The 71347-nt window shown below is 43.3% G+C and overlaps 4 protein-coding genes across 4 annotated transcripts; 3 read left to right on the forward strand and 1 right to left on the reverse strand.

Moving 5' to 3' along the window:
- The first annotated feature begins 115 nt into the window (after positions 1-115).
- On the forward strand, positions 116-2156 carry LOC126510638 (proline-rich protein 23A3-like). The gene has a single exon (XM_050157288.1). It carries the CDS (start codon positions 1548-1550, stop codon positions 2154-2156), a length of 609 nt encoding a protein of 202 aa, XP_050013245.1. The 5' UTR covers positions 116-1547.
- Positions 2157-8615: 6459 nt separating this feature from the next.
- On the forward strand, positions 8616-9221 carry LOC126510639 (proline-rich protein 23A3-like). The gene has a single exon (XM_050157290.1). It carries the CDS (start codon positions 8616-8618, stop codon positions 9219-9221), a length of 606 nt encoding a protein of 201 aa, XP_050013247.1.
- An 8073-nt stretch (positions 9222-17294) lies between these two features.
- On the forward strand, positions 17295-31420 carry Mrps22 (mitochondrial ribosomal protein S22). The gene is made up of 8 exons (XM_050157265.1): positions 17295-17483; positions 20022-20185; positions 21306-21470; positions 25072-25215; positions 25724-25807; positions 27415-27560; positions 30034-30142; positions 31298-31420. Exons 1-8 carry the CDS (start codon positions 17312-17314, stop codon positions 31391-31393), a joined length of 1080 nt encoding a protein of 359 aa, XP_050013222.1. The 5' UTR covers positions 17295-17311; the 3' UTR covers positions 31394-31420.
- Positions 31421-31974: 554 nt separating this feature from the next.
- On the reverse strand, positions 31975-54604 carry Copb2 (COPI coat complex subunit beta 2). Its single transcript, XM_050157264.1, has 22 exons — positions 54482-54604; positions 50375-50512; positions 48025-48111; positions 47684-47810; positions 46731-46879; positions 44786-44932; positions 43758-43857; positions 42989-43131; positions 42561-42760; positions 41113-41223; positions 39790-39878; positions 39596-39702; positions 38623-38766; positions 37922-38052; positions 37439-37646; positions 34858-34968; positions 33878-34092; positions 32997-33089; positions 32727-32907; positions 32495-32563; positions 32329-32397; positions 31975-32137 (listed from the first exon to the last, which is right to left on the reverse strand). Exons 1-22 carry the CDS (start codon positions 54482-54484, stop codon positions 32042-32044), a joined length of 2718 nt encoding a protein of 905 aa, XP_050013221.1. The 5' UTR covers positions 54485-54604; the 3' UTR covers positions 31975-32041.
- Positions 54605-71347: the final 16743 nt, after the last annotated feature.

A 71347-nucleotide genomic window follows, 5' to 3' on the forward strand; every position in this document is an offset into this window, starting at 1 on the left:
CTGCACACGTGCAAACATGCCGGCAATGCTTTGCTATGCATCCCTTCAAATGTGGAACCCAAATCACCTCTTGTGGGATCGGGGCTGATCTGGCTATTTGGGTCTCTGAAGGAAGAGTTAGAAATGGCGGCACGGTTTTCCCTGGCTCTGTCCCTCCTGGGTGTGCCATCTTGAGACGCAGATACCAGGATGATCAGGTTGAGCATCCATAGGAAGGTCTGATAACTTCCACTTCTGTTGAGATCACTGTCAAAGCCAGCATCAACTGGCAAGTGTAAAGAATGGGCCTTCCTTGAACACAGCCACAGTCTTAGAGCAACCGCAGCTAGTATAAGAGAGCAGAGATGAGCGACCCCTCCAAAGCTCTCCCCAGATTTGCAGATTTGCGAGCAAAATAAATATCAGGAAGTTTTGTTGGCAAAGGCGGGATTGATTATGCTGCTGTGCAAAAGTAGGGCGTGGTCCAACTAACTTAGAGGGACAGTTGGGAGTAGCCTCGGAGACCTGAGCGAACACTAGAGGGAAAGGGCGGGAATGCTGAGCAAGCAGGTGTTGAGCTGGGAGGATGTGTGAACTAAATCCTGGAGACTTGATTTCAAGATCTCAGTCTAGCCTTAAATCATCGTGAACGCAAATTGGCCACGGACACGCCCAGTAGCAGGCTGGCCTCACACTGCTAATCACCCTGTCCTTTTCTCCCCCAACCTGGGATTATGGGTTTTCTAAAGTCCTTACATTCATCCACATTGGATTTCATTAAGGGCTCAAGCCCATTGGCCTCCAGCAAGCTAGGCAAACACTCTCTCGTTGAGGTATTGTCCTAGATCAGTTATTTACACTCAGTGACAGATATGTCCTTGTCGGTTTTCAATTCCAAACAGCCTGTTAAAAAAAAAAAAAAAAAGGTATCCACTTGTATTTCCAAGCTCGACCTCCAATGAAAACCTCAAGTGACACTTTGTTCATTTCCGTTTCAATTTGCTTTGCAAATTAAGAAAATCTCTAGGACCTCGTAGGTGTGGGTGGGACAAGGAGTTCCTGAGATTGTGGTAGGGGGTGAGAAAGAGTTTTCACGTGTTTGTGTATGTATATTGACAAATAAAGGCAATACAAACCGTAAGACGTCTAAGGCTTGATTCCTTCTCTGAACCGCTACCAACAACGACAACAATCTCACACTCAAACATACACACACACATACACAATTAGGCAGGCAGGAGCACTAAAGCCCACTTTTACACTGGTGGGTTCTTGAAGGTGGGGCTGGGTGTGTCTACCACTCCCTAGGACCCTCCCATGCCTGGGCGGGGCTTCCTCGGAAGCCAGGCTTATATAAGGAAGACAGGTCCTCCCACCACTGCTCACAATCAGCAGCCTGTCAACCTGGTAGCATCCACTCTGTCCCAGAGAGTCCACAGAGTGTCTTGCAGAAACCAGACGACAGCTGTTCCTGAACAAAGAACTGTGGAGCCCAGGCCCATAACCTGCCTCGGACCTTGTTGTGCACTGGCAACCGCAAACGAGGGCAAGAGCGCATTGCCACCAACATGCTGAAAATGCCTCCGCGAAGCCCCAGGGTCTACCCGGTGCCCTGCTGGGACCCGCAGCCAGAAGACGCCAACCCTGCCAAGCGCCGCCGCCTCCAGGAGCCTGCCTGCCTCGCCTCGTTGGCACAGCCAGACCTGGAAGCATCCGCCAGGCCAGCCAGCAAAGAGCTCACGTCCACGGTGGTCATTCCCACCGGATGTGCCATGCAACTACGCGTGCAAGGCGTCGACCTGCTGCTGGAGCCCGAACCGACCTCGGTCAGGCGAGTGTCGCTACCTGGACATACCATCATCCTGGTCCCCGAAGGCCTCCAAGCCTCCTCCCAACCTGGGCAGGCTGTGTTCTGGCCCGCCGGCACGCAGGAGGCCCCTGTCCCGGACATGCTCCAGGACCACCACGTCTTTGCCCTCGACCAGGGAATCAATGGTGCCGAGAGGTATGCTCCTGGCTCCATCTGGAGCCTCAAAAGCAGCACGCGCTGGCCTCTACCCAGCCCGCAACTGCAGCCTCTCCCTCCATCTCCTCCTCCAAGTCATCAAGAACAAACCTCTGAGAGTCCTCAGAAGCCTCCACGGCCACCGTGCAAGGCCAAGAGGCGCCTCTTCTAGGACAGGGACGACGACTGCACCCCAACNTGCCCCGAGACACCCAGTAACCTACCATTGAGACTGGGCGAACAGCGAGTCCTTTTCGCTGCACATTATGGAGGGGAGAAGAGAAGGACTTGGAGAAGGGTGCAGACACTGGATCTCACCCCTCAAGCTCAAAAGCTGCCTAGGAGAGACAGAAAGTTCTCTTCCAGTTCTGGGATTCATCTCAAAACCTTCCCTGCCACCTCCTCTGCACGGGTGGTTCCCTCTAAGAACCCTGGCGACCCAATAATGGATCCCAGGAACCAAGGCAGCTGGCATTGCTAGGCTGCCAGTCTCCTTTCTGTGTTCCCCTGACTGGAAGGAAAACTGTGCCTGCCTTGGTCCCCCTGGACAGTTCAAGCTGCTCTCTGGGGAACTGACAAATACCCCAGTCAAAGAAGATCTTTCCTTGCCCTGAGTGGACGGTAATTCTTGGCTTCTTCGCAGCCATCCCTTCACCTGCTGGAGTGGTTTCTCTTTCTTTTTTTTTTTCTTTTTTTTTTTTTTTTTTTTTTGTTTTTCGAGACAGGGTTTCTTGTGGTTTTGGAGCCTGTCCTGGAACTAGCTCTTGTAGACCAGGCTGGTCTCAAACTCACAGTGATCCGCTTGCCTCTGCCTCCCGAGTGCTGGGATTAAAGGCGTGAGCCAACACCGCCCTGCTGGAGTGGTTTCTCTTCACAGACTTCCTGACAATCAGGGCTACATGGAGAAACCCTGACTTGAAAAACAGACAGGACAGCTACTGAAGAAAGCAGTTTTTATGGTCCTTTAGTTCGCTGCCTTTGAGAAGCCGAAGATACCAGATCTCTGTGAAGTCCAGCTTGCTATCCAACAAAAACTCAAATTTATTTCTTACTGCAAAATGCCCTTTTTCAAAGCAATGTTTCTAATTCCAAAATCACTTATTATTAATAAAATATATAGACCATAGTATATGGTATGTTTGTATGTATGTGTGTGTATGTATGTGTGTGAGAGAGGGGTGGGTACAATGTGGGTGGTGGGGCATGCCTGTCATGACCCAGGAGTTGGAGCCCACACTCAGAAACAGAGAAAGTTCAAGGGTTAGCTGGGCTACATCGGGCAATGTGAAAGATATCAGAAAAGAAGCATGGCCAGAGAGGTAGCTCGGCACTTAGAATAAAGCTTCTCTCTCAACCTATGGGTGGAGAACCCTTTGAGGGGTGAAACGACCCTTTCCTACGGGTACCGAATTAAAGAACCTGCACATATTTACATTACAGTTCACACCCTGGCGAAATTACAGTTATGAAGAAGCAACCGAAATAATTTTATGATTTGGGGGTCACCACAACATAAGAACCTGTTGAGATTTAAGAAGCTTGAGAACCACTGACATCAAAGGACTTCGTGCTCTTGCAGCATCCACATGAAGAAGACCCTTGATGATACAAGATAATGGACATCCTCTCCAACCCAGGCTCTTTCATGCCTGCAGTACACAAAAGCCAGCACAGGCACACACACGTGCACATGAACAAAAAAATAGTAAATAAATTAGAGTTGAACAAAATACAGAATAAAATCAGAGGGTAAGAGGACCTTCGTAGACAGAGCTAGTGAGGTGTATATTCTTGGTTCTCAACTCGATCAGACCTCGAATAAACTAAAACACCTGTTTTAGGAACCAGGCTAATCCTGGGCTATTTGTCTGGATTGAGTAATTGGAAGTAGGGAGCCCCACCCTCAGTCCAGTCCTTGGGTGGTGGAAAGACACCAGCATAGCAAGTGAAGGCACTCCATGCATTCCAGCCTTTGGGAGGAGGAGGCACTCCATCCCAAGACCAAAGTTATCCTCACTCCATCGTGTGTTTTACACCAATTGTGATGGTTGCAGGACTTGGTGAAAAGACGTGCTAGAGGGACTTCAAAGTCCTTAGGGCCCACTGAGCAATCGTTAGGAAAAGGAATAGAGCCTGCAAGAGATGAGCTTAGTGGGGCATCAATGAAATAAAAATCTACCTCTCACAGAAGTAAGAACATAATAATGGTGCTATGGGACAATGGTTTGTAGCCTATCAATTGTATTTTAATAAGACATTGATTAGCCTTTAGCCAGGCAGGAAGTATAGGTGGGACCACCAGACAGGAAGTAGCAGCTGGTCAATGAGAACAGGAGAATTCTGGGAAGAGAAAAGCTTGGTCTGCCATCCTGACCCGGCCACAGAGCAAGCAAGATGTAACTGCCTCACCAAAAAAAAATGGTACCAAGCCTTGTGGCTACCATAGACAAGGATAATGGGCTAATATAAGTTATGAGAGTTAATAAGAAGCTTGAGCTAGTGGGCCAATGAGTTTATAACTAATATAGACCTCTGTGTGATTTTTTTTTTGGGACTTAATGATTGTGAGAACTGGGCAGCACAGAAAACTCAGTCAACCAATGGTACCCACGTGGACGACTGCATCCACATAAAGCCTGAGAGAGCTTGGGAAGTTATTCTAGACAGAAATGAATATAGTTAAGCATAGCTTATTGATAGCAGCATTTTCTCAGGTGGGCTCTGTTTGCTAGAGGCAAATGTGTCTCATTTAAGAGAGGCTTCCTGATTCAGCTTTAGCTGTAAAACCTTGCAGCTCTTTTAAGAGGTTCTGCCATGAAACACTTAAGTGGTATTAATGAAAAGCTGACTGCATGCTTTTTGGTTTTCAGCCATAGGAGGAAAAAAGCCACACCATTTTAAAATGCCTTTTTTTCTGGGCGGTCATGACAATGCAAACTCTGACTCTTTCAGGCAGGTGGTCTGGCTACAGATCATTTGAGTGTGGTATGTGAGCACACTGCTGCAGCTTATTTGGTTTCAGGGACCTTGAAACGCCATAGAGTTATAACAATAAACATGGCTATAGCAGGTACCTCTGCCATGAAGCTGGAATCTCAGAAAGCTAAAGAATGGGCTGGATCCAGCCATCACAGCCACCACTTTACACCTGCCCATACTACTTAGCAAATTATAGACCCATGTGGTCAGAAAAAGAGATAGAGAGAGAGAGATACAGTAAAGATAGATTCAAAGATGAAAAAAAAACTCTAAATGGCTTACAGTGTGTTAAAAAAAATATACATGCAGGCTTGGGAGTAAAATAAAAAAGGTTAAAGTCCTTAAATAAAAAAGAAAGAAAGAGAGTAGTTGGGTGTGGTGCACACACCTTTAATCCCAGCACTTGGGAGACAGAGGTAGGCAGACCTCTGTGAATCCAGTGTGTGGTGGCACACACCTTTAATCCCAGAATTTGGGAGGCAGAGGCAGGCAGATCTCTGTGAATCCAATGTGTGGTGCACACACCTTTAATCCCAGCATTTGGGATGCAGAGGCAGGCAGATCTCTGTGAATCCAGTGTGTGGTGGCACACACCTTTAATCCCAGCATTTGGGAGGCAGAGGCAGGCAGATCTCTGTGGGTTCAAGGGCAGCCTGGTCTACAGAGTAAGTTCCAAGACAATGATACACAGAAAAACCCTGTCTCAAAAAGCCAAAAATTACAAAATAAAAATAAAAGAAATAGAGTTTAATATAAAGCTACATGAAGATGAAAAACACAGAGAGTTGGGATACTGTATGCTATTATGCTCTCATTGAATTGTTTGAATGCTGAGGAAGGAGCAACAGCTGCTAAAAGATATTTGCTTATAAATGCTGCTAAATTAATCCAAGATTGGTATTTTGTTTGTTTGTTTGTTCATTTATTTATTTATTTATTTATTTATTTATTTTGCTTTTTTGAGACAGGGTTTCTCTGTGGTTTTGGGGCCTGTCCTGGAACTAGCTCTTGTAGACCAGGCTGGTCTGGAACTCACAGAGATCTGCCTGCCTCTGCCTCCCAAGTGCTGGGATTAAAGGCGTGTGCCACCACCGCCTGGCTCAAGATAGGTATTTTGAAAATAACTTGACTTTAAAACTGAAGTCAAAAGTTATTTTACTTTTGAGGAGAGATTTTGCTTTTGTTTCCACAGGAAATGAGAGGCTGTGGATCTATTCTGAGTTAAGAAAAATCAGGTTTGATCAAGGAAGACCACCGTAGAAATCTCTGATAGGAACAGATGGCCCAGATGTCTGAGTTCTACATCCAGAACAGATTCAAGACTGCTGCCTGAGATGATCAAGACTCACAGGATACACCAGTCATGACTTGATCATAATTTTAAATTTTCTTTAAGTCCCCATAAGATTATCAGCGCCCCAACCAGCAAGAAGTAGCCTTGAAAACCATGCCCACATTCCCCAAAAAAAATGGACTATGGATATTTTCCTTTGTTTAGAATGTTAGTTTCAAGTTGTTATGAATAATGGTCAGGAGAAAACTAAACAAAGAACATTAGATTCAGAGTTTTCATTATTTTTTTTTTAAAAAAGAAGGGGGGAGTGCTGTATGACAATGTAGCCTGTCAATTGTATTTTAATAAAATGCTGATTGGCCCGTAACCATGCAGAAAGTACTTGCAGGACAACCAGACAGAAAGTAGAGACAGGTCAATGAGAACAGGAGAATTCTGGGAAGAGAAAAGCTTGGTCTGCAGTCCTGACCTAGCCACAAAGCAAGCAAGATGTAACTGCTGCGCCAAATACGGTACCAAGCCACATGGGTAGCATAGACAAGAATAATGGGCTAATATAAGTTATAAGAGTTCTTAAGAAACCTGAGCTAATGGGCCAATGAGTTTATAACTAATGTAGACCTCTGTGTGGTTTCTTTGGGGCTTAACAATTACGGGAACCAGGCAGGACAGAAAACGCAGTCAACATAATGATACCCAGTATTTTCTATAGATGTTAGAAGAAGGAAAGAACACAGGTAGGGGAAATTTTGGGCAGATCTTTTTTCCAAAATGTTTACTCTCCAGGGCAGACAGAATGATCACATGACTGTTTTCCTGTCTTTTAACATATTTTCAAATTGGATATGAATATATCCATGTAGTAAATACAGAGAATTATTATTTAAGTGGTGAGGAAATTTCAATGAAAATGAAACTGAGAAAGTGTGGCGACGTCTACTATCAACTCACGGCTATGCAGCAGCCACACTGAACACAAGACAGGGTCAGCTGACCCCCGTTAGATATAAATACATGCATGCATACATACATACACACATACATACATGATCCTAAAAAGGGGCCAGTAAGTCACCCTGAAATATAGTGATTTTCAAGCATGTGTGAGAATATGCTCAAAGAAGAGAGAGGAAAGAGAGAGAGAGAGAGAGAGAGAGAGAGAGAGAGAGAGAGAGAACAGAGAGGGAGAGGAAGACAGTCATAAAGAGTAAACATGGTATCAAGTGTCAAACACAGATAGAATACAACAAGATGACAGAAATGGAAGGGATAATATCAAAGATCCCACTTATATAGCAAGCAGGTCTGTGCTTAATTGTCATTTTCAAAACCAACAAGTTGTCCACTTTGAGAGTTTTCTTTCTCACCTGTGACCTGGGAGGATCAACTAAATGTTGGAGACATGATTTCACGCTTGCAGACTAGTCTTGAATTCATTGAGCACATGAACTGGCCTAGTACACATCCAGCAGCAGGCTGGCCTTGAACTACTAATCTTCCTGTCCTCATCTCCCTCATCCTGGGATTAAAGGTGTCCTAAAGTCCTCACATTAATCCTTTTTGGATTTCGTTTGGGAATCAAGGCCATTGGCCTCCAGAACCCTAAGCTATCATTGGGTTTTGTCTTAGATCAATTATTTACAGTCAGTGACAGATATGTCCTTGTCGATTTTCAATTCCAAACAGCCATGTTAAAAAAACAAAAAAGTATCCACTTGTATTTCCAAGCTTGACCTCCAATGAAAACCTCAAGTGACACTTTGTTCATTTCCGTTTCAATTTGCATTTGCAAATTAAGAAAATCTCTAGGATTTCTTAGGTGTGGGTGGGACAAAGAGTTCCTGAGACTGTGTAGGGGGCAGGAAAAGAGTTTTCACGTGTTTGTGTATGTATATTGACAAATAAAGGCAATACAAACCGTAGGAGATCTGAGGCTTGATTCCTTCTCTGAACCGCTACCAACAACGACAATAATAACCTCACACTCAAACATACACACACACATACACAATTAGGCAGGCAGGAACACTAACGCCCAAGCGCACACTGGTGGGTTCCTGAAGGTGGGGCTGAGGTGTGTCTTCCACTCCCTAGGACTATCGCATGCCTGGGCGGGGCTTCCTTGGAAGCCAGGCTTATATAAGGAAGACAGGTCCTCCCACCACTGCTCACAATCAGCAGCCTGTCAACCTGGTAGCATCCACTCTGTCCCAGAGAGTCCACAGAGTGTCTTGCAGAAACCAGAAGACAGCTGTTCCTGATCAAAGAACTGCAGCGCCCAGGCCCATGACCTGCCTCGGACCTTGTTGTGCACCGGCAACCGAGAGGCAAGAGTGCATTGCCACTAACATACTGGGAATGCTACCGCGAAGACCCAGCACCTACCCGACGCCCTGCTGGGACCCGCAGCCAGAAGACGCCAACCCTGCCAAGCGCCGCCGCCTCCAGGAGCCTGCCTGCCAGTGGTTGCTGGCACAGCCAGACCTGGAAGCCTTCTCCAGGCCTGCCAGAGAGGAGCTCACTTCCACGGTGGTCATTCCCGCTGGCTATGCCGTGAAACTACGGCTGGAAGGCATCGACCTGCGGCCCGACCCCACTTTGGTCACGAAAGTGTCGCTACCTGGACATACCATCATCCTGGTCCCCGAGGGCCTCCAAGCCGCCTCTCAATCTGGACAGTTTGTGTTCTGGCCCCCCGGCACGCAGGAGCCCGCTGTCCCGGACATGCCCCAGGACCATGACGTCTTTGCCCTCCACCAGGGATTCAATGATCCATCTCTATCGTACATCGAAGGCTTTGCAAACGTCCCTGACCCACAGGAAGACTCTCAAGAAAACTTTGTGATGCCGTGGATGAATGCTCCAACTCGCATGGCCCCCTTCACGGGCGTGTTCATCCCCCTGTTCCAGGGTCAAATGCCATGTCCTTGGAGTGCAAGCTACCCTCCTAGTGCAGGGAGATAGATATGCTCCCTGGTCTCTCTGAAGCCTCAGAGGCAGCATGTTGTGCCCTCTGCCCAGCTCGCCACTGCAGCCTCTTCCTCCATCTCCTCCTCCGAGTCACCAAGACCAAACCTCTGAGAGTCGGCAGAAGCCTCCAAGGCCTAGGTGCAAGGCCCAGAGGCGACTCTTCTAGGAAAGGAACGGCTTCTTCCTCAACAAACGGCACCTTGAACACCTACCTGGGCACCCTAGGGGATTCCCAGGGTGCCTCAAGTTACCCAGTAACCTACCATTGAGGCTGTATGCACGCTCACAAGTGCTTTTTGCCTTTTCGCTGCACACTACGCATGGGAGAATATTAAGACATCGAGAAACGTGCAGACACTAGATCTCACCTCTGATGTTTAAAAGCTGCCTTCCAGAAACAGAAAGTTATCATCTAATTCTGGGATTCATCTCAAACTTTCCATGTTGCCCTCCTTGGCATAGGTGGTTCCCTCTAAGAACAACAGCGCCCCTTTTTCTCCCAAACCAAGGCAGCAGTGGCTTGGCTTTGATGCCGGGTTTTGTTTTGTTTGTTTGTTTTTGTTTTTGTTTTTGTTTTCTGTGTTCCTTCCCCTGACTGGAAGGAGAATTGTGCCTGCGTTGGTCCTGCTGGACAGTTGAAGCTGCTTTCTGGGGAACTGATAAATACCCCAGTCAAAGAAGATGCTTCCTTGCCCTTAGTGGACGATGATTCTTGGCTTCTTCGCAGCCATTCCTTCACCTGCTGGAGTGGTTTCTCTTCACAGACTTCCTGACAATCAGGGCTACATGGAGAAACCCTGACTTGAGGACAGACAGACAGGCAGACCGACAGGCAGACAGGACAGCTCTTGAAGAAACCGGTTTCCATGGTCCTTTAGTTTGCAGCGATTGAGAAGCCGAAGATACCAGATCTCTGTGAAGTCTGGCTTGCTATCCAGGAAAACTCAAATTCATTTCTTACTGCAAATTGCTCTTTTTCAAAGCAATGTTTCTATTTCCAACATCACTATAAATTAATAAAATATAAAGAACATAGTATGTGGTGGTGGAAATGGGTTTATGAGAGAGAGTTTTGTCTTTGTGTGTGTGTGTGAGAGAGAGAGAGACAGAGAGACACAGAGACAGAGAGAGATTACATTGGTTCATTCACCTGACATACAACATGTTCCCTGAACGCTGAGAGGGGCATCACTATGGAGTCTTTGTTCGACAGAGAATGTTACTGAGCACACAGCACATTTTGATGCCATTACTGGCTGCAAGACTTTATAGGATCCCCAAGGAAGAGGGCCGAGGTTGCTGTGAGAGCCAAAGTTACATCTTTAAGTCTTGTGTGAGTTTTTTTTTTTATTTTTTGTTTGTTTTGGTGTTTTGAGATGGTTTTCTCTGTGTTGCTTTGGATTCTGTCCTGGAACTAGCTCTTGTAGAGCACACTGGCCTCAGACTCACAGAGATCCATCTGTCTCTGCCTCCTGAATCCTGGGATTAAAGGTGTGTGCTACCACTTCCCAGCCATTTTCACTTTTAATTACTGCTTAAAGAGATCAAAGAAACAAACATGCCTCTGATCTGCTAGCCCCTGCCCACGGACAGACCCTTACTGAAATGCTGGAGGCTATTATTTATGGAAGATAACAAGCCACAGGGATTTTCACTCCCCTAAACAAGTTTGTTTGCCCCAGCTGCCCCCACTTGCTTGATCACTATGGGTGGGAGGTTCACAGACTGTAAATGTGTCAGGATGCATGCTTGTTCCTGATTGGACCTGATGAGAAATGCAATGAATTATGGGGTTTTTTTTTTCTTAAGTCACTGCAAACTGTGTTTCTGGTCTCTTTCCCAGGAACCTGGTTATGGTCCTGGCCAGAGCCCATCCACCTAGTCAATATTTAATTAAAGCTTTCTTCAAACTTGGCTTTAAACTGTGGTAGTGGTCTTATTCTGGATCGGTGGGATTCCCGGTTGCCTCCATTTGTAGCACCTCAAATCCTGCACCCTTCTCTCTCCCCAAATAATCATTTACTCCTAAATAATTAAAATTTTTTCATTTATTGACTACTTATTATAAACCAGAGGTTTTATTTGCATAGCCTTGCTCCTCTGAGCTCTCTACCACACAGAAATATCAGCTTCATTTTCCTAGGCAGCCAATTAGATATATCCACAGAGCCAAGATTTAAACAGAGTTTTATTATCATGATACCTCACTTTGTTGACTCCTGTTTGTCACCTTCTTGGGACAATGTGAGCCTCTGACAGGATACTGATGGGCCCTTGGCAGGTGCCTCTTCAATGGTGAAATAGTAGCTGCAGGTGAAGAAGCTAGCAACAAAAAGTATCAAAAATCTGATCCTAGGCTGTAGATGGAGCTCAGTGGAAGTTCAGATAAATGAAACACAAGTGGAAAAAAGAATTTTGAAGAATGGAAAGATGGTCTATTAGCTATGTGTAAACTTCAAGAAACTTGGTCTACATGTAAGGGAGTCACTGGAAGAGAGAGCAGGAATGGGGAACTAAGAACTACTTGAATATACTGTACAAATATATTGAGAAATTATTTTAAGATAGTAAATACAAGTTTTCCAGAGTCACTGAAAGCTACAATCTACTGTTGCGGAATATAATTTTAACTAGGGAAGGATGTGTTACGTTTGTTTATGCTGCATTTGTTTAACTATGCAAAGATGCTTTGCTTTGCCTGCCTAAGGCACATGATTGGGTTAATAAAAACCGCACAGCCAATAGTTAGACAGAAGAGGGACAGGAGGGCTGGCAGGCAGAGAGAATACGTAGAAGGAGGAATCTAGGCTCAGGAGAAAAGAGAGAAGAGAGGATGAGGAGAAAGAGAGACAACTAGTGATGCCTTTTATATAAAACTCCAGACAATGCAAAATATCTAGGGTGAAAGGAAGAGATAGGGTTATACAGAAAGAAGTTACTTAGGAGCACAAGGAGGGCAAGAGATGGCTTGGGTAGTAAGGAGCTTCACACAGAAGCACAGGACCTGAGCTCAAACCCCAGAACCCACATTAAAAACAGACATACTGGTACAGGACTGCAATCCCAGCTCTGGAGAGGCAGAGACAGGAAGATCTCTGTGGCTGGTCAGCTAGTCTTTCCAATATCGGGGAGCTCCATGTTCACTGTGAGACAACATCTCAAAAACTAGGGTAGAGAGCGGCAGAGGAAGGCTCCTGGAGTCAACCTCTGGCCTCCACCCACATGCATGCACACCCACATACACAGGAACACGCACACATGCACTATGCCCCCCACAGCCTCCAAATATAGATAGAAACATAAGGAAACTTTTGGTATGATGGTTATGGTCATCGCTTTGACTATAGATGTACTTATATGGTGTATATATGTCAAAATTTAGCAAATGATATGCTTTAAATATGTGCAGTTTATTATATGCTAATTTATCTAAATGAATCTGGTTGTTTGCTGCTTGTGTGTTACTTTATGTAAGAAATCTATCAACTCCACTGAGGAATCATGAATGGGTGTGTGTTCCATATTCTTCTCTTCTGGGCCCATGTACATTGACTAGAGCTAAGAAGGGTTGATTTCTGGCATCACTATGAGGCACACCCACATAGAGGCAGCTCACGGGACAAGGATGTTTCCTAGGGCCATTTAATGGATGAGAATTGACTTACTAAAGCAGCCAGAGACATGTGTGAGATCATGCTTAAACAGCCATTCATTTCCCTGGAGTATTATTTCAGATCAATCCATCTCAATATGAACTGTTTTCAAATGTAGAATAAATAGCACCAACTAAGATGAGGAGAAAGGACGACGGTGACAGTGATATTGACAACTGTCATGACAGTCATGACAGCCTTCGCTGTTTGGTGGCCACTGACACATGGGTCTGCAATCCCAGTTCCTGAGGCAAAATGGGAGCCAGAGACATGAGAATCCCTAGAAACATGTGGACCAGCTTGCCTGGTAAACACGGCCTCAAATAATAAGAGACTGTTTTTCAAACAAGGTGGAAAGTGGCAACTGACAATGAGGTTGTTCTCTGAGAGCCACAAACATGCATGCCCTTGTAGTCTCACACACATACGTGTGAGTGCACACAATACATGTGTAAGCCTAAAATAGCCACACATGCGCACAACACATGCTCACAAGTGTCCCTTGAACATGCATATACATGTGCATGGCCACACAGTCAAATATACACATAGGCTTACATTTGGGACATTCTGAGGATGTACACTTTGCCCTTCTTGTTCTGGCTCTACACAGACAGCAATCAAGGCACACCACTTCCAGACTGCCCAAGACATGGCCTTGGGAAACTTCAGGACACTGAAGTCCAAAGTCTAAAGAAACATGCACAGATCTCTGCTTTGGGAACTAGAGTCATCACATGTATCAGTTTCCCATGAAAGAAATTGCCGATGGGCTTATTAACCTTTAAAAAAATCCCAGATCTCAGTCCAAAGGACTTCCTGAGTCCAGGCAGAATTCAAAAATAGCCTCATGACAGACTACCCGGTTCTGAGGCGATGTGAGTTACTTTCCGGAAACCCAGGCCAACATGTCCCTCAGACAAAATGTTCCACATACCAAACCCGACAACAGCCAACTCTCAGGATCAGAGGGGCCAAGCATCATCTATTAGAGATTATGTCCATGATGGTTGTGACGTACATAGGTGATTGATCTAGGGTTAATTCACCGGGGTGGCAAGAAGGATCCAGCTTCAGGGCCTTTGACATTTATGCCCCAGTGCTATAGGGCATAGTGTACGTCCTTCATCTCAGACAAACGCAGCCTTGGCTGGCAGATGTGAAAGTGTAGTTCAGTGGATGCTGTCGGAACAGACAGAGTGTCATGCGGAAGACTAGAGATAGGTGGGTAATGCCAGGGGATTAGATGGAAAGTGGCTCCACCAACCCTACGTTCTCACAGACCCTCACCCCTGCTTTTCCCTTCTCAGAAAAGACTGCATCATTTCTAGAAGACTCTATGGTCTCCTTCACCAGTTAACACAGAGAGAACAGAGATTTCCTACTGTAACAGCCAGGGCCCCAGATAGGAGTGGGGTGTTCTCTGGCAGGGCAGCAGCTTTCCCCACCCATGACCAGACAGGCTCCGTCTCTGCTTCTAAGATCTATTTCCTTTCTCCGAAGACGAGCTTTCTCCACTAACTCATCACTTTGAGGTTTTACAAGCCTATACCAAGCCCATGAATATCTTTCTCTTTGCCTGCTGCCTTCGGATCAGGATGCAAAGCTCTCAGCTAAGGCTCCAACACCATGCCTGTCTGCTTCATGTTATAATGATCAAGGACTGACCTCCTAAAACTGTAAGCAAGGCCTCAACAAAACACTTTCTTTTATAAGGGTTGCTCTAGTCATGGTATCTTTCACAGCGATAGAATGGTAACTAAGACACCAGGATATAGAAAAAATAACCACTTTGACCTTTCTCTTACAACTGCCTATGGGAAGGAAGCAGAGGGTCAATTCTCCGAGAAAAGGCTTGAGGTGGGAGCCCCCTGCCTTCCTTCAGTCTCACTCTCTTTACATTTGTTACTAGATAGATTAGAGTGTTGGGGGAGATCAGGACAGTAGCTCCTACCTGAGTGAAGGCCGTGCCTAGGACTTTCTTCCACCCCTATTCCAATAGCAGATCTTGTAATGCTATCAACTTCAAAGGGCTGGAGAGATGCCTCAGGACTTAAGGGCATTTGATACACGAGCATGAGTGATGCGGCGTAAAAGAACGGCAGATAGAATTTATTATAATATATTCAGCTTTAATAAGGGGAAGACTTACAAAACCAAGGTTCCAGCAGAGAGCAGGAAATAGAAGGGGTGGTGGGGAGCACACCTGCAAGATTTATAAGTAAATAATAGCCTAAGGGGATCCCACCCTTCAAGCAAGTTGATTGGCTGGGCTTCCCCTACACATGAGGACCAGAATTCAGATTCCAGAATCTATGTAACAAGGTGGACATCCATGTATGCCTCTCAACATGGATGGAAAATGGTGGAAACAGGAGTATTGCTGGGGCTTACTGGCTTCCAGACTATCCAAGAATGTATGAGCCCCTCATGTCAGAGAGACCCTGTTGTAAAATGAATAGGCAGAGGGTAATAGAGGAGGACACACAGATATCCACATAAACTCACATTTACAAATAAATAATCTTTTAAAACTCAAATAGAAATACAGGCATGAATTTCCAAAAAGGGAACTTTTATCTGGGAACAAACAAAGATTAGGATTAGAAGAAACTGAGACATAGCTGCATAAACTGAGATGATCTCTGATAAATTCAACAACAAAGAAAAAGTCAGGGGTTTTACTAAGACAATCAATCTCAATCATTTTGAAATGAAAAGAGGTGGTTTCTTTTGAGGGGGTATTGTCTAAGAAATCTGATAAACAGCAAGAATAACTATGTAAAGCCAGTCTGCTGGTTAGAGCAGTTCTGTTATTAGTTGTTAAATAAACTATTCTTAAAGACAGGGCAGCCTTTGTGAGCAGACTGGCTTGTGAACCAGCTCTTGGAGCAAGTGTGCATGACTGTAGTATTTTCTGTGGTCCTAGACTCCTTTATGGTGGGATATGCTAGGAATGACTCTATTTTGTCTAATGAATTTTCACAGTGGTGAGAGAGGAAGAAAAGAGGTGAGGGTAGGAGTTAAGTCTCTCTATCCAACTAATTCAAACATGTCTACTCAACATCTTTTTTTAGCCAGGCCTTGGGCAAAGTTCTTAGACATCATCATCTAGGGAAGGAGAAGACTTGCACTCCCTAGGCAGTTGGGAAAGAACAGAATGAAATAATCCACATATCCATTTTTTTATCCATTCACCCATCCACCCACCCATCCACCCATCCATCTACCCATCCATCCACCCACCCATCCATCCACCCACCCACCCATCCATCATCCATCCATCTGATCATCCATCTATCCTCTCACCCATCCTTCCACCCACCTACCCACCCGTATTCATCCACCCATCCATCTATCCATCATCCATCCATCCATCTGTTCATCCATCCACCCATTCTTCCACTCAAATTTTTGCTTTGCCCATAAGTTGTACATGGTCAGGTTAAATATATAATAAGATAGGTAAAGGCATTACCTTCATGCGTGAGAAAAAATAAGCAGATAATAAGCAAAATGATCAGAAATTATGGCTTATGAAGGGAAGGAATAAGGTGTATGACTTTGTAGTGGTTATGGGCTCAAAATGAAGAGCTAATATTGGGGTATGTATGGCAAGTTTGAAGGAAGATCCACAAGCAACTGGATTTAAACCTGCAGGTGGGAGAAAAAGTTGAGGCAGGCAATGCAAATCTATTATTTAGAACCATAAAAACTAAAAAAGAAAAGGAGCAAATAGCAAAAACTTAACTCTGCACCTAGCAAAAGACTCAGACATCTACTTGGAATAAAGGGTTTGCACGGTTTTGCACATGAATGTGTGTGTGTGTGTGTGTGTGTGTGTGTGGTGCTGGGAACTTAACTTGGGGCCTCACGCATGCTGAGCAAGTACTCTACTGCTTAGTTATATTGAGTTTTTAATGTATGTACTTTTAATATTTCTCTTGCATGTATGTTTGTACTCTTAATGTTTCTCTTATACAAATGAGAAAACTAAGACTATAAACAAACAAACAATAAGTAAATAGGAGCCAGTGCTATCCTCTGACCTACACACACACACACACACACACACACACACACACACACACACACACACGGTAATTTTAAAAATCTGTTCCCACATCGGTAATCAGAAAGCGGACTGCTGTGGGTTTGAGGCCAACCTGGGCCACAAAATGATTTCTAGGCCAGTTTACACTGCGGTGTGAGACAGTCTCATAGTTCATTCCGTACAGTGCTTGCCTTGGTCGCACGAAGCCTCAGGTTTAATCAGTTTGAAAACAAACCAAAACAAAAAACAAACAACAATAACAAAACGCTTCCGCGGCTGTTTGGCGCCACCTAGACTACACTTCCCAGCATGCTGTGCAAGGCTCGAGAACTGGAAGTTGATCTAGTCGATTCCGGCGCAAGGGGCGGCGGGAAATCATGGCTGCTCTCAGAACTCCGTTGAGGTTGTGGAAGTTCCAGTTGGGCTCTCGGCGAACAGAGCGGGTCTGCGCTCGAGCCGCAGCCCAGCGCCACCCCGATGCTCTGCTCGCGACGCGGCCCCAGCCTTTCGAGGTGGGGCAGCCATGCCGCCTGCTCAGCTCCGAGGCAGGTGAGTGACCGCTAGAGCTCCGCCGCGCGCCTGAGAGACTTAGAGCTTGCTCTAGCAGGAGAAAACTACGCCCCGGATTCTTAGACTCAGTCGTTTTCCGTTTGTCCTTGCAGAGCTTTTCCGAGCCCTCCTTTGTTCATTCATTCACTTAGCCAATTGTGCTTGCGATGCGCTCGTTGCAAAGCACGAATTAGTTTGGGACGTGGGTGCTCTCCTAGCAGAGTGGCGATTGACAGCATTTTGATCCCGGCTTGCACCGGGCGCGCACCTTAGGGACTTTCAAACTAGGTAGGACGCACAGGGATGGGTTACAGGGAAAATAGAGCCAGAGCTGCCATCTGGCTAACCATGCTAAAAGGTGGAAATAATTCTGAACGGAGGGACCGCACAATAAGCAGAAGTCCGGAGAAGAAAGTGAACGCAGGTATTTTGGGGGAACCTATTTTGGAGTTAGGATTGAGAGAACCTGAGCAGGTTTCGATGGTAAGCAGCTGGATGGAGAGTAGTGCCAAGGTAGGAAATATTAATGGTAGAAACAGGGTTTTGGTTTTTTTTTTGAGTTGGGATTGGTGAGTAAGTAAAATGAAAATGGCAAAGAAGGCAGAACTGTGCTTGTTTTGTATTAAATTCGAGGTGCCTTTGTTATCCTGGGTTCAATATACAGCTAGATAAGAGCTGAAGAGCGTTAGAGTAAAAATGAAAACTAGGTTGTGCAGGCGAAATTGCCTGGAGAGGGTGTGGTGCTGAGCACCCGTTGTTACGGGACACGTCTAAGAGCTCGCGGGTGCTCGTGATTATACAACAGGATTTTCGTCTCCAGAGAATGTGCTGGCTAGTTTTATGGAATCTTAACATCAGCTAGAGTTAAACTGAAAGGAGGGAACCTCGGTTGAGAAACTGCCTCAGTAGATCCAGTTGTAAGGCATTTTCTTAGTGATTGATGGGGGAGGGCCCAGCCCGTGTGGGTGGTGCCATCCCTAAGCTGGTGGACCTGGGTTCTATAAGAAAGCAGACTGAGCAAGCCAGTAAGCAGTACCCCTCTGTGGCTCTGCATTAGGTCCTGCCCTGGAGTTTCTGTCCGGATTTCCTTCCATGGTGAACAGTGTTGATGAGGCATAAGCCAAATAAACCTTTATCATTCCCACTTACTTCTGGTCTTGGTGTTTATCACAGCAATAGGAGCCCTAAAACAGAATAAATTTCCTAGTGGAGAACACAGTCAGTCACTTGAGTTTTAAACATGAGTGTCATCTTGATTTCATTTTGGCAGGTTACTCAAGTAATCTCTTTGTAGGAACGGTTTGTAGTGAGGTCAGAGAAGAGGCAGGAAAGCCAAGGCGAGGGATAAGAATGGCCTTGGCCATAGTAATGACAGTGGGAAGTAGAGCTAAAAAGAGACAGTCAACTAAAATGCTGTATTATGTTCAATTTTGTAAAAAAGGATCATTGCAATATTACTGACAGGGTTACTGTGAGCGTTGATTCTGCCAAGTATGATATATATTTAGCTCAATAAGTATTGCATAGTAAATATCTCATACATGTTAGTAATGACCACTCCTGTCATTTTAATTGCTTTCTTGGCTGGATGTAGTGGGTATGGAAGAAATCAGGAATAATTTTAAGATTTTGGACTGAGTCACCCAGTGGATGGTGCTGTGATAGGGAACAGTAGGGAAAGCAGGTATGAGAGCAGAAAAATCTGGGGGAGGTTATGGTTTGGCAGCGTTGAAGTAGAGATGAGATGTCCATTGGGTAGTGGATGTAGAGGATCTTGGCTAGAGACTGGGGTTTTAGAGTCCCCAGCAAATGGATGTAATTAAAGCCATAGGAAGCTAGGAACGCACCCAGTGAGAATCTGAATAGGGAGAAAAGGAAATTGATTAGGATCCTGCAAGACACCAGCATCTGTAGGACTAACAGCAAAGAGGAGCCTAGGAACAGAAAGCCCCTTTTCCCAGTGGAAAGAGAAGATGTAGAGAGACCAAGGATAAGGGAAACTGCATGAGTCAGAGCTGAGCTTAGATTGGAAGTGATTGAGGCTCCAGGACTAGTGACCCTGCTTAGTCCTTCCTCCATTCTTAATAGCTAGTTATCTTTGGCTTAGCATTGGCGCCCTCATCCATAAAATTGGAGTGTTAGGATCTATTTCATGGACGTGCTATGTCTGGCTTCTAGGAAGTGGATGTAAGGGCTGAAGTGTAACTGTGTGCTGTGTGCCAGGTCCTGGGTTCTGTTTGCACCGGCTCCAAAATACCAAAAAAAAAAAAAAAAAAAAAAAAAAGCGGGAGTCTGAACGGTAACAGTTCTTATCGTCTTCTTTTTCTAGCATCCTCTTGGCAGAGTGTTTGCTTGTAGTGGTGGATGTTCAGGAAATTTTAAGTGCACGTTGAATAAATGAGAGAATCTCATAGTTCTTAGCATCATGTAATTCTGAGGTGTATTCTGTACAAATGGTTTTTACTGTTAACTTTCCCATTTAGACGCCTTGGCTTGCTGTCATTGTCAGCTTCTTATTACTGAAATCTATTTTAACAGACTCTGGTAGCTCAGAAGTCAAGAAACCTACATTTATGGATGAGGAAGTCCAGCGTATTCTCACCAAGATGACAGGCCTGGACTTGAAGAAGACGTTCAAGCCTGCTGTACAACCACTGAAGCCACCCACCTATAAGTTGATGACCCAGGCGCAGCTGGAAGAGGTATGTCAACCCCGGAGTATTGACAGAATACCTGTGGTTCAGGGTGATGAGACTCAGAGTTCCCTGCGGATGCTCAGTGCTGGTCCTCTGTAGGCGTGGGTGAGAGGAAAAAAATGTGAGTAGGGAGGCAGAGGAGAAGGGGTGTGACCACAATTGAGCAGGTGTCCAGGCTGAACTCCTCCCTGCCCCAAACCAGTCTGCTCATCATTCATCTTGCCTACTCCAGCTCCTTTCCTGGAGGAACTTCTGCTATGAGTTGCCGTGGAGCTGAAGGTTTAGTGACAGCTGGAAGTCTGGGTCTTCTGGAATACACCACTGTAGGAATACAAGAGACAGCGGTGCTCAGCAGTGGCGTCACCGCCCAATAGCGTGTAGGAAAAGAGTGACACTTTGCTTTTCTCCTGCAGAGGTCATCAGTGGAAATAGTGTGCCATAGCGCAGCGTAGTCCCTGGCTGAGAGTGGAGGCTTAGGAGCTCAGTTCAGACACCAGTGCTTGCAGCTCCTAGTGCTTACTCTTCTGTGAACTCTTGTTTTCTGCCAAACAGAGATGTTTATAATGGCACCAGATCCTGTAGGTGTGGATTATTGAGTGAAGCCAATAGTTTGATTTTCTTTGTTTTATGTGTATGGGTGTTGTGCCTGTATGTATGTAGGTATACCACGTGCATGCCTGGTACCCATGGAAGTCAGAAAGAGGGCACTGGATCCTTGGGACTGGAATTATAAACGGCTGTGAGCCATTTTCCACGTAGGTGTTGGGGACTGAATTCAGGTCCTGTGAGCCATTTGAAGTATTTAAATGATGTCTGGCACGTAGTGAACACCGAAGAAATAAAGGCTTGCTGTGTTCCAAGCATCTCTTACAGCCTGGCTCTGTCTCACAGCAGTCCTTGCTGCTTAGGTGGTGGGTGAGTGGTAGCTGGTGGTAGCTGGTGTTGTGTCTTGTCACACCAGAGGACAGGACAGGCCCCACCAGTCCAAGTCTGAGTTTTCCCTCACGGGTTCACGGCTACAGCTTCTTTTCTGTGTAGTCATCAGCATCTTTGATGAGTGCCTATTTTTATCACGTGATCCCTTTGGACACTGTACCTTTCCTTCAGAGATGTTTTGTTTCCTCAGGCTACTAGAGTGGCAGTTGAAGCAGCTAAAGTACGGTTAAAGATGCCACCAGTTCTGGAAGAACGAACGCCAATAAATGACGTCTTAGCTGAGGATAAGATTTTGGAAGGAACAGAAACAAACAAATACGTGTTTACTGATATATCACAAAACATACCACATCGGGTGAGTATATGCTAGATTGCAGAATAATCTTTGAAATGCCATGAGGAGATGGGTCTGAGGCTCAGATGCTGTGGTATTCCTGTCTCTGAAGTTCAGAAGCAGAGGGCCTCTGGAGAGGCAGGAAATGGTGGCAATTCCACATCATAGTGTTACCATTTCTTTACATACTGCGGACTTGGTGTGTTTCAGACTGATACCAGAGCCCTGTGCTGGCTAGTTTATGTCAACTGGACCCAAGCTAGAGTCATTTGGGAAGAGGGAGTCTAAATTGAGAAAATGTCCCATCAGATTGACCTGTGGGCAAATCTCTGGTGTCTTTTGTTGGAGGAGGGGCCGCTTGTTTGTTCCTGGCTACTTAGCCCCAAAATTATCACACAAAAACTATATTAATTAAATCACTACTTGGCCCATTAGCTCTAGCTTCTTATTGGCTAGCTCTTATGTATTAATTTAAGCCATTTCTATTAATCTGCATATCATCACAAGGTTGTGACTGACCAGGTAAAATTTCCAGCGTCTTTTTCGGGCAGCTCCATGGCTTCTCCCTGACTTTACCTTCTTCCTCCCAGCATTTTGTTTAGTTTGCCCCGCCTAGTTCTGTTCTTCCCTGCCATAGGCTCAAAGCAGTTCTTTATTTATTAACCAGGAAAAGCAACACATAGACAAAAGGACGTCACACACCAGCCTTTTCTTGATTGATGTAGGGGACATGGCTCATTGTGGGTGGTATTACCCCTGGGCCAGTGGTCCTGGGTGCTATAAGAAAGCAGGCTGAGCAAGCCATGAGGAGCAATACAATAAAAAGTGCTCCTTGATGGCCTCACTTTCAGTTCCTCCTTCCAGGTTCTTCCCTTACTTCCTTCAGTGATGTATGTGACCTGAAAGGTGTAAGATGAAATCCAGCCTTTCTTTCCCAGGTTGTTTTGGTCACGGTGTCTTATCATAGCAATAGAGACCTGAGACACGTGTGCTAAGACACAACAAGGCGAGTGAGGCCAGGCAGACAGCAGTGGCTGAAACCGAAGACAGTGAGCAAGATGTTCTTTTCCCCTAGGCTGTACTGATTTCCTGCTGAAACCTAAGGAGAGGATTGTTTGGTGTTTTCTCATGTGTGTGTGTGTGGTGCGGGGGGAGGTCATGGCACCCTTCTTTCTTCTTTAATTTTAAGAATATTCCTTAACAGCATCATACATGTGTGTAATGTGTTTTTGGTCATTTTCAGTCTCTAGACTCCTCTCTTATGCCCATTCCTGTTTAAATCCTTCTTCACCTCAAGGAGTCGCTCTACTTTTCTCTGGGTTGTGTTTGTGATCTGCCGAGTTCATTGGGGTTCTTTCCGTGAGCTTGAGTGAGAGGGTATTTACTGAAGCCAGGGTAACTTTTTCCGTGTCCAACACTGAAGAAAGTGCATCTCTTTCTTCCCGAGCCACTGCAACTGCAATAGACACTGTGCCAGCCAGTTCTCATGAGAGGAGGGAGCCTCAGCTGAGAAAATGGTTTCATAAGAGCTGCCTGTAGGCAAGCCTGTAGGACATTTTCTTAATAAGTGATTGATGGGGGAGGGTCCAGCCCAGTGTGGGTGGTTCCATCCCTGGGCTGGTAGTCTTGGATTCTATAAGAAAGCAGGCTGAGCAAGCAGTAAGCAGCATCCCTCCATGACTCTGCGTCAGCTCCTGCCTCCAGGTTCCCACCCTTTGGAATTCTTGCCTTGGCTTCCCGTGATGATGAACTGTGATGAGAAAGTGTGAGCCACATAAACCCCTTTCTTCTAAACTTGCTTCTGGTCATGGTGTTTACCACAGCATTCGAAATCCTAACTACGACAGAAATTGGTATCAGGATTGTGGGGTATTGCTGTGGCAGACCTGACCATGTTGTTTGGGGGAGGATCGTAGAAGGTCTTTGGAACTTTGGGTTAGCCAGTGAGTGTTGAGAGTTCAGTGGGCTGTTCTGTGGGAGCTCGGAAGATAAGACTGTTGATAGCTCTGCAGACAGTTGTGGCCTGGCCTGAGGTTTGAGAGTCATGTAAAGACTATGGAAGCTGTTGCATATTTGGAGTTAAGAATCTGTGGTTCTGGTCAGCTGGGGCTGAAGAATCAGTCATGATTAACAAGAGAACAGCACCACCTTGCTTTACTGGGGCAATTGATGCTGGTCAGCTGGAGCTGAGAAATGAGCAGTGGTTAGGGAGCGAGCAGCATCCCTGAGGTGAACTCTCCAAGGAGTGTTTTCTTCAGCACACAGTGCAGTCCAAATGTGGCAAGGGACCCAGCATTTTGGAGATGACAGCCAAGAACAGTGACTGTGGAGTGGAGCTGTCCCGCTCTTAAGAGACCGTCTATGTGGGGTACCGAGAGAACCAGAGAAGCGACCCGGGCCCTCGGGGGAGCCCAGACCATTGAGTGGATCCCAGGCATCGGACACTGAGTTATTTACGCAGTGGAGTTTGGTTTTTCTGTGTTCAGATTGTGATTGTGCCCTGGTTCTTTCCTCTCGAAGTAAAAAATATTTATTTTTACAGGAGTCCACAGTTAAGGGGCTTGAATTTTTAAAAGAGATATTGAAGTTTCACTTTGGATTTTTTGAGACTGATCTTTTATATTTTATGCTTGCATAGATGTCTGTGCACTACATGTGTGCAATGTATTACAGGGCCCAGAAGAGGGCATTAGATCCATTAGAACTGGCGTTAATTGACAGTTGTGAGCTGCCAAGTAATGCTTGGAATCAAACCCAGGTCCTCTGGAAGAGTAGCTAAGACTCTTAACCACAGAACCATCTTTTCAGCTCGAGACTGAACTTTTAAAGTGTTGGCATTTATAAAGACTCTGTGTTGTTGAGGGGTTTCTGTCCTGCCCAGTCCTTGTTCTGCCCGGTTCCCGCAATTGTTAAGTCCCAAAGAAATCACACAGAGGTCTGTCTATATTAATTATAAACTGATTGGCCCATTAGCTCAGAGATTCCCCCCTGCCTCTGCCTCCCAAGTGCTGGGATTGAAGCTTTGTGCCACCACTGCTATTTCTCAACAATATAAAGATCACTAACTTCTCATTGGATTTTCCACTTTTTAGTAAAACCACAGGAAGTTTTGCCAATACTTTTCAGATATCATTGTTTCCACTTCGTTCCCAATTGCCAATTTAAAAGAGAGATCTATTGTCTCAATACAGCAGCTTTTTATAGAGCAGCCCTCCAGGATGGGAGTGATTTGTAGCTGGGCCACAGAATACATTCTAGTGCTGCCGAACGCTGAGGTTAGGAAAGTGATCCCACATTTCATGTTCTGGTGATACGTGTTTATGGTTAGAAGACAGGGTTTAACTTTGTCTTCATCTGTGGGCCAACTTCTGGTCACATTGCATCCACAGTCAGGAAGCAGAGGGCTGAGTGCTGTGCAGTCCAGGACCCAGCTCAGAGAATGATGCTGCTGCCCATGTTAGGATGGGGCTTCCTATCTCAGCCTAATCTACATACTGCCTCACATACACTCCTACAGCTTGCCTCCAAGGTGATTTTAATTCCTGCCAAGTTGGTAGTATTAGCTATCACAAGAGCTGAGCGGAAGTCTTCATAACTCTTATCTGACTACTTTCTGTTTCAGGAACGTTTTATTGTTGTTCGAGAACCAAGTGGCACACTACGCAAAGCTTCGTGGGAAGAACGGGACCGGGTGATACAAATTTATTTCCCGAAAGCAGGTCGTAGAGTTTTGCCACCAGTAATTTTCAAAGATGAAAACCTTAAGGTATGGTGAATTCCATTTCCATGATGGTCATTTGTTTGTTGAAGCTGTGGGCCCTGGGGCTGCTGGCATTTCATTATGGTAAACACGGGTACTAATGTAATAGTAACTTGATGGGGGCTCTCGTACAGTTAATTTAGTTGGGGTTTGAATCCAAGTGTGGCATTTACAAAGCTTGTGCCGTTTCTGTATGCTTTTTAAAGTGTATCTATTTTGGTTTTTTTGAGTCATGGTCTCACTATATAGCTTTGACTGTTCTGGAACTCACTGTATGGACCAGGCTGGCCTCAAATTCACTGGAACTCACTGTATGGACCAGGCTGGCCTCAAATTCACAAAGATCCTTCTGCCTCCACCTCCCAAATACTGGGATTAAAACCATATTCAGCTCCCTATATGCTTTTGATTGGCATATAGGTGGCCTCTACGTTGGATAGGCCTGACAAGGTGTCAGGACAGATGATAAACTTTTATGTTCTATTCTGATTGCCATTTTGCTTTGTGGTTTTAGACCATGTACAGCCAAGACCGCCATGCTGATGTCCTCAATCTCTGTGTTGCCCAGTTTGAGCCAGATTCCACTGAGTATATCAAGGTAAGTGTATTTAATAGTTTCCAGAGTGGGGTTTAAATATGGTTATGCGAAGTAACGCTTGATTTCGGCCGCTGGCTTTGATGAAGATTATAGGAAAGGGAATTACCTGGAAACTTAGTGAGTGAAGGCACATGTTTTATGCTTTCACTCATCTTTAAGAATAAGGAAGTCGGGCTTAGAGAGTGAAACAGCTTGCTCTGAGTTGCGCTGCTGTTATGGTTGGTTTAGGACCCAGATGATGACAAAGCCTTTTTTCTTTTCTATTCATCTTACAGGAACAGTTACCCACTAAAATTTGTCAAAGTGCAGTGTATATGGTGCTGTGTGTACAGTACAGCTTAGTGAGGATGTGTTTTGTGGGCAGCAGAGCTGATGCTGGGAACTAGGCCTGCACTCTGTCAGTGATGGGCTGGGATGAGACAGTATGCAGATTACTGCCGCTTCCAGCTTGAAATGTTAGATGTTAAGAGTGCTCTCAGGAAAGGCTTCATAGGAGTCTTGAAAAGGGCTCTAGCAGGCCAAGGAATGGTGTGAGTGAGGGGTGTTTGGTGAATAGAGTTGTTTCAGAGAAGACAGACTGAGCTGTAGGTAGAAAATAACCAAGTAAGCTTGAGATGTGGCCAAACATCTAGTTTGTACGTACGCATAGCACATTTGCAGGGGGGTGGTTCAAAGTAGATGGGCTGTATCACATGTGACTCAGCACTTGGTGAGGAACATGGTCTTCATCAAGAAGTTCTAAACCTTTTGAACAGGGCTGGAAAGAAGGCTCAGTAGGTAAAGTGCTTGCTGTGTGAGCTTCAGATTCCCAGCACTTAGTAAAATCCAGTCACTCTCTAACTCCTGTTGGAGTAGGCAGAGACTGGGGGATCCTGGAGACCTTGTTGGCCTATATACTTACAAGAACACACACACACACACACACACACACACACACACACACCGTTTTGGACAGAAATGCCCTCAGGAATATTTGTCTGGAAGGAAAACTGGATGGCATGGGTGAGCTGGTAGGGTAGAGGAGTTGTGAAATGGGGAAAGAGCAGTTAAAATCCTGCTTTCTTCCCAGAGATCAAGAGATTTTAGTCATTATTAGTGGTCATAACATATCATATTAGTGCTTACTTAAGATTGGCTGCTCAAGAGTAGCTGACAAAGCGTTTGAGTGTTTGCTGTTGTTTGCTCTAGGCTACCACACTCTGTAGGAGGGAAGACAGATTTGCTGTCATGTAGACAAATCTCTTCCTGTATTCAGGCCAGAGAACAACCTTGGGTTCTTTGTGTTCTCTGTTTTGAGACGGGGTCTCTCATGGACCTGGAACTTTGCTTGGTTGGCTAGACTAGCTGGCCAATGAGCTTCCAGGGACCCATCTTGCCCTCACTGGGAATACAACTGTGCCCACCACATAGGGTTTTTATGTGGTCTCTGGGTTTCCTACTCAGGTCCTGCACAGTAGACAAGCACTTGACCGAGTTGAGGCTGGAAAGGCAGCGTGCAGCATGCAGGCAGACCTGGTTGTACTGACTGGTGGCGGGATTCCTGCTAGTTGGTCTGAACCATGTGCCACTGCTCATTTTCGATTTGTCTCTGCCTTTTCTGTGGATAGGTTCATCATCAGACCTATGAAGATATAGACAGACATGGAAAGTATGAGCTTCTGCGTTCCACAAGGCACTTTGGTGGCATGGCTTGGTATTTTGTAAATAAAAAAAAGATTGATGGTTTGCTCATCGATCAAATCCAGAGAGACTTGTGAGTATGATCTGAATAATTAAAACAATTGTTTATTGTCCAACAGTAAATCAGTATTTTCCAGTGCAGTGTTGTTCAGTGATAAATGGAAGTTTGCACTTAATCTCCGTTTAGATGCGCTTTTCTAGGTGTTGCTCTTGTTATATAATCATCTAGATTGTTAGAGAAAATATGTGACTTTGGATCTTAATATAGACTGAGTTTTTACCCTTTTTTGCCAGTGTTCCTGGGCACTGGTGGGTTTTTCAGGCACTCAAAGGTATTACATGGGAATTGTAAAGAAGTAGATGCAAGATCTCTTGGGTGCTTATATTCTGGCGGAACTACCCTACCCAAAGGGCTTCCAGGAGAGCATAATTAACTTATAAAAATAACATTTTTTTTTAATAGCCCATGCTGTTGAGAGGCTTCTAAGGTTTCAGAAAGGTTATTTTCAAGTAGTGTATTTACACATTGAGGTCGGCCTGGGTGTGGTGTTCATGGGTACAGAAGTGGGAGGATCTCTGAGTTTGAGGGCAGACTGGTCTACTTAGTCAGACCCTGTCTAAAAACAAAAACAAGTTGATGGTTGGTACCTGTAGTTGACCAAGTTTCTTGTTATTTTTTAAAAGATTATTATCATTTTGTAAAATATACTTCAAATATAGTATACAGTTCATCGACTACTGTATAGTGTAAAAATAACTACACTGGTAAACTTAAAAGGTTATATGACTTGTTTATTGCTGTGGTTAGGAACTAATCTTTGTATTTTGGAGGTCTTCTTGTAGTATGCTATTTGAGATAAAACTGGAAAGAAAATAGCTTTGCACATGAAGTAAAAAAAATCTAAAACCACAGGGAAAAAAGCCAGCATGGCTACTGTGAGAAAACTAACTTTCCACAAAACCCTTGCTGGACTCTAAGATTGAATATGAGGTGTAGTCAATCCATCCTCAGACTGTAGAAGTGTCTTACTGCAGTTTGAACATCATACAACAAAGGTTACACTCGTGTTGCTTCTCATCAGGACAACTTTCCTAATTATTTCCTGGCTAGCTCGCTTCATCAGCACATACAGTGTGATTCAGTTCAGAAGGCAGCAGAACTCCCTCATTCCCTACCAGCTGGCTTAGTTGGGGATGATCAGTACTTTCTGATTTACATGGCCTATGAACTCTCTCCTCAAGCTTCTCAAATGCAGACATCCTGAACTTAGTATACTGATAGCATAGTTTAAGATATTGAAGCTAAGGTATGTAGTAGTATGTGTATTCTCCTGTTACTCCTTATCGTGTACGAGTTACAGCTGCAGTTTTCTGGACAGTGAACCGACTGCAGAGCCCAGGCTGGACAGTAGAGGGTGCACTCTTCACTGGACAGAGACCAAGTGACCAATCCAGTACTTAGTTAGGATTCTGCACCCTCTTTTAAGTTATTCTTGAAAGTTTAGTAAGTGTAGAGTGTTCGGAAAGCTACACATTTAAATTATTGAGACAGACACAGGCATTAACTTGAGCATTAACTTGACATGCATTAATTTTGACATATGGAAAGAACCCGTAGAGCCAGCATGCCCAAGTTGTAAATGTTTTCTACTTATTGGGGAGAGACATTTTGTTGCTACCTTTATTGAACTAATTATAGTAAGCTTGATAAATAGGAAACGGCCATTTCAACTTTTTTTGCCCCAGAAAAGCTTGTTCAGTATGAGCAGAACTGTTTCCCTGAGACGGCCTTTTCAGTGACTGGGAGGAGCCCAGAGCATCTCTAGGCCATTGTGGTTTCAGGCATTCTGTACTCCTACTGTCTCTCAGCTCAGGTATTTAGATAGTGGGACTGGTCAAAGAGGGACAGCTTTGGCGTAGCAGTGAATTATGATGGCCTCAGCCCTACCTCACCACCTGGAAGCCAGGGGCTACAGTCACACAACAGTGTCAAAATGTGAACACTTGGAGATAGTTTTATGTCCTCCCAGCCTTCCGCTTTGAGGTGCATGTGGACAGAAAGTGAGCACTATGGGAAGATTGTGACTGTTAGTTTTGTGGACAGCTAAGAGAATCTTCATGTTGATACACTGTCTAGCTATGACCTCCAATGTATAAAGCAGGATTTGTAGCCTGAGTAGGAGCAACCTGTTTCATGTTGCCTAAGTGGGCTGGCCTGGAAATCCTCTACCACCAGGAATGAATGCTGTTTCCGTGGGAAAGGATATTCCATCTCCCAAAAGACACAGCCATATTTTCATAGAGTGGGCACTTCCTGTATTGCCTCTTGCCTTACCTGCCTCCTAGGCTAGAGGATAGCTTTGTGGACTTGGTTTTGTGCAACAAACCATCCCTCTAGCTCCTTCAAATACTTTTGGAATTACAGAACTACCCTTTCCTTTACCAGAGTGAAGTCTGAAATGTAATTTAGTTTGGAGTTGACAAACACTGCAAGACTGTGAGGCTGTTGAGAACCCTCTGGTAATGTTAAGTTCTTTCATTCTCAGGATTGATGATGCCACCAGCCTGGTCCAGCTGTATCACATGCTCCATCCAAATGGCCAGTCGGCTCAAGAGGCCAAAGAGCAGGCTGCTAAAGGAGTGGATTTAATTAAGGTAGAGTCCTTTTTGTCAGTTTTGTGGTGATGATCAAGTCGGGAAAGATCCAGAAATGGGTCATATTTAATAATACACAGTTGTGACTGACTATGGAACATTTTGGGTCTTGAAAACATTAGTATGACTATAAGCCCTGTATTTTTTTTACCTGGATGGGGGGCATTTGAGGAATTGTGCAGCACTCTAGATGGTATGGTAGGCATGCTGGCAGCTATAGTTGAGAGGTTCAGATAGTGGAAACAGCATGTTCTTTGGAGCGTTGGAGACCATTCTGCACTGAAGGTAGTCAAGTCCCCACAGATACCAAGCAGCCTCCCCTTAGTGTAGGCACATTCTTATCAGGGCTGGAAAAGGGCAGGTGTCAGGAAGCCTAGGTTGTATGATCATTTTCCAACTGCACACCTCTCAAACCATGGACTCCCCAGATTTATCCTCATTGCTACATTGAAAGGGTATGTTCATTTGGGAAGGGAAGGTCACTGAAATTTGCCATTTGGGTTTTGCTTATTACAAAAGCAGTTAGGCTTCCTAAGGACAGAGGTGACATGTGATGCCTGTAAGAATAGCATAAAAACTGGTACTCACCCTGACTTTCTGTGCTAAACCAGGGAAAGCAGTATTTGGGGGGGGGGGGTTTCAAGACAGGGTTCTCTGTAGGTTTGGGGCCTGTCCTGGAACTAGCTCTTGTAGCCCAGGCCTCCTTGAACTCACAGATTCACCTGCCTCTGCCTCCTGAGTGCTGGGATTAAAGGAGTGCGACACTACTGCCCAGCAGAAAGCAGTATTGTTTTGGAGAAAACTTTAAAAAAAAAAAAAAAAATTTGTAATGAAAAGTAAGCTTGTCATCTCTGCTCTCTAGGTTTCTATTGAATGTCATGGCTTTCATTTTGATCTAGCAGGAGGTACAATGTCAGTGTCTTAATCTTTTAATACAGATGAAAGCTGTTCTGGGGTTTAGAACTAGTATTGCTGCAGTTATTGGACACAGTACTTCTGTCTATATAAACTTACTGCTTCTATTCAGGGAGATTATTATGACACAAAAACCTTATTGGGAATGGTTTTCCTACTGCAGAAATATTCATGTCTTAAAACTGATATACACTTGGTATCCTGTTGCTCTAGAACTTTTTTTTTTTTAAATTTCAATAGGTCTTCGCACAAACAGAAGCACAGAGAGGAGCATATATAGAATTAGCACTCCAGACTTATCAAGAAATAGTCATCGGCCATTCTGCAGCGTCCTGAGAACAATTAAAAATACTGTAATTTGTTTCTGCCTTTTAAAGTCTGAAAAATTTGTTACCCTACTCAATTTCTGCACAGCATGGGGATAATTGACGTGTATATTGGAGTGCCTGGTTATGAACTTCTCTAATCACGTCAATGCAGGTAAAACAAAAACCACTTCCAGAGCACCAAAGTGTTGACAGCCCAGCTGGACAGTCAGGAGGTATGCCCACAGCCAAAGTATGGAGCCTGAGATAGTGATACAAGATCAGAAGGAGGGTTGGAAAAATGTCCCTAGCTATTCAAAGAAAGAAGGATGAAGCTGATTCCCAGTGAGATATTTGGCTCAGGCATCTAAAAATCTAAAAACTCGATATCCATTTTCATTAGGAAGGGAACTCAGGAGTTTTTCATTAGTTCAAAAAATTTATGAGAGATGGTCTAGTGGCAGACAGTATGAAAAAAAAACCAAAAGTGCACGTCTGCTTCAGTTAACAAGGAGAATATAGTAACTTAAATGTTGCCCATCAACTTCCCTGAAGATGAGGAAAAGGCAGTGTTCCCCCTGTTTACATATGCAAATCAAGGAGTTTCCATAGTTCTTGGTCAGGGTGATGATCAATTTGTATTTGTCTTGATCTGTTACTGAAGAAAATGGCAAACTGTTCAGTCATCCAGAATATCTTCATCCAGATTGATATCTGTTGTATCAAGATCTTCTAATTCCAAATTATCCAAATCGACTTCTAGTTCTAGTAAGTTCTGCAAGGAAAGGGAGATGGCAAATGTTACACAGTGTTGTCCTAAGTTACCTGGTTCACAGTCCAAAGCCAGAACCCAGTTCCCTTGATACTGACGAGAGCATCGTCCCACTCGAAGCCTCTTTGAAATATGATACCAAAGACATCTAAAAGCCTGCCCTCCTGATTGAGGGTGGAGGATGTCTGACCCACCTTTTCTTCTTTCTGGGTAGGTTGGGAGGCCACAATAACTGGGCTAGAAGCAGGTTTCCCATCAGATTCCTGAAAACTCAATAAGAGGTAAATATGAAGTCAAAGGAACTTGCCAAGAGATTTCAGTCAACAATGTCAATCACACTGTCACACGTTCTTCACGAACCTGCTGAGCTGTGGCTCTTGAAGGCTGAAAGCCTTTTGCCTCTTCCATGACATTTCTCTCTTCATTTGGCTATCAAAATAAAACAATGATAAAATAAAATATTCTGAAATCAGAAATAATCTGAACACTTGGTCCAAATCCCAGACATTAGCTCTTAAACCATTTGAAGTTAGACTCGTGGACGTTTCCTCCTTGCAGTCACACTCAATGAAGCTGGCGCTCTGCCACTCACCGTGACAAGAGGGTACTGTTTGGCTGGCCACAAATCCACATGTGTCTCCTTGACCCACTCTTCAACAACAAATGCTTCTTTTAATCCAGGGAAAAGGTTTTCATACTCTGTGGGATCAGCAAGGGACTCTGCTGCTTTCTGGTTGACTTTTGAGAGGTTCTCCCTCCACAGCTTCACCACCCTAATATTAGAGACATCAGAGAACCAAACAGATGAAGCAATTGGGCCCTGTTTTCAGCTGAAACATTTCTCCCTAATCTAAGTGCATACCTTGAGACCTGGCTGGGTAAGTAAGTGCGGGCCAGGAAGGCAGCTTCTGGGAGTCTTCCTGTTCTGATCAAGAGCTCTAGGCAAGCATCAAGCCTACAGAGGAAATCAAAGGAATTGTCAGAGAAGTAATAGCACATAGAGATTAAAGTGTGAACCTGTTGCAGAAGAAGAATGCCCCCACCCCTTACACACTCACTTCTGTTGCCAGCCTTAACATTGTCTACAAAACGAGGTGTGAGGGATAAGACAGCGTTCATGGCAGTGCTTAGCTTATTTAGTCTGAATAACTAAGAATATAATGGGACTTTTCAAGGAGGGTTATGGCAAGCTTGGTATGCACTCTGTAGCATGTCATAGTATAGCGGTAATACAGTTCAGAGAAAAATGTTTGATGACTGAGTCTAGGATTTTTAAGAATTGGCATGTACAGCAAGGGTAATAATACTTCCTACGTGACTTGGCTTGCATTAACTCTGCTAGACCTAGAAATTCATGACATTTCCAAAGTGGAGCTCAAGCAGCAAATAGCATTTTCATCCCTCATCCTTGCACAAAACAAACCCAAAACAGCACAGTGTAGATAGTCCTCTGCCATTAGTCCTCTTGGAAGGGAACAGCTGTCTCCTGCTACCATTTGAAAAAATGGTCTAGGAATAAGTAACTGGTAGACTCTGTAACCCTGAACAGCTTATGCAACTACGGTAGGTAACACTATTCTCTGGCTGCCCCCACTATTCAACAACACTCAGCTGTCCATGGGCTCTTTGCCAGGATTTGAGTTTCATATTCCTCTCAAACACTGCTATCCTCACAGTCATAACTCCTCACAGAAGTAACTGCCTACAACTCCTTAGTCTTTTAGACCTTGAGATAATACTTACTTGCCCTGTAAAAAGTAGCTCATGAATGCCACGTTATTTTTGCCATCTCTCTCCGCGCCTTCTGCTAACTTGTTGACCATATTGGCATTTCCAGAGGCAGTGGCTAAGAGCAGCAGACCCCCATAATCCTGGGCATGGTGCAGACACTCCTGGGCTAGGCTGAACTGACATTTACTAATGGCAAGTTCAGCAAGTTGTTTCCACTTCTGCTCCGACTATAAGAGATTAAGATAAAACATCTTTGGAAATAAACATTTAACAATATCAGTATTATTCTGTTACTTTGAACATTGCTGTGATGACATATAATTTTTGAGTTACGTTTGGTAAATGGGCCCTGTCAGTCAAAAGAAGGCATGATAAAAATGTGTAATGAAAGGAAAATCACATGAACAAAATTCAAATGATACATAGATCATCAACTCATTTTTATGTTTAATTACATATAGGAACTGAATCTAAGCCATATAAATGAAATTTAAACATTAGACTGCAATTATTTTAACAAATCAGTAACACTCTTTTAGGAAGAGTAGAAAATTATGTCCTTAAATATTGAGTAATGATTATGGTCATTTGTAGCTTCCGAGAAATCAAGTAAAATACACATTTAAATGCTCTTGATAGCTACAATTTTTTGTACAATATTAATTTACTTGTAAATGCTGTACTTAACACATAATTGCCAGTACATAGTATATACAAAGATCTACAGAATATCAGAATTCTTTAAAATCAGTGCCTCTCACAAGTTTGTAATACAGCAAATTGTTGACATGTTTAGATTCTGAGAGCCAGGCTAGACAGGAAAAGAACCCATTTAATTTATGCAAAGGCTATCAAAAAAAGATCAAAGAGACAACAGCTTCTTCACCAAAATGAGCCACTAATTCCTTGAAGAACATTAGTTAGAAAATGTTTCAGCAAATATTACCTACTAACCCTCCTGGAGTTATGGAAAGTCATGGATTAGAACATACCTCTGCTTCCACTGCTAGCTGGTAAGCTATTTTCAGCTCTCCAAGTTGAAGAGCAAGCTCAAAACGATGTTCAGGATCTGTGGATACTGTAAGTGCTTGCTGCTTGAAGCCCTACACATTATTAAAAAGAAAATGTGTGACTTACAAAGAATGTGCACATACAGTATACAGACTACAAACTATTTCTCAAAAGACCTTACTGACAGGAAACCATAGCCCACAGTGGACCAAATGGAATTTAACTCCAAGTTATTTGACATCCATTAGCAGTCAAGAAGATACTACCAACAGTGCAAATCAGGAGCCATTTGCACTGCTGGTAACCTCACAAGTGGGCCTTAGAGGTCATCTAGTTCAGGTTTCATTTTATAAAGGTTAATGACAGAAACAGGAAGAGAAAGGCAGGTGGAAAGCAAAACCTTTCCATTTTCTATCATCTGAAGGCCATCTAGCAGCTGGGGTCCAGGCAGTGATGAGCTGTCATAGCTGTGCTCTATTTGGTCTCAGATCCAGCCTATCAAGTGTCCAAAGAAGAAAGCCAGAGGTCTTCTCATGCTCTATTAAGCCATCAGGACAGGATTTTACAACAAATGTGATTACAAAGTTAACTTCTGTAAGACAGAACCACTGAGGGGCAAGTTTTTAGCTCTGGGAATGTGGCAGTGTCAGAGGAAATGGGGTGCTTTACTTCTCAGCGAACTGGAGAAAAAAGCCTAGTATGGAGTGGTCAGGACAGAAGCCAGACAACTTTCAGAGTTCAGTCTGGACACAGGATGGCTTTATGTTGCGGGATATGTACCACTCCACTTCCCCCACCTACCCGCTGGTGCAGTGTAAATACTGGTTCAAAATAATCCCAAATTACCGCTTTTCTTCACTAGCACTGACACAAGAGAAACCCCAGAGCAAAGACAGAAGTTTGGAACTGGTCAGGTAGGGACAGAGAAGAACAGAGGTGGCATGTGCTTGCTTTTGTATTTCTAATCTCCACTAAGATAGTACTAAAGGTATTTTTTGTTTGGGGGCATAAATTCCTAATAACAGGGAGAGGAACTACGACTGTGAAGTGAAATTAAAATATAAAAAATCATTATTAATGTATTAATAGGGTTAAGAACTATTGATAACATTAACAAAATGAAATTAAAATACAATTTTTAAAGAGAACTTTTTACGATTTATTTTTATTTTATGTGTATGAATGTTGACCTACATGTATGTAAGCACACTATGTTGTGTGCCTGGTGCCTGCAGAAGTCAGCAAGGGCCGTGGATTCCCCTGGTACTGAAATTATTGAGTTGTAAGTTGGTAAGTACTTTCTGGGAACCAAACCTAGGTCCTCTGCAGGAGCAGCAAATATTCTTAACCACTGAGCCATCTCTCTAGCCACATAGCCATATCTCCAGCCCCCTAACCAAATTTTGAAAGGTTGAAAGCTGGTAGAAGAGTAAAAAGTGAGAACAGGAGAGCACAACCTGGTGTACAGCTTAGAACTCCAAGGTAGCTTATAAAGAACAATTACTAAAGATAAAACTGCCTAAGGCAGGCGGACAGTACAGATCCACTATTGTCCCTCCAATCCCTGACACACAGGTCTGTTCTTTGAGGGTCTCCAGTCTCAGGGATACACACACCTGGAAAAGGGAGTCTTGAGTATCGAGAAAAAACAATGTTAAGAATGCAGAGGAACTAAAGGAAGTCCTAAATGTCCAGCCTCTGAATGGCTTCTACTCAGTCCACAGAATGATGGCAAATGTAGCTTCTCTATCATATCTAACTAGTTCAAGGGGAAGCTGCATTAAACTACTGGAGTGCCACTTCCGTCAGAGCTGTGGACAGGCCAAAATGCTACCTAGAAGGTTTTAAAGTCACTAGATTCACTAGGTGAGTCTCTGGACTGCACCCCTTCCTGTGATGTCCACACCCAAGAACCCCTACTCACATGAAATGCCTAAGATTGAAAAATGAAGTCAGTTTATCACTCTATCCTTAGGCATGAAAACAGAGTAAATGCCTCTGGAAGACAGGAAAGAACATCTGATTTATACCTTGTAAAACCTACTCTATATGCTGTGAATATGTAACTGAAGTAAAAAAATGTTACATTAGGCAAAAGGCACATTCATAATGATGATTTGTTATGGGCACTTCACAACACGTTTTTAAAAAAAAAGTTAAAGCAAGATGCAGTATTTTTTTGTTTTGTTTTTGGAGACAGAGTTTCTGTAGTCAAGGCTAGCCTAGAACTCAAAATTATCCCTACTTCTGCCTCCCTCGTACTGGAATTAAAGTTGTGCACTCCCATGCCTAGCTAGGAATAAAAATATCAAGAACTTAAAAGGGGGGAAGAAGAGGACTGCTAAGACCAGCACCAACACTGACAGCACCGAGGGTGCTGCACTTAAAGACGAGTACAAGCCACATGTGCCGCATGCTGCCACAGCAACCCAACTGAGAAACCTACCTGACTTGGTGTAAGAAACAGGAGACAGCATTCTACAATCCTTATCCACATTCTGACAAACGCTCATTTTAAAAATAAAGAAGAGAAAAAAAATGAAGGTAGGCAAAACCTCTCACCTGTTTTTCCAAAAAGTGTGCAACTCTGGTCCTCTGTTCTTTGGGAATGGTAGGGAGGACTTTATCAGCCATGCTGAAATCCCTCCGCATGACAGCAGTCTGGTATTCCAGGACTGAAACCAGCAGGGAGTAGCTAACAATGTTCAATTCCTTATCCCCCAGATAAAGCCTATTGTCTTTAGGAATATAGCCCAGAAGGTACATTGTCCTGTAACAGACACAGAAATAAAACTGAAGACCTATTCTATGATTACAATATTACACACACACACACACACACACACACACACACACACACACTCCTCGCTTGCTCAAAATCTTTACATTTGATGGATGTGGTTTTGTTTACCATCAGAAAGTTTACTAAAACTAGTGTGGGGAAATCATCCTATCACTGTTCCAAGTCAAAACTACCGTTGGTTCACAAAGAACTTTTAAATTTAGGCTGCTTAAGAGAAAAAAAAGCAAAATAATATTCAGTACCTGTCCAAGTGGGCAATGGTGACTATTTCTCCTCCCACGTAATAGTTTAATCTGTTCACAGAACTTGTGTAAATGAAGCAGTCACCCACCCACAGCCCAGTTTTCACAATTTCCTGAATTTCACCAAGAACCTATAGAAAGAAAACAAAGATTATTACTATCGTAGTCAGCACCAGACACCTGTGAACAAGCTGGATATGATGAAGGTGGTAAGGGAACATAAGGAATGCAAAGTGAAATTCATTTCGAGAAAATTCACCCAGGAATTTCTGTCTTCATTTAAAGATGGTGTTACATGAATATTTATACTGTGAAATCTCATTGTTGATCAACACACATGAAACTGGAATGCTAAGTATCCCAGAGTCCTTTAGGACGTCTATCCCCACAGTGGGTGGTTTGTTTCTCCCATTTCAGGGCTCATTTGAATTATTCTGGCTCAACAGTCTTAGAACCAAACATCTTCAAGTTTCCTTAGTGAAGGTATCAGAGTATGCCTGCAGAGTTCCTAAAAGTCAGAGCACACATTTATTTCAAACATACTTACTTTCAACTTGTTTGTGCCAAGATTTAAATTTTTATGTTATCAAAACTTTCACTCTCCCCAAACCTAATTTACACAGAAATGTTAAAATCAGCGTAATCTGTTTTAAGAATACAAAATATTAATAACAAAGCCTAAGATGAGCTGAGACACTTACCTCAAAGGCATCTTCAATGCCATCTTCAGTAACCCCCTCATGTGTTTCCTGTGCAGCCAAGACTTTTTCTGACAGATATTTAAGAATAAAAAATGACTCCTCAGTGGCAATACAGACCAGCTCTCCAGAATCAGACCAGAATATCTGCAACCCGACAAACAGAAACACAGATAACTGATCTGCCTTCCTGTGCGGCCACCACAAACTGTACACTCTTTTCACTCCAGGATCGGTCTCACAGGAAGGGCAGCAACTGAGCAGTGGACCACATACATCTGGAAGGCGACAGCACAGGGCTGTTGTACTTAGCCCAGGAAAGCCAGTGGGAGACAGGAATGCCGTCATTCAGGAGGGGTGCTCTGCTCCCAATTCTCTAAACCAGTGATTCTTACTCCTTCTCTCTCTCCATACACGTATGTGCACTCATACTTACTCCTTATTTCTCTCTCTCCATACACGTATGTGCACTCACACATAAAGAAAAACCACCACCACAAGCCAGTACCCTCTGTGGGTCATGGCCCTATTCTCTATCAGACAGACTCAGGACCACAGGGAGGCAAGATGCTCCCTAATGGCAATGTCTTAAGAGTGAAAGCTGTCAACCAACTGGCGTCTCTAAGGCTGTTACTGGAGAAGGGCTCCTGACCATCAGCACATGAAGCATGGAAAGGCTTTTCCACATTAAAAATTCCCTAATTTCTTTTCTTCAACATGCGTATTCACTTTGTTAAGATCATTTAAAATTTGAATGGCATTTGGAATTTGTATAACATTCTATGTTTTTACAAATAGCCAATGTTTACTATCTGATTCCAACGCAGAACTGATATTGTGAGCACTTCTTAGATAAATGCCATGGTCTTCAGCGCAACAGGACCAGGATAGCAGTATGCAAAGGGCCGTTTTTGATGTGAGGGACTCAAACATTTCAAAGAGAAACCTCCCAAAAGCAACCAGAGAGGACACTCACATGCTTCGGCTGAATTTCAATTCTGCGGATGAGTTCTGTATTGTCCCAGTCATAGAAGGCTAAGCCATTCACAGACCTGACTCCCAGCAAGAAGCCCCCATAGATACCTTTAAAAGGACACAGAGAGATTCCACTCAAATATTCTGAGCCATTACAAAGATTCTCAAAATGTGTCATAAATAAATAGCACTCACTTTCAGCTCCAAAATCGGGTTTAAATGACTTTTTTTCCTTAAAGTTCTTAAAAATCTTTACAACACTGTTGCTTTCTCTTATTGCATACCTAAGGAACAGAGGAAACGACATATTACACACTAAATCATAATTCCATCAAATGTTAGAAATATCTTCAACTACTTCTAATTTAATATTAATTATTCAAAAAATAAAATATATCCCCATTTGCTGGGCAGTGGTGGCGCACGCCTTTAATCCCAGCACTCGGGAGGCAGAGGCAGGCGGATCTCTGTGAGTTCGAGGCCAGCCTGGTCTAGAAGAGCTAGTTCCAGGACAGGAACCAAAAAAAGCTACAGAGGAACCCTGTCTCGAAAATAAATAAATAAATAAATAAATAAATAAATAAATAAATAAATAAATAGAATATATCCCCATTTGAAAAGTCACTGACCTGTTTTTGTCCTAGGATAAAACTTTACAGTTAGACAAATAATGAATGAGTTTCATGTTATATGTTATGTAAATTACTAAGGTTTACAAACCATTTTAGAAACCAGAAATGACACCAATATCCATCAAAAGGTGAATGCTTAGATTGTGGTACATCCATTCAAAGGAATACTACTTTACACACAAAAGAACTACTTATTGATACAGATAAAAACATGGATGATCTCAAAAGCCAGATCCTAGAATGCATGCCTATAATGCTCCAATGATATGAAACTCCAAAGACATCTAAAGAAGAAATTCTGACCTATAACATAACAAAAAGCAGTGTTTGCCTGGGACTGGAAAGTGAGTTGACTAGATGGGGATAATCTGACTCTGTTGGTGGTTATGAACTGTATACACTATAGAGAGCTAAGACTTCTGCTTTCATGACAGCATTTTATGAATATTCTGAATTCAGACAGAAAGGGTTAAGAATGAACAGCAGGGGACACGCAGAAATTGATCCATTAAAGTTCTTGTCCAGGTGACATGGCATAGCACCATCTCTCCCAACTATTTTATAAATGGCAGCCAGCCCCTTGGGAGGCCATGCCTGTGATGGCTTCCTAAGGATTTGATGCAGGGCCTACTTTGCCTTAAACCCCAAGCATCAAGTCCTGTCACAGGTTCCCTCAGATACAGGTCTTAGATCCCCAGCTGAATGGATTTATTACATTAGCCTGAGTGAGCCGGCTCAATGGTAACTCAGAAGGAGAAGGGCAGTTTATCCTCTCCAAACGCCTCAAGGAAGCTGTTGTAGGGAAACTCTCTTAACATGGAAAAGCACCAACCACACTGGCACCAATACCCTATTTACAATCAGGCATCATGCAACTACAACTTACTCTGAAGAATCGTGGGCCCATGCAAACTCCTGGGCAGACCCAAAGCTCTTGTTTCTCAGAGCCATTGCTGTGTAGATGATATACTCCCCATCGCCACACACCACAACAAACCTAGAAATGACAGAAGACACAGTGGCAATCGCAAGAAGTGTCAGGAAACAGTAATCCACATTTATAATAAAATAACTCAGTAACAAATGCTTCTTTAGTCAATTATTATAATTTAAAATGTTAGTTACACATTTCTTTGCATATGCTGTATATAATATTCTAAGCAACGAGTCCAAAAGCAATTATCAATATAGGGTAAATGACAAAAACATTGTTGCAGTGGCCTTCTCTGGTGAACAGGAGACAGGAGAGCAAGCACAGCTGGAGATGCAGAGAACTCCAGTCATGCGGTAGTGCTTGCTGAGCACCAAGATGCCCACCACCGTGCTCAAGGCATTCACACCACAAGTTTACCTGCACACCGATGTACATCATTTAGATGAACAAAAAATCTTATTCAACTGATAAATTTATTAAAATAAACAGGATCAACATTTAAATAACAAAAATAGCATGTTACATACCCAAACATCTCTCCCCAACAGACAAAATACCTCTTTTCAAATTTCATTTAGAAAATAATAATGTCTGTTATTAAAGGTCAGTCAAAGGTAAAACTTACAGCAAAACCTTACAGCAAAAAAAAAGTTTGAAGATATTATTATATGCCTTAACTTTCATAAGGTAATTAAAAATGTAATCATCATTGATTAAACCATAATACCATACTTTGGTCATTTATGATAGCGAAGATGCTTAAGACATCCAGATAAACTATAAAATGATTTATAAGGCTCTAGAGCAGTGGTCCTCAGCCTTTCTAGTGCTGTGACCCTTTAATACAGTTCCTCATGCTGTGGTGACCCCTAACCATAAAATTTTTTGTTGCTACTTCATAACTGTAATTTTGCTACTGTTATGAATTGGAAATACCTCATATGTGATCCCCCCAGAGGGGTCTAGATCCACAGTTGGGAACCACGGCTCTAGAGGTTTGAGTTAAACTTACTGTTGTAGAAACTTCTCTCCCACAGCAATTACTATTTTATAAATCTTAAAGGAAAACAGAACTGACGATTCAGATTGTGAATAAGAAACACAAGTTTTCTAATCCCAAACTTTCAGAAGACACACTGGAGCTAGTCTTCCATAAGAACAGTAAGGCCACTCGTAGGATAGGACCAGGTCCTTGACCCCAAGAACACAAATCCAGTGCATCTGCAGTACAAGGAAACAATACCATGCAATGACACTGTGCCACTCTGCATGTCAACCCCATCCACTGACGTGGCTGCCTGCAACTGTGAACCATGGAGCAGGGTCCAGCACGGGGATGGATTCAGGACATGCTGTGCAGATGCGAAGTTGCTCTGAGAGGGATGTTAGTGACAGCTTACCTCCCGTTAGGATTGTGCTGAATAGTCTGTGGATATATTTCACAACTGCCCATATCCTTTACTGCCAGCGGCAATCTTTCTCCATCTTTAATTTCAGCATCACCCATTGCTTTTAGGTTGGCCTGCTGAACTTCTGAATGCTTGGCCCAGATTATCTTTCCATTGGCATCCATGGACATGGCAGGTTCCTCCCGACCAAGCTGGAGCAATGACAGATAGCTCTTAGTGACTAAAACAAAGTCAAAAACCACACAACAGTCGTTTCCTCCTCATGGAGTCTTATTTCCTTTCTTCTACGTCAAACTGTCATTGCCTCATCTCCTCTAGTTAATGATAGAAATGTTAATTTAACACAACTGATGACTTGGAAGATGGCCTTACAACAGTGGCTCTGCCTATGTCTACACATTTAAAGAAAGTATAATTACCTTAACAATGATGCTCCCTTCATCATAGCCCAGAGCGACATTGTTGGACCCTCGCAGACTGGCCACACACCACACCCTCTCCATTCCATAATTCAGTGTGCTCTCAAGACGGTAGGTGCTAGAATGCCAGATTCTCACCGTTCCTAAAAAGCAACATGAATATTCCCTTTGGATATGAACGATGTGAGCTTTCCTTTTGGATATGAACATCTAAGATAAACTGTGGTGAATGAGCTGCATAGAAGTCTTTCTATTTCAATAAAAGTAATTTCTAGTAATTTTATGACATTTAGATCTATATTCTTTATCTGAATTTACAAAGCAATGAAAATGAAATAGCAAAAAATTTACAACTAAGAAACTAGAACTAGGCAATTAAATTAAGTGTAAAAACAGGTATCACATGTTTGCTGGTGTAACTTCTTCTCCCTCTTCCTATATTTTTATGAGTAGCATGTTCTCATCTCTTAATCTACCCAAAACATGTATTTGCAAGGTGGCAAAGCCTAAATTTGAACTCACGTCTGTCAGACTCCAGATCACAGGCTTTTTCAGTTCCTCTCTAGACTATCTGATGTCCTTTAAGTGATAGTGTAAAAGACACTAGAATGGTGGTGATAAAGCTGCTTTACTCTCCTCATATTGTAAGCCTAGAATCCTAATCCAGATATGGAAACAGCTAGAAATCTCCCACTGAATGCTGGGCACCACTTGGTTTAAACACGCAGTGAGTCATGTCAAGCACACAGTGACACTGACTCTGACCTACCATCTTCTGACCCTGTGATGATGATGGGCAGCTCAGGATGGAAGCTTGCACAGGACACATTCTGGGCATGCCCCTCCAGGGTCTGCACACAAGTTTTATTCTGAAATCAAGACACAGAAAACAGATTCAGTACTGAAAGCAAATAACACATCTTTAATTTTCTCAGTGCACTTTCTCTCCACCTGAAAATGGTTATGGCAAACTCAACAGACTTATTACAGACATTTTTAAAGCATTATTCTTTTGTTTTATATATGGCTATTTTCTTCAATTATGTCATAGGTAAAAGTAAATGTGATTATTACACTTAAAGAAAATCCCAAGAGATAGGTTTCGTCTGAATATTATTTTCCTGATAATTACATTACTTTTATCTATGACATAATCAATTTCTTTATTACACAGACTTCACCTGTGGTCGAAGGAGACCATGCTGTTTTAGCCTTTTATTTTTTTTTTTTCTAGATTAACACAAATCTAAGAAAGTTTCAAAGTAAAATTGTGGTTTATTTTTTTAGGCCTACTTGCTTGTGGAAACTTTTTTCTCAGACAGAGTCTTGCTATGTAGCCCATGCTGGCCTGGTAGCAATCCACCTGCCTCAGTCTCCCTAATACATAGATGGTACCACTATACTCTGCTGTTGGGAAACTACTTACGATGTGAGAAGTGTGGAGTATGAGTGCACACCTAGGAGCGAGGTTACATCACAACACTCACTGTTGTGCTTGTGTTCTTTCAGATACAGAGGTCTGGGAATGAGGACACTCAGACACGTGTGCTTTAATATGACAAGGTAAAAGCCCTTTAAACAAACAATAAGCATGCTGGCATTTTGTTCTTAAAATCTTAAAATGCATTTGTATTTGTTTTTATGAGTGGGAGAATTCTAGGACCACAATTTAGGTGCAAATATTGGGGCCTTAACTAAGACTCTCTAAAGAGTTCTTCCTTCCAAGTCTCAGAGGTGCTATAGGAAGCAGTAAAGACCAAGTCCAGCATATAGCAAGGAAGGGTATAGGAACTGTACCTGATAATCCCATATCTTAACAAGACGGTCATCTGCACCTGAAATGAGGTACGGCTTGTCGCCACCACTGTAGTAGTCAATGCAATTCACGCCCTTTTCATGTCCCTCCAGAGTGAAGTTTGGTGATGAAGAACCCAGCTGCCACACCTTCAGAAAACAGCAACATTTGCCAGTCAGCACTCTGAGAGGCAGCTCCACCCACTCCTCACAGGAGACAGCAAACACCATAGCCAGGGAGCATAATCACTGCTCTCTGCAGATGCCAATTCCCAGGCTTCTCCATACAAATTATGGTTCAGCTCGTGTCCAGTTAGTTTTTTGTCAACTTCACACAGCTAGTTATCCGGGAAGAAGGGCTCCAATTGAGAAAACACCTCCATCAGAATGGCCTTTTCTTGATTAATAATTGATGCAGGAGGGCCTAGGGGTACCACCCCTAGGCAGGTGAGCCTGGATGGCCTGAGAAAGCATGCTGAGCAAGTCATTAACTATGGTGTTCCTCCACAGTTCTGCTTCTATTCTGCCTCCAGGTTCCTGCATGAGCTCCTGCTCTGACCTCCCTAGATGATGGACTAAAAGCTATAAGATAAATAAGCCCTTTCTTCCCCAAGTTGCTTCTGGTCAGTGTTTCATCACAGCAACAGAAAGCAAACTAAGAACACAGGTATACAGGCAGAGTGCAAGAATCAGTATGTAACACTTTGAGGATCTCTGCTTAAAGGTAAGTAAGGGTTTGACAAGCAATTTAGTGGATTAGTAACATGTACTAAAATGAAAGAAAACCTGTGAGGCAGAGAGGCACAAGCCTATGTTCCCAGCAACTGGGAAGTTGAGAAAATTGAGAATGTGAGGCCAGTATGGGCTACACAGTAAATTCTGGACCACCTTAGGATACACTGGGGACCCTGACTCAAAAATAAATATATAAACCTAATTTAGTAAAGAAGTTAGAACTGATCTGTTTCCCACCTATGTCAAAAGGGCAATTAAACAAAAGGTTACAAGGTTAGGTAAAAATCTGAAGGTCTTCAAACACATAATAGCTTAAATGAGTTAAATTAATAAAAATATTATATATATATGTAAGCAAAAATAATATGACTTGGATTTTATTTTAAGTCAATGTACAGAGAGAGAGTATGAACAGAAATCTGACTATACTCGCTGCAGCATGCATGTACTGTGTCCAGTATAGTCAAGGCACTGTGCTGTTCTCTCAGAATGTCTTCTTGGGGCTGTGAAAGGGGAGACACAGCTGCTGCCCCAAACATCCAGTCTGTCATGGGGATAAAGGATTCCAAATTACATGAATTATGACTCAATGTGAAGACTGTTGATAGAAGTAAAAGCTAGGGAGAGTGGCATACAGTCTAGAGCTCAGGTGCTTGACTTGAGTTTCTCAGAATGACTCTCTGTGCAAACCCTTAGAGAGCTGCAGAAGAGAAATGTCCGGAGAGAAATAAACCTAAATGGGAGAATGAAAAGACCAGAAGTCCAGAGAATTGCTGATGGAAGGCAATGTTCTGTGAACACTCATGGCATTTCTAGAGGACAAAGAGTATAGAACCAATGTTATACTGGTGTCTATAACAACAGCCCACAGTAGCCCTGACAATTCTGTATTTCACTCTTAGGTAGTTTGCTCTGAAAGCGTGAACTGACAAGATGAACTCTATAGATAAAAGCAGCACATAGGAAGAACAAACAGAGACAGGAAGAGGAAATGGCAGCAGACAGAATTTAAATGTGACACAGACAAATGATGAGGAAGAGGTAACAATGACTAATGGACACACAGAAAACGGCGACCTAGAAAATCATGGCAATGCTTCCTATCTTAAGATCCTAGAGTGTACACTAATTTTACACCATGTTCCTTCTATAAGAGCACAGGAGCAGTTTTCTGGCCAGGCACAGGAAAGCAGAAAACAGAGTGGACACCTACCTTGATGGTCCTGTCCAGAGAGGCACTGGCGAACTGATTGTTATCTTTGGGGTTTATCACAATCTGCATAACGTAATGTGTGTGTCCTTCAAACACTTGTGAACAAGACCATTTTTTATCCCAGTCCCAGAGCTTAATAAGCATGTCATCTACACCAAAAGAAAGTCAAGTCAGTTGCAATTTGCTTTTCATTTCTGTAGTGAGACAGTCTTGGTTTCTTTTAAGGCAACAAACTAGCAGAGTTTACACACTCCGTTATTCTAAACCATAGAACCAATGCTAGAAAAGATCTCCAAGTACCCATTTACCTCATGGCAAACCTAACTACAGAACAGGAACAAAATGTATATAATTAACTACTAAAAGCAGACAAAAACCATGAGAATAAAAAAATCTTTTAATTTAATTTAAGAGGAGCTGTGATCACCATCTAAGTCTGACTGGACAGTGCTGACTGCTGAAAGAGGCAGCATTTGTCTGATGAGACAGACTGCTTTATAAAAGTTCTCACTTGTTAATTTAAGAACATTTCAAAGACTACTACCAACTCAGGACTACCCAGGGTAATCATCCTCCCACAGGGCCACTGCTTTACACTAATACCAGAGAGGTAGGTAATCTGAATATGCAGACAAACCAACCAGTGTCCATGGCAACCTGCCAATAGCCCACTCATCAGCATACTAATGAGCTTTCTGCTCCCCAGACTCTGAAGCATCTAGACCTTTGTATTTTCCCTGACAGGAATTGGAGCAATTGCAATATCATCCTAAATACAGTTATTTCATTAAAATACACAGGCGGGCAGCATCAATGGCACAGTAATGCATTCAAAAGTTTAAAAGACGCTTGGAGTGAGAGCTCCACTGCTAACAGCAGTTAAAGTCTAACAGGCCTCACTGGAAGGAAATCATTACTCAGAGTGCACACGACTGAAACAGGTTGTCTCTTACCACTGCTGGTGAGAATGAACGGCTGGGTGGGATGAACAGCAATACAGCGAATGTAATCTGAGTGTGCTTCAAACATATGTACTCTCTCCAGGGTATTATAATTGAACACTCTAATCTGCATATCATCCTAGGAATAGAGGGTTTAAAATGTCACTACTATGAGGTAAACTGCATAAAAAGCTAAACAGTATTATTATAGGCTCAAGGCAAGGCATAACATCCATCCTTCAAATGCTACACTTAATTAATTATCTAAACAAATCAGGCATTACAATTCTGCAAGTGGTATTTGTAACCACTGACCAATCAGAGGATAGAGTTTGATATTCAGAAGTACTTACTGCTCCTGTCACTACCCAGTTCTTCCTTGCAACAAACTTTGCAGCTCGAACAGGAAGATCACATACTTCAAACGTCTTCACCAGTGTCTTGAAATGTTAACAAGAATAAACAGGTTGAGTTACGAGGAAATAACTGAAAAGTCTTATTCTGTACTTAAAACATCAGACTATAAAGCATTTCTAGTTTAAAATGTTGTTAAAGAACGTATGACAGCTCAACATTAAAATGCAGGAGTGGGACTAATTACCCTTTCTTTAGCAGATTTGAGAATAAAAAGTTAAAAGAGAAAGCAGATGGTCACAGGACAGCATTCTGGACCCTCTGTGCTCTGGCCCTCCTCTCCTTTCAAGTGTTGCCTTTGGCTCACTGGAAACTTTTACTCCCTTCAGTACCACTGCTCAGGGGGAATCACGTTCACTTTCTATCTTCCCACTATGCTCTGCAAGGGCAGGAGGCATCACCACTGTGCACCCTCACCTACAACAGTGCTGAATTCAGCTGCTGTGCAGTCCACTCAGCTACCTGTTCAGTGAGCTTAAGTTTCCTTTAAAAATTGAGCCACAAGGGATTGGAGAGATGGCTCGGGAGTTAAAAGCACTGGCTGCTCTTCCAGAAGACCTGGATTCAATTCCCAGCAACCACATGTTAACTTACAACTGTCTGTAACTCCAGTTCCAAGGGATTTGACACTCTCACACAGACATACATGCACATAAAAATAAATCTTTAAAAATAAAAGAGCCATAAATGGGGTGTAGTGGTGCAGTGGCACACACCTTTAATCCCAGCACCCGGGGGCAGAGGCAGGCGGATCATTTAAGTTTTGAGGCATGAGAGCCAAGGCTACATAGTGAGACTCTGTTTTCAAAATAAAATAAAATAAAATAAAATAAAACTTTTTGAGCACATAGAAATCACTCAAACAAGATATAATTTCTTTTTCACATCTTAGCAGCATTATTTCTAGAAAAATACTATGAGGATTTTGTGGTTGTTGTTCATTTGTTTTAGTAAGCATGAAAACTAAGAAGCTTAGATGTCCCTTGGGTGCTCAGAATGGATCATGTACATAAGTTAAGGGGGAAATTCTGGAATCTAGAAAAGTCAGATATGAACAGATTTCTTTGCTTTCCCATTTTAAATGCCTGTTCTTTAAAATTCTGAAAATTAAACTTTTTTTTTTTTTTTTAAGTTTTTTGAGACAGAGTTTCTCTGTGCAGTCCTGGTTGTCCTGGAGCTTGTTCTGTAAACCAGGTTGGCCTTGAACTCAGAGATCCACCTGCCTCTGCCTAGGATTACAGGTATGTGTTGTCCTGACTTGGCAAAGCTATCATTTTTAACGCCTTTTTGTACCAAGAAAGCAATAATGAAGAGTTTCAGGAACATAACACATCTTACTGGTTCATTAACCAAGACACACTGAAAAAAACCAATAGAGTCTGGTTTACAGACTAAGGCCACGCTGGCTTCCCAGGACAGACTTCAAAGATTCTTAAGACAAAGCTTGAATAAGTGCCACCAAGATACACAGCTGCTACCAGGTAACTATGACATCAACAGAGCAGCTGAATGTGCAGTCTGCAAGATAGCAGAAAAATAAACAAAATCTTTTGAATCATAACAAATCCAAGGCTGTTTGGAGCAGTGCAAAGAGACCAGCTGTAGATCAAACCGTCATGACTGAGTAACACATGAGGTGCTGCGGTGGGACAAATGGCAAGAAAAGTCAACTCACACTCCAGGAGCTAAACCACCTAAAGAGCGGAGAAGGCCGCACGCTTCAGCCATGGAAGTGCTTCACCTAACTCAAGAAAGCAACAGCTCACACTGAGATGGTTCTTTGTGAGTTAGAAACAACTGCCTGTCATTTTATTCCATGGGCCTACCAGTTCTGTCATGCAAAGATCACAACAATTATCATCCACTCAGAGTAATAAATCAAGACTCAGTGTGGTTAAGATTTGCCAGTAAATTAGCAGCAGGTAGGCACCAAATAATAAAACACTGCTGTTGTTTTAAAACACTGTACCTACTACCTCAAAAAGGGCACCCAATTTCCTTATTGAAATGTAAGAGCACTTGGATTCACCCTAAACATGCTGTTGGCGCTCTCAGCATCCATGAATGGCATCCAGTGACAGAGGGAAAAGAAGCAGAACAAAAGGTGGTGATAATATTATCGACGCCAACGTTGCTGTATTTAAACACCACACACAATATGCCCAGAAGAGTTTCTCCCACAGCAACACCACACAAACCTAACTCCTGTTAAGAAGCAACACACATACAGCTGTTGGACTCTGGCGCTTCTTTATTAGTAGTGGTATTTTATTGCTAATGAAGTCTTACCTGAGTTTCATGATTCCAAACACACACGCTGCCATTGTAAAGACTAGCCAACATCCATGGCTCTGTAGGATGCAAATCCACACTCTTAACTCGATCAGATCTAGCAGTTAGCTTTCTCTTGATGTCAAGTCGAAGAGGCTAGGAGAAAAGAAAATTGAGAAAATTAAATTGTTAAATCAAATAAAATATTCTTGAAATGATGTATCAAGAGGCTTAAGAAACAATTGTTTTCACTTTGTTAAATTTTGTATAGAGTTTCAAGTCTAATGCACCCATGTTAATCACACTTACAAAAATGAGATATTTTTTAAGTTTGTATTTATAGCAGTGGTTTTTAAATTTTACTATCCAGACCTCTTCTTTACACACTTAAAATTTATGAGGACTTCAAGTAATAATGTTGATATGTAACAAAAACAATCACCTCAAACACCTCTGGCCTCAAACACATCTAGTTAGGAAACAGTACGCAAATCATTTCTTGGAGAATGGATGTTGCTTTGATGCTGCCTGAGTGAGAAGGGGGTTCCTTAAAGAACAAATCCACGGGTCTATCCCATACTCTGAATAGATATCAACTCCTGCCTGGCTTTTTATAACATAATACACTGGTCATTTGAGAAATGACGGTTCATTGAGTTACACAGATCCACAAATATGACATATTTCATTACACTGAATCAAAAGTCACATTTATTAATACCACACTACCTACTTTAGCTGATAGGCCTTTGAGTATGAGAAATACATGAAGTTCAGTCTCTAAAATTCTATCATCAGTAACAAACATGGTCAGGGACCAGCTAACTTCTTTCAGTTACCAGACTATGTCTAATAAATGTCTGAAGAAGCAGCACCATATCAAATAACGCCTGCAACCTGAACTTTATCTACATTGAAGTGCCTTTTGCACCAGACATACGTTATTTACAAATATTTTACACATCCTCATTCTGTCATGCAAATATTTAGAAGATGCCTACTCAGGTGTTGAGATTGACAACATTCTTACAAAAGTCTTTAAAAACAACTGTTCGACAATCAAGAATATATCAGGTTGGGTGTAATGGTGCACTCCTGTAATCTCAGCACTTTAGGCCCAGGAAAAGAGGACTCTAAGGAACTACAGCTGATACTTCTAGAACACCTACTTTATAGACAGGTAAATAAATGCAAACTAAACTAAATTTAAACATCAACTAAATCACAATTTCAAGTCCATGCCATTACTGTCATATGAGGAACTATTGTGAAGCTGTGTGGAACTAATCAGACGTGGGGGTGGGGGTATTTAAACTGTAGACAAGCAGTAATGTCTTATCAACAAAGGTTTATTCACGTCCATGAAGGCCTTTTGAACTTATAGGAACACTGAAAAATTAGAACTAATTTGAACAAAACCAAGCCATAAAATAGCAATAGTTTTAAAACTGCCCCTTTCCAGTCAGCCTCATTACCTGAACCACAGAACAGAAATGATTTGACCAACCGTTTTCTGTTTCTCCCAGGGATGCCATTTCAGAAGTAACCCATTAGACAACGATGCCCTGGAGCAGCAGGTTCCAATCTCTCCTATGGGCTAATTTAAAACGCATTTCCCTTTCAACAAGCCTAAAGAACAACCTGAAAGCTTTCTTGGCAGGAAGAGTTATTGGGCTAGCTTCTTTGCACTGTTCCATTCATGAATGGGACAGAAATTTAGGGTGACTTTTCAACACACGAGGATCCAACAGAGGTAATATCCTGAAACAAACACCTACCACGGTCTCTGTTCCCTCTTTTGGCTCTGTCAGGTGTAGGTCACTGTCTACTGCTCTTCTGTGCATGCCTCCCTCACATCCAACAACTGTTTTCAACACTTCCACTGTCACTTGTTCCTATCCATCTCAAACTTACTCAAGCCACCATCTTTAAATCATACGCCAATCAGGAAGGCGGCTTCTTCTCAATGTCTTCGGAACCTTTGCCCTACTCACTACTGTCACAAATTTTAATTTCTTCCTCTCATCTTGGAGTCAACAAACAGGAAGAATATTTATGCCAGGAGTCATAGTGGGATCTTTCGCACAAGCTACCACACCCAAGTATATACTTATAAATATATACTTTATGCTCACAATGATTTAAAATTGATCAAAGTGCTCAGGGATCTTTGAACAACCCAGTACAGCTCCACATACTCCAATGCGCAGACACTACTTTTAAAATGTCCATTACTGCAGGCAAGAGCTCCTGCCGTCATACTTACCATCACAGGCACAATGTAAAAGCTACTGTAGCAGGTCCTGGATGGTTAAAGTACTCACTTAGTTCAAATGCCAGTCACCAATATGCCCTTTCTGATCCGCCTAGCCAGGACTCCTCCCCATTCACCATGGTACATCTGTGCACACAGCTCTTCTTGCTTATCGAGTGAATGGGGAGAAGAACAGGTGGATTAACAAGGCCCAGAGTCTTGCTACAGTCAAACCTCAGCTGCAACAGTTAGATATGCAGTAAAAAGTTTGACTTTCATAAACAGGGATAATAATAATATCTACCTCTTGGTGCTTTGAGCAGTAAATTCAGAGTTCAGTTAGAGCAGTGCAAGGCTTACAGTAACCACCTCATAAGCATTACTCATAATGATCTACAGGCGGCTATGAAAATCAGCTGGCAAATGTTTAGCAAAATGCAAGACAGTAAATACTCCTATGGTAAGTGGGCAAACGTATACATTCACGTTTTGTGCTTTCGACTCGAGACTTAAAATCCTTGGGTGTCTGCAGATGGTTCCAGTACCCTCCACCAAACCAAAACCCATGGTTGCACAAGTCCAGTTATATAAAATGGTGTGGTATAAGCTTCTAATCTACCCATTGCTCTCTGCCATCTCTAGATTAGTTAAAACACCAATACAAGGTCAAAGACTTGTTATACTATCACAAGATAAATGTCAATGCATGTTCATGGTATTTTCCCCCAAATGTCTTCCACTCAAAGCTGGTTCCATCTGTGGGTTTGGAAATGGCATAAAGAAATGAAAGCAATATTTGACTATTAAAAAATGTTTCAAGATGAAATTAGGCATACCCAAGGGCTTTCTCTAAAATGACCCAATCAATATGAGCTGTTTAATATAAAATGATTACCATACAAGGTCTGTTGAGGTGGCTTCTCGACTTTGGGCACCCAATAAAGTGTACAAATGAGGATGGTGTGGGAAGAGCTGGAAACACTAAATTTTATTCCAAACTCTTCCTCCAAGAGGTTTCCTAGGAGTTGCCATGCCTTTCACTAGCCAATCCTGTTTCGACTTTTCCACAATCTGCTTTGTGAAAATGTAGTCTTAAGTGTTTTTTTAAACCACCAGGTAAGGGACTTGGAATTATTTCCCCCAGTCTTCAATCGCCAGAATATTTGCTCATATGAGCCATAAAAAAATAAAACAGGCAAGAAAATATTTACGAATACAAATACTGATTTTTTTTTCTTACTTTTTTTCCCAGGAAAGATAGCCTCACAAGTTTTACATTGTAACAATCCCGTGCAGAGGCATTTCGGGTCACATTTGGGCGTGACGGTGATGATTTTTTTAAAAAGTGCAGAAAATCACATAAGCTAGTTTTATAAGCAATTTCCCAATCTTTCTTTGCCCCTAGAAAACGACGACTGAAATGCCACCTTTGACTCCATACACATCTGACTTTGTTTTCCTATAAGTTTGCAATGTGGGGTCTGCACACTACCAAAACACCGCGCGCAACCTGGATGCTGGATTAGCAGACAGACACCAGCTTAATGACAGAATGAAGTGATTTTTGTCCAAGTTCCCTTTGGGGTCCGTTTTCTGCCCCTGGCATTCACTTGCGCTACTGGACCCAGTGCAGAGGGCGGGTGCACAGACAGGCGCCCTGACTGCCAGGAGAGCCAGCAGCTGCTCACTCGCAGGCACCCAAACCACCCCAGCCTCCAGGCCAACAGGGTCCCAACAGGACGGGAGGACCCCCCCCCCCCAGGCCGCAGCAGGGGCGCAGACCGCGTCTCATCACGGTCCCCAGCCCGGAAGCCCCCGGAACCCGCCGCATCCGGTGAGCTTCGCTCTCTGTCCCGCAGGGCCCGACCTACCATGGCTCCGACTGTCCGAGCCCGAGCCTCTCACAGGCTCCCGGCGTCACTGATCCAGAGGAACCCACCGACCCGTGGACCGGCTGACCCACTGACGTGGAATTTCCGGGAAGCGGTTCTCGCGATACTCGGAACCAGGCTGTGCGCCTGCGTAAATTCCCCGAAAGGCGGTCTGTGCCAGGCCACGCCCCAGTTTCCTAGGTAACGCGGCTTTAGGCGCCTCCGCCTGCTGAGCTGGCTCAAGTGTGTGGCGCTGCGGCCCCGGGAGGGCGGTGGCTGTCCGCCCCGGTGAACGCTCACCTTCGGTCAGGTTCAGAAAGACGGGAAGATGGAGCTCTGTGCTGGATTCCTGCGAATGCCAGCGGCAGCGGAGGAGCCCGGAAACTCTGTTCAACCAGCTCGGGCCTCGGGCAGAGAAAACAAGGCTCTAAAACAGTGTTAGATTCCGGAACGAGGCCCTGAGCTGTCGGGATCTTGGGTGACAACCACCGAGGCCGAGAAGAGATAGGCGGGACTCCATCCTCTAAAGTCCCAGGCGGCCCTGGGACCTTGGTTCCCGAACCTCCTGGAGTCAGCCGCCTCTGCCCTGAGTTCGTTGGGCTGTGTACCTTCATCTGACCGTAGCTTAAATGTTTTCCTTTCAGATCTTCACATCAAACTTGAGTCGCATCCATTTTATTGAGTAGGAAACTAAGGCTCAAGGAAGTTGGGTGTACTGGCCAGGATGGTCTAGTAAGTAGTGTTATTAGGATCTGGGCTCAGAGGGATATGCCCGAGAGAGCTCTGAGCTCTATCTACAACGCCAGGGTAGCTCTTTAATAAGGTAGCTGAATTTTAGAAAGTACCATGCCATAGGGGTTGCCAAGAAAAGTGCAAAAGCATTGTCTACTGATAACACACACACACACACACCTTTTTTAGTGATAACACCATGGAACTTGTCCCTGGAGACTTATAAAACTGAAGTGAGAAAAGTCTAGGTTTTCAGAATGGAAGTGTGTGCACTGAGAGAGGAATCTTTCAGCAGGTAGTTCCTGGTTCTTGTGAGATTTATGACCTCAATTTTCCTTGAACAAAAGGTCAGATAGTTTCCAAAGATCCATTTTTACTATTCTGTGTTTCAATAAAAACAAATTTTCTAGCCGGGCGATGGTGGCGCACGCCTTTAATCCCAGCACTCGGGAGGCAGAGGCAGGCGGATCTCTGTGAGTTCCAGACCAGCCTGGTCTACAGAGCTAGTTCCAGGACAGGCTCGAAAGCCACAGAGAAACCCTGTCTCGAAAAACCAAAAAAAAAAAAAATTTTTCTTTCAGTGGTGAGGTCTTATATAACTGAGACGAATAATCGCATACATTGCATACTGTACAGCAACCAACTGCAAAAATTAGTTTAAAACCTTTTAAGTGTGAGCTATACCTAGAGTGGTAGAATAGTGGGGCTTCTATTGTTTCTTATTCCTGGATTCTCTTGCATGAAGAGGGTGCATTTTGAGTTAATACAGTACCAAGAAATACAAAATAAAATAATAGCTCCATTCCCAGGATCTCAATAATACTTAAATATATATAGCAACAGGTGCCAAAGATTGATGTAGTTTACCTTGCTGGAGAGTTAAGCCCGCAGTGTCATGCTCCCTTTGTATCCTAATATCTTTTTCTGCCGCAGTTCACCAACATCAAATCCTTCAATAGTGACCTATTATCAGCTCTTAGGCAGGCCATGGTGGCGTGCCCATGTGATCACAGCACTCGGGAAATGGAGGAGACGAGTTCAGTGCCAGTTTGAGCAAGTCTCTCTCTCTCTCTCTCTCTCTCTCTCTCTCTCTCTCTCTCTCTCTCTCTCTCTGTCTCTCTCTCTCTGTCTCTCTCTCTCTCTCTCTCTCTCTCAACTTATGTACTGAACTTGTACTGTATGAAATTTTATACTGGGTACTACCTTAAGTTAATGTCTAAAACTCTGCTCTTGGGTTTTGTTTGCAAGAAATTTCAAGAACATAGTCAAATCCTAACACATAAGCATATATACATATACATGCATACGCACACACATATACATATATATTCCTTAAGGGTTCATTGTGAGCTTAAAACAAAATCTCTTGTTTACTCTGGTTTAGAGGAGACTGGAAGGTTAGGAAAATAGCTCAGGGGAAGAAAAAAAATATGGTGAAGCTTAGCAAATTGGTGGAGGGGTTCCCACGGGATTGACTGCAATTGATAACAGAGCTTAAAGTCTTACCTGGTCAATTTCTCGGGCGGTTGTCTTAGCCCAAGGGAACCCTTCCAGCAGTACTGTGTGTGCACCCAGCCCTCCCCATCTGTCCAGTCTGACTTCTGTTGCTCTGATAAAATACCGAAAACCAGCCTGGGGAGGAAAGGGTTCCTTTCATCTTCCAAGTTACAGTCAGTCACTGAGGGAAGCTAGGGCAGGGAATCAAGACAGGGAATCAAGCTTGAACCTGGAGGGAAGACCAGACAGAGTCCATGGGAAATGCTGCTTGCTACTTGCAATCCAAAGCTTGCTCAGATTTTTTTTTTATACAACCCAGGACCATCTGCCCAGGGTGGCACTGTCTGCAGTGGGCTGGGCCCTTGCATGGCAATCATTAGTCAAGAACACACACCTAGTCTCGCCTACAGGCCAGTCTAATGGAGGTATTTTTTCCCACTGAGATTCCCTCTTCCCAGATGACCTGAGCTTGTGACAAGTTGACAGAAATTTCACTAGCCCCCCATTCTATTTCCACTTCTTTATAAGAGGCCAGGACAATGAAAATTCTTTGAGGAAATGTCTAGATTTCTTTGTTTGTTTGTTGTTTAATACATGTACGTTAGCTTAGCAGAGAAATAGATTAGAGCATGAAGCTGTAGCTATTAGCTCGCCTGGAGGGGCGCTGTACAGTCTATAAACAGGAAGGATCAGTTATACACAAACCATTGCATGCTGGGCAGAGAAGGAGTACCTGAGGGAGGAGCCGCAACAAAAGAACGTGTCCAGCTGGGAGGATAACAAGCTTTATTACACTTGCAGAATTTGAGGCAATCTCAGTTTGTGAAGAGGATATGGTACATTTGTGGATCCGAATGTTTCATGTTTGCTTGGAAAATGGTATTCATTTACAAAAACAGTGCGGGAGAAGGAAAAAGAGGGGACTGGGACTGGAACCTGGACACATATACATAGGGAGAATTAGGGCTTTGACTCAGTCAACACTGAGCCAGACAACACGCTTGTGCACATATATACCTTTGCTGATGTTTATGACACAATTGAAAAAAATGAATTAGGAAAAATAGACTATAAAAATATGGAGTAAATGGGTGTGAAATTAATGGCAATAAAAGTTCTATTGAGTGCCACAATTGGGATTCATATGATAAATCTAAAATATAAGCATTATTTTGTATAATGTATACGAGAGAAACTGAGACCCAAATGGGATGTGTGTTCCATGCCACATTGGTCAAGATAAAAGACAGACCTGATATTGTAACTCAGTCATACCTAAATCATATCGAGTTATCCAAGTGCCCTGTGTAGTTTCTCATCCCCCTCGTCCACTCTCATGTCCAAAAAGCCAGAATAAACTAGATACGTAAGGAGTTTGTAGAGCTGATGGAGAAGGAAGAATTTAGTGCTGTTTCGAACCCAATAGCCCCCCAATTTTGTAAGTAGAGGAAGGTGGGGCGCCTTTGAATGACAGTGGGACAAATGAAAAAAAAAACAATCAGAGAAAGATCTTGGAAAGAGTAAACAGAGAAAGGACAGCGCACTCTGGAAGTGTCAGTTTAAGAAGTGGAAGGAAGCTGGATGCACAACAGAGAGCATCGGAAGGAGGTGGGGAGGCTGCAGTCATGGTGGTTTTAGAGAATCTAAGGAAAATTAATATTTGCAAAATCCTTCAAAATAGGATGTTCATCATAAGGGATTTCAATTAAACACACACACACACACACACACGCGCGCGCGCGCGCGCGCGCGCGCAAACATATTTGGGTGAGCAGTGCTAAGAGAAGTAAGAGAGTTGTGAAAGGCTTGAAATGATGGCACAACAGTGAAATGGGAGGGGTGGGTACCATTTGCCCAGAGATTAGGGATGCAAAGATAGATGTGGGTTTGAGAACATGACTCTTTTGCATGCAGGGTGTACTTTATATAAATCATAACACTTCAAATGGATACTTGTGAGCTAATGGCCCTTTGCAGTCTCGGCACACTGAGACTAGGTTTGCTTACTTGAGCCGGGACAAGGGGGGGAATTGTGAGATGGTGCTAAGACAGATGAGGCTGAGCTGTGAAGACGTGTGACTGTCAGTTTAAGGAGTCTGGACTTTATCCTGCAAGCTCTCGGGAACCGTGGAAGAATGTTAAGCAGGGTAATCATCACACTTCTTCATTGATTCATTGCTGCTCATCAGTTACTTCCCTATTAACGGAAATGTTCAAAATTATTACCCAGATTTCTACATAAAGTGAATGGAAGTGAGAGTCTGACCACATGGTCACACTACCATCCATCACCGGACTAAAGTGAATTGGATAACCACCGAGCTGTCTCCTTAGAAGAATGGAGATGTGGCTGCATAACACTTACAGGCAGCGTCTTGACTGCAAAGGTTCTCGGCTTTTGTTGAGGCAGGGTCTCATGCAGCCCAGGCTGGTTTCTGAACTTGCTTTGTAGCTGACGCTAGCTTTGAACTACTGATCTTGTGCCAACCTCCCGAGTACTGATATTCCAGGCAAGCCTGATCGGATTGTAGATTATTTAAAATAGTCCTTTTTGTTTAGCTTTTCAAGACAGGGTCTTGCTGTGTAGCGTAGGCTAGCCTTAAATTCAACCGTGTATCCTAAATTTCTGCCTTAGACTCTCAAATGCTAGAATCACAGTAATATGCCACCATACCTGACCGATTGTAGAAGTTTTGATTGATCACAATGTGACCCTTCATATGGATTCCTAAGAACTTCAAATTTGTTCAAACAAATTTGCTCTCTCTCTCTCTCTCTCTTTCTCTCTCCACAAGAGCTTAGGTATCTGCAGAGGTCAGAAGAGGCCATCAGATCTCCTGGAGCTGGTGTTACAGATGGTTGAAAACCACCAAATCTGGGTGCTGGGAACCAAACTCTGGTCCTCCCCAAGAGCAGCAAGTGTTCTTAACCTCTAGGGCATCTCTTCAGCCCTCACATTTCTGACTTGTATGTAATTGAACCTTTAAATTTTTTCCATTAACTTCTTGTCTTTTAATCATTGTTTAGAAAGAGTCAGAGTTAGAGTGGGTTTCGAATAGAAATCAGAGGGTAACTTCCTAAATAGGGGCAGCTTTCCACTGTCGGTATGACTGTAGAGTTTTAGGAGTCTAGCACGCAGTCCCTCCCATAGAGGAGAACCTGCTCGAGCATCCTGTGCCTTGTTCTTCACCCATGGGGTACTAAGAGCACCCTGGGGCAGCTCATGAGCAGAAGGCTCTGGGTGCTTCTCTAGTCCAGGGTTGTCCTGTGAAGCGACCTCCCTGACTCTGGGTTTTGTGGCCTACATGATGATGCTACATAGCATGAGTTCTAGTGTCCCATCCTACTCCAAACTCTTTTAGATTCTGGTCTGTGGTTCTGTGCTCTTGTCCACTGACATTGTGACAAAATGGATATTTGTTTTTACATCACATGCTGTGTTGCTCTTCCCTTGTGTTTCAGGACATGTCTTCTTTTTCTCGGAAAGCCACATTCCACCAGTGAATCTTGTGGTTGACTCCATCATACTTGGGACAATGTTCTATAGACTCGAGAGTTCTGGGAAGCCAGGGAAAGAGCTCAGCAGACAAGTGAATCCTAGGAAGGCCCAACAATGCATGCTGGGCAGTGGTCCCTAGTCCCTGGCTAGCTCTTTCCTAACTGGCCCTTAACTTCCTTCCACGGAAAAGATTTCACAAAGTTTGGTACAACCAAATTGCTAAGTTTGAAGCAATTATGTTTCCTTAAGAATTATGTCCTTCTAAGTGGCAGTCCTGCATAAAAATAAATGAATAATAATGACAAATAGCCTAGCTATCTGGCATATGGCAGCTACCTTTAAATTAATTGGGAAAAAATTGAATGTAAAAGTGAAATATCTGGAGTGACAAGCCCCGCACAGTGTAATTCCCATCAAATTGCTTTCCTCTACTTTCTTCTAAGGAATGTGTCAGCTCAAGTTGATCTAAAGACATTACTGAAGCTGAATTCAAATGTAGTGCTGACCCTAAGATTTAAAAATGAAATCCTTGGGCTGAGAGCCTGGTGGTCTTTGTATGAATACGATAATCCAAGTCATGTCCGGTTGCCCTACTGTGACCCCTTCCAGTCTACATCACAGCACACCGGTGCTGGTCCGTGATGCATTCTCTAAAGCCCAAATGACGCTTTAAAAAGGGTAAATGGCTTTTTTTTTTTCCTAAACAGGGCTGCATTTTGGTTGCAGATGTAACTTCATCTTGAAAAGATTTCTATATAAAGTGAGCGTTCCATTTTACATGACCGGCCTTCGTACAAACAGACTGGTAGAGGCCAAGTCTGTGAGGGGGAGAGTGAGAAGGGTTACAGGTGATTTTATTTGTGCTTTTTGATTCCCATGTGGTACATATTATGTAAAAAGAAAAAGTTACCCAAAGCGAATATAAGATGTTTCTAAAGAGTTAGCCATGGTTGCTTTCATTTTTGTTGTTTGTTTGTTTGTTTGTTTTGAGATAGAATCTCTTACTTCCAGGGCTCCCCTCAAACTCCATAAGTAGCCAAGGATGACCTTGAACTCCTGATCCTACTGTCTCAGCCCTCTGAGAGGGAGCTTATAGGCATGCGCCACCTTGCTAAGAATTTGCCATTTTGAAGGAAGGCTAATTTAATCTGAGTAACAATGAAAGGCCATTTATTTTCATTTTATAAAACCCATTTTTGGTGTTCCACGATAATACAGTCATATCCAAAATGAATAGTTTTCAAGAGACTATATATACCAGGGGAACTGAGAGCCAGGTTTTAAGAAAGGAATGGCTTTACATTAAGCAATATTCCCAAAGAAGTTACGCTTTCAGAAGGTTCACAGCTGCAAGAAGAAGAATGAAGCAGGGATAGACAGAGTCAAGGGAGAGTGGTCAATGAGACTCATGGGAGGCACGGCAATTCACTTGGTATGCACTGGTTTTGTGAACATATCTGGTATTAAAGTATTGAAACCCTAATTATTAAGTAGCCTTTGTCTTAAATGTCTTTATCACCCTAGTCAGTCAGGTTCCTTTGTCTTAAATGTCTTTATCACCCTAGTCAGTCAGGTTCCTTTGCAGGGAACATCCACATTCCAGCTCCCTGGGTAATGAGCTCATTCTGTGTGGCTCCATCAGGATCCAGATCCAGAGCCAGCATCAGGCCAATAGGAGGCTCTTTGTCACCTATGAGTACCAGCAGTTAGCAGTGAGTACCAACAGCTAGCAGTGTTCAGTGTTCCGTGTGTCAATCTTCCTCCAGAGAAGGGATACAGAACAGGTCCTGATGCATGGAAAGATGAGAGGAGAGAGTGTTTGCCACCAACAAACTGTTCACAGTGGGATCCGGTTTAATGTAGGCTTGGTTGCACAAACAACCCTCCTTCCTTTTCCAGCCAATTCTGTTTTATGGATATGCCTTATTTTATAATTCCGTCAGTTACCAGTTTGATGAATTCATTACCTAGCTGACCACACTTAAAGTGCAGTCAATCACTGTGAGTTTTCCAGCGTCTTCCAGAGTGCTCAGAATTTTGTTAAGAGCCACAGATGAAGAACAGGAACCAATATTGTTCTCCAGTGGTATTTTTGTTGTTGTGAACAGAATTCTAGGTTCACAGTTATTTTCTATGAGTGCTTGAAAGTCCCTGGAGCCTGCCTGTCCTTCCTTGGCTTGCTGTCAAAGTCAACTGCTAGTCTCTCGTTAGAAGATAATCCAACCTCTCCTGCAGCAATTGTTAATGTGCCTTGTTTCTCTTTTCTTTAATATGCTTTGTGTTTCTGAAGTTTTGCGGTGAATTTTACAAATATGAGCTCTATTTTATTTAGTTTGGAAGTCACCGAGTCTCTGTAAATTGTATCTCCCATGAGTCCCTGAAAACTCCTCAGTTTCTGTTCTTGCCTTCATCTCTTCTAGCAAGCCCTGAGAAGACTCCCAGCTGTCACTAGAGTCTCACATCAGAACAGTATGTTCTCCCAAGGATGGACACACGAGAGAGAGAGAGAGAGAGAGAGAGAGAGAGAGAGAGAGAGAGAGAGAGAGAGAACAATGTCAAGACTTCTGAAACCCATGTTAAAATCCAAGCACCAAGTTGATGGTCTGGTGTTGACTGAGGTTTCTGTCCCACCCAGTCCTGCAGTCATTCAGTTCCAAAGAAACACACAGAAGTCTACGTTAATTATAAACTGATTGGTCTATTAGCTCAGGCTTCTTATTAACTCTTATAACTTATATTAGCCCATAATACTTGTCTGTGTTAGCCACATGGCTCTGCACCTTTTTCAGTGAGGCAGTTACATCTTACTTGCTCTGTGTCTGGCTTCCTCTGTGTCTAGGTGACGACTGCAGGCTGAAACTTCCCTCCTCCCAGAATTCTTATTGCCCCGCCTCTACTTCCTGCCTGGTCACCCTGCCTATACTTCCTGCCTGGCTACTGGCCAATCAGTGTTTATTTAAAATACAATTGACAGGATACAGACCATTGTCCCACAGCAGTCTGGGCTGCAAACTCCTTCTTGAGAGTCACGGGTAAATTATCATCAAAGATATCATCTAGCAACTGATGGAAAAAGATGCAAACCCACAGCCAAACTTTAGGCAGAATTTGGGGAATCCTGCAGAAGAGAGGGGGGAAGGATTGTAGGAGCCAGAGGGGTCAAGGATACCATAAGAAAACCCATAGAACCAACTAACCTGGGCTCTTAGAGGCTCACAGAGACTGAACCGACAACCAGGGAGTCTTCATGGGACTGACCTAGGCCCTGTGCAATTGTGTAGCTTAGTCCTCTTGTGGGACTCCTAACAGTGGGAACAAGGGCTGTCTTGGACTCTACTGGCTTTTGGGACCCTTTCCCAATCTTAACACACAGGGAGGTGCTTAGTCTTTCTGCAAGTTGATATGCCATGTTTTGTTCATACTCATGGGAGACCTGCCCTTCCCTAAACAGAAATGGAGGAGGAGAGGATTGAGGGGTTGGAACAGAGGGGAGTTGGGGTGGGGATTGGGAGGAAAAGAGGGAGTGGAAACTGTAATGTAGATGTAAAATAAATAATATACATTGAGATTTGCAGAGAAGGCAGAAAGGCCAAACATTTAGCCACATTTAAAAAAAAATCATTGCATTTGTTTGTATACATGTGTGTGTACACCGTGTGTGCTCACGGTGGATGTGATGTGTGGATGTTCATGGCACAGCATGTATGTGGGGGTCAAAGGACATTGGTTCTCTTCTTCCATCTTTACATGGAGTCCTAGTTTGCTTTCTAATGTGACCAAAGTAACTGGGGAGGAGAGGGTTTACTTGGCTTATACATCTGGATTACACAGTCCAGCTGTGAGGGAAAGTCAGGTCAGGGCCCCAAACAGGAACTAAAACAGGAAGCTTTGAGGTATGCTGCTTACTGGCTTGCTCTTCATAGCTTGTTCAGCCTATCTTCTTTATTTTCTCTTGTTTTGAGACACGGTCTCACAGTATAGTCCTGACTGGCCTGGAACTTGCTATGTAAACCAGACTGGCCTAAAATTCAGAGACTGGCCTGCCTCTGTCTTCTGAGCAATGGGATTAAGGCATGTGCCCAGCTTCAGTCTGCTTTCTTATACAATCCAGGAGCACCTACCAGGGGTGGCACTGTTCACCATGAGCTGGGCCCTCCCATGTTATCAATCAATCAATCAGTCAACCCCACAGAGCTGCCTACAGGCCAGTCTGATGGACACAGTTTCTCAGCTGAGGTTCTTTCTTCCCAGCTGTGACAAAAAAAAAAAAAAAAAAAAAAAAACCAGAAACAAAAACAAAACCAAAAAAAGACTAAGTAACACACACAGGTTCCACAGATCAAACCCAGGTCTCTAGGATACAGAGCAAATGCTGAGCCAATTCACTATCCACCACCCCCATCATAAGAGATAGCTAGATATGAGCTCTGGCAATCACAAAGGCACATACATGGTTTGCCTTAAGCGGCAATATGTGGTAGAGTCAAGTCCCAAACCCAGGTGGTTGCTGTCACGTCACAGTCTGACCGAATGAGGGCAATGCTGAGCTAGGTTAGCTTTCAGTAAATACTAGTCCTCTCTCTTCTGTCTATACTGGCTGTCCTATAGCCCCTGAGCTTGGCAGCTAATGTCTGAAAGGGGCCAAGAAGATAGAGATAGCAGGACGTGTGTGTGTGTGTGTGTGTGTGTGTGTGTGTGTGTGTGTGTGTGTGTGTGTGTGGTGTGACAGGGTCTCTCTCTGACTCCGGATCTCCCAAACTTTTCAAGACTAGCTGGTCAGTGAGATCCTCCTGCTTCCTCTTCCCAAGCACTAGGTTTACAGTTGTGGGCCTTCATATTTAGCTTTTCATGTGTTGGGTGGGTGGGATCTAAACTTAGGTCGCCACACTTGCCCAACAGGTGCTTTCCCGAGGAAGCCACCTCTGGCCCCTAGAGCAGGCTTCTTAAACTCTGTGTTTCCAGTTCTTTTCTTGCCTGAGAGAGGCTGGTGAGGCCCCAGGTTTACAGCTATATATAATAGTATACAAAGTAAACATTTGTTGAGTAATTAATCAGGAACACATGTATTTTAGATGTTTTCTAAAGTTTATTTTTTGTGTGAGTATGCGCTTTTAAAACAAACTTGCAGTGCATCCCATTTATTAAAGGCAGAAACAAATTTGCATACTAATGAGATGGGTTTGCTTATTTTTGAATTAAGAATTAAATCTTGGCTGGATATTTGTTACTGTGGGATGTAAAGAGCCTTCAGTGTTTTTCGGAATTGATAGATGTTTCTGTGTTATAAATGTCAAGGCTGAGAATGCTCTTTGCATAAATGCACAGCACAAAGTGGCAAACGTATGTTAAGGCCATTTCAGAAGTTGTTAGAAATCCTGTCCTAAGCCTAATCCAAACTTCATCGAATGACTTTTAAGAAACTCAAGTCAGCAATGCAAACATCAGTTTTTCAAACCACGCTAACACAAAGATAGGGGAGTTTGATACCTACTGGCTGAGAAATGATGGTGGGAAAATGTTAAAGGTCTATGTGGTCTGTGACGAAGCCATTGTGTTTCTTTAAAAGCAGAAAAGTTCATATAGACTCAGCAGAATCTCAACCTGCCCTGAGATGTCTCGGGCAGCACACACTGGGATTGCATGGGCTGATGCGCACACTATGTACTCAGAACCAAGGCTGCAGGGACACTGGGAAACGCAGCATGAGAGACTGCTCCCAGATTCATGCTGCACTGGGTTAGGACATAATTTGGTTGTTGTGTGTTCGGAAGCCTTGTAATGATACCATAAGTTTTGTGATACAGTTACATAAACCCATGAAGGGTCACTATCTGCAGTTGAAAAGTCCGGGGAAGGGGTAAAGGGTGGAATTGAGGTGCTGTTGGGGACGGGGAGACTAGTACCAATCACTGGGGCCTGACGGTTGGCAAGGAGCCCCCATTGCAAATACCATGACCACATGTTTAACTGTCTTGCTATTGTTGAGAAATTGAAAATTAGTTCTTTACTGGGTACCCAAACTTATTGATCCTAAACATGACTACAAATGTTTGTTGATTGACTTCCAGGAAGCACCAGTTTTTCTTAGATTGTATGTGTGCTCACAATATACACATATCAATAAACACAGCTGTATAATGTTAGATACTTATCACTCTGGAAGTCACAATGGGGCAGTGTTTCTGACTCCCGTCTAGTACAACCATTAGCTTAGTTGCGCAGTATGCCATTCCTAGTTTGGAAAGCTTGTCACCTCCTCATGGCTTGAGCGTCCCTTGGTGGCCTCTGTCGGGGTGATTGGCATTCTTATAGATGTGGGAGGTGACTCTCTGTGCCAAGTCTGGAGAGGCTGGTGCTAACTTTGTGGGGTCCCAGCTCAGGGGAACACACAGCAGCATCTGTGGAAAGGTCCAGAGGCTCGGCTTCCCATCTCCGGGGTAACAGGTGGAGCAACAGAGCCCACAGTAGGATCCTGGCTTATCTTCTTCCCCGGGTCATGTCTGTTTTCAATCAGCAGCCTTCCAATAACACTCCCACACAGAAAAGACGAGACGGCACTCTGGGAGGTGGTTCTGAAACCCGAAGGGAAGCCAAAAGTCACAGGGACTATAATCAAGCACAGCGGGGGAGAATAGCAAGGAGCCACACCAAATCCATCTGAGTTTGGCTATCACCTGGAAACAATGCTCTCTCCTCTGATAAACGAGCATCCGGGAAACAGAATCAATCTTCAGGCCAGGCCCGGCCGTCGGCCCCTGTGGCCCGGTTGGTTTCTTGGCTCATTTCTTATTTTATCTAAAGCCAGGTCAAGCTATCCAGGTGGAATGTTCATAAAAAGCAAAGCCTTGGTGTGAACATTTTCTTTAAGGTCAGGGTAATTTACAGCCTGTCCAGAGGAGCTCTTAGAGATGCGGAACGCGACTATAATCCACAGTGCACCCTCAGTGCCCTTCCCGCCTCTGAGAAATTGATTCTGGCATGCTTCCTTCAGGTGAAAAGTGACTCAGTCAGCAATTGCTGTTCCTTTTCTCAAGGGTTGGGGTCCCCCACCCACCCACCAAAGCATGAAAGCCTCCATAATGTTCCTTTAGGAGAGGTTAAAAACACTTAGTGCCAGCATTTCAAGTTTTGCATCTGCCTGCTATGCCTTCTGTGCTCCTGGGCGCTAGGCAATCACTTTGTGTTAGGCGAGCCTGAAGGGAACGGCTGAGCCAGAAGGCGAAGTGCCTAGCTGGGAACAGCATCAGGTCTTCTTTTTGTCCCTACCCGAGCGGGTCTCCATTGTACTTTCTGAGCAAGAACACTAATGCTATCACCAAACTGTTTGCCACCTCACAACGTGACTCTAGACAGGCCAGTAGGACACATGACGCCGGGAAAAGGAGGGTGAGCTCATTTTGTACTGTTTTGTATTTTGTTGAGACTCTCTCTCTTCCTCCCTACTCTACCCCCTTATTTTCTGTCCTTCCTCTGAGCCCTCCCCTCCATCCGTGCCCTGACTCCCCAGAGTCTCACTGCGTATGCCTAGGTTGGTCTTGAACACCCGATCCTCTTGCTGGAGCCTCTCGAGCACTGGGATTAGAAGTGCCTGCTCTCACAGCCCGTTCATCTGGCTCTCTCAGTGTTCATGGTGCTCTATTCCCAGTCAATGCGTTTTCATCTATTCAGATCCTGCCCCAAACACTGAATAGCACAGCTTTCACAGATTTGGGGATCAAGTAGACAGTGATTGTCTTTAAACTTACTCATCTTGAAGGTTTCCAAATATGGAAGTATGCTGAGTATACCTTTAAAAAATGAAGCAGGCTCCCTGATGACTTGGTTTGGACTATGTTCATAAGTAGTAATGAATGGGTTATAAATGTTCATGGTAGTTGCTCACTACTCACTCTCTCTCTCTCTCTCTCTCTCTCTCTCTCTCTCTCTCTCTCTCCCCCCTTTCCTCCTCCCCCCCTTCTTTCTTTCTCTCTTTCTTCACTGATGAATGACCATGAGGCACAGCTGTGGCAGAGATTTGCAAACAGAAGTTGATTAGTGGGGGATTCTGGGAAACCTTCATTTACAGGGGAAAGAAGACAGACATAGGTCCATCTATCATACTTTCTTGACTTGAGGAAATTTGCTACTTCTAATAACCTCAGCCTTTGATAACACAAAATGACCATGATGTAAGTCATAGGTTGCTTCAAAATAGTACACTTGAAATGATGGTTTATTTTTAAACCACTAACCTGGTTTTGCATCATCTTCTTGATGTTACCAGTCTTCCACTCCATCCTCCACTCATAGCCATAATATAATAATATAGCTGTATAATATAATAATAATAATGATAATGATAATAATAATAATAATAATAAAACACCTGTATTAATATCCTAGGGACAAGACATACAGGTAAAACCAGACACAAAGTCATTGCATGCAGTTACTGGGTAGGCATGGATAGAGGAAAGGACTCCATTTCAAAACTAGGGAATTACTAATAATACAGGGAATTGTAGAATCTGTAAAGCCAGTACCTGGCTCACTTACAGGAATATGGAGCATATGGAGCAGATATTGTCTTCTCTATTCTTAAGTATAACCGACCAGCTAGGGACCTCAGGACCAAAAAACTGACAGTAATGAGTTCCCATTTCTTCTCTTTACCATGTATTGTCAACAGAAGTTTCTGTCCTGCCTCGTACCCACAGTCATTCAGTCCCAATTAAACACACAGAAGCTTATATTAAGTATAAGCTGGTTGGCTTAGGTTTATTATTAACTAACTCTTACAACTTAAATTAACCCATAATTCTTATCTGTGTTGAGCCACGTGGCTTGGTACCTTTTCTCAGTGCAACATTCTCATCTTGCTTTCTCAGTGTCTGGTTGGCTGACTGACTCTCTACTTTTCCTCTTCCCAGAACTCTCCTAGCCTGCTTCCCCCATCTATACTTCCTGTCTGGCTATTGACCAATCAGCATTTTATTAAACCAATATGACAGATAAGTCTTTATAGTGTACAAGAGCATTATCTCACAACAATGTATCTCAGACTTAGAACTCAAGAATCAGCAGCCTGGAAACATGAATGATCACAAACAAGAAATAACCCTGTTCTCACTAACCAACGGACTACAAAAGGCGTAGTCCATTAAGGCAGGAACTTTTAAAGGATGATATTGAATCTAGAAAGTCAACACACAAACAAAGCCATCCTACCCCACCCAGACAAACAAAGACCAAATGGTAAGCCTAGATTTCTTTTTTCACTAAACTATTATAAGATGCTCCAGTCTTCCTGCCGGGGAGGCATCAGAAGCCAAGCAGAGGTCTAGGACCTAATATCCACAGCATCATTGGAGACCAGTGTGAAGCCTGGGATTCCAGCCCAGACATGAAGTCCTCTCAGAAGGTCTAGAAAGGAAAAGACCTCTTCTTTCCCTCCACGGTACCAGTAAAGTCGCTGCAGGGAACAGCAATGCTGCACACTTTGCCATCCCACCAGGAGCAACCCCAGTGGTAAGCTTAAATTCATACCTTCTCCAAGCAGTGAACAAGAACCTCTTCCCCCTGTACTGAGGAGGGAATGGAGGCTGAGGGAGAACCTGGACTCCTTCTGCACCTGTCAACAATGAGACAGACGCCCTTCCCCCAAATCCCTGAATGCCACCAGAGCAGGGTGGGAGGAAGTCAGAACAGAAGGCTCAGATAAGACAACCCAGTACCCAGAATGTCCAGGTTTCAATTGAAAATCAGTTATCAGACCAAGAGCTAGGAAGATTCTAAACTAAGTGAAAAACAACACCGAAGACCCAGCAGATGTCACCATCAGGATGAGAGAAACTTGAGACCCATAAGACAGATATTTTAAAGCAGTCCCCATAAAAGATGCCCCAGTGAAGAGCGACGAGAACACCAGGGATGCAAGCAAGAAGCCTCAAGAAGTTAAAAGCATATACACACACACACACACAAAAAATGAAAGCTGAAGAATCCAGTGAAAAATTACAGCAAAAATACTATAACTGAAAAAGATTCAGTGAGTCAAATATGCAGCAATTTGATGGAGCGGAGAAATGACCAAATCTCAACAATATGAAGAAAATGGACTGAACACACAAGGAGCAGAGCTTCAGGAACCTGTGGGGTTTGCACTAACTCTGAAGACAGTTTGTTTTCCTAGCACAGTCATTTGTAGCTAGACATAATTAACAGAGAGTAACAGGAAAACCTATGTGCGCTTGAAGACTCAAGAGTGCACGCTGAAATAGTAAATGACAGAGGAAGTCTTGGGGGGGGGGAAAGTATATTGAATAACAATGGCAAAGAGTTCACTGAACCCCCTGGCGTGCAGCTGAGACAACACTGAAAGGTGAACCGGTAACCCAGAAGGAGCAAGCAGAGAAGAAACGCCCCCAAGTGAACAGTCTAAACTCTGTCCTCACGAACCCAGAAGAGCAAACAAAATCCCAAATAAGCAGAAGAAAGAAATCCGAAGAGCAGACACCGAGGCAATGAAGAGCAGAAAATAGGGGAGATCAGTGAGAACAGAGGGTATCGGTGAGACGAAGAGCCAGGTCTTGGGAAATCTCCAGCCAGTGACAAAACCCACAGAGTTACCATGAGGATGGCAAGACTACAAACAACCCCATGTAAATAGAATCACTTAGATGTAACGGCGCAGTTCTTCAAACATTTTATCAGAGCTGATCAAATATGAATTTGGAGCACTTTTATTGTGGACTCATTTACCTTAATGTATACCTTTTCAAAATCCAATATCAATATATCCAACGCCAAGTAGTCAGCCCTGAAATCATACACATACAAGTATGATTTAGCAGGTTGTGTTTAGATACTTAGTGACATATATACACACACATACATGTAACAGCAAAGAAATAGAGGCCGTAAATTTGAAAGAGAGCACAGGGGAGCCTCAGGAATGTTAGAGGGGAAGGAAGAAAAGGAGGGAATGATGTAATTATATTTTAATTTTAAAATAAAAATATCTTTAAAGCCGAAATAGTAAGTCATATTTGCATACCACAATCCCCAAAAGGACAAGTATCTAGGATGTGTGCAGGCTGCTCCAGATTCGGTAGTGAGGCAGACAATCTGGTTAGAAAATGGGCAAAAGACATAAAGAG

This window comes from Alexandromys fortis, unplaced genomic scaffold (genome assembly GCF_014885135.2).
Source record: "Alexandromys fortis isolate MF-2015 unplaced genomic scaffold, M_Fortis_MF-2015_v1.1 scaffold_85, whole genome shotgun sequence".
Lineage (NCBI taxonomy): Eukaryota > Metazoa > Chordata > Mammalia > Rodentia > Cricetidae > Alexandromys > Alexandromys fortis.

Bases quoted from the DNA above. Each gene is read 5' to 3' on its own strand.
- LOC126510639 (XM_050157290.1), top strand. From the start codon at position 8,616: ATGCTACCGCGAAGACCCAGCACCTACCCGACGCCCTGCTGGGACCCG.
- Copb2 (XM_050157264.1), bottom strand. The intron at 38,767-39,595 runs GTGAGTGTCCTC...GTCGGGTTGCAG, and splicing joins TTGAAATTCAGCCGAAGCAT to ATATTCTGGTCTGATTCTGG. The intron at 32,398-32,494 runs GTTCGTGAAGAA...TTGAGTTTTCAG, and splicing joins CAAGAGCCACAGCTCAGCAG to GAATCTGATGGGAAACCTGC.
- LOC126510638 (XM_050157288.1), top strand. From the start codon at position 1,548: ATGCTGAAAATGCCTCCGCGAAGCCCCAGGGTCTACCCGGTGCCCTGC.
- Mrps22 (XM_050157265.1), top strand. From the start codon at position 17,312: ATGGCTGCTCTCAGAACTCCGTTGAGGTTGTGGAAGTTCCAGTTGGGC. The intron at 20,186-21,305 runs GTATGTCAACCC...TTGTTTCCTCAG, and splicing joins CCCAGGCGCAGCTGGAAGAG to GCTACTAGAGTGGCAGTTGA. The intron at 21,471-25,071 runs GTGAGTATATGC...TTTCTGTTTCAG, and splicing joins CACAAAACATACCACATCGG to GAACGTTTTATTGTTGTTCG.